Source organism: Ambystoma mexicanum, chromosome 10 (genome assembly GCF_040938575.1).
Source record: "Ambystoma mexicanum isolate Mex_15411 chromosome 10, UKY_AmexF1_1, whole genome shotgun sequence".
Taxonomy (NCBI): domain Eukaryota; kingdom Metazoa; phylum Chordata; class Amphibia; order Caudata; family Ambystomatidae; genus Ambystoma; species Ambystoma mexicanum.
This window is the reverse complement of record NC_090932.1, coordinates 637,976,751-638,048,839: the sequence shown is the minus strand read 5'-3', so window position 1 is coordinate 638,048,839 and position 72,089 is coordinate 637,976,751. Positions and strand designations below refer to the sequence as shown.

At 42.8% G+C, this 72,089-nt stretch overlaps 1 protein-coding gene across 1 annotated transcript; it reads left to right on the top strand.

Annotated features, from left to right (window-relative positions):
- The first annotated feature begins 15,625 nt into the window (after positions 1-15,625).
- Positions 15,626-47,588, top strand: LOC138493204 (chymotrypsinogen 2-like). Its single transcript, XM_069620364.1, has 7 exons — positions 15,626-15,696; positions 24,741-24,844; positions 24,995-25,074; positions 33,775-33,853; positions 37,292-37,472; positions 44,283-44,416; positions 47,375-47,588. The coding sequence occupies exons 1-7, from the start codon at positions 15,645-15,647 to the stop codon at positions 47,534-47,536; spliced, it is 792 nt and encodes a 263-aa protein (XP_069476465.1). The 5' UTR covers positions 15,626-15,644; the 3' UTR covers positions 47,537-47,588.
- The last annotated feature ends 24,501 nt before the right edge of the window (positions 47,589-72,089 follow it).

Genomic DNA, 72,089 nt, shown 5'->3' with positions numbered 1-72,089 from the left:
ACTACTTTTTTAGACTGCCCTTGGTTAAATTATTATTATTATTATTATTATTATTATTATTATTATTATTATTAGTATTATTATTATTAGTATTATTATTAGTGTATTTATTGAGTACGTATCTGGCTTCGAGAAGCAACGGCGCGCTTTGCAGAGGTGTACAACAAAACAGATACATAACAGAGGCCTTTCTGAGGTATTAACAGAACAGATATACAGCGGAGGGTAGGATACAGAGGGACACAGAGGAGGGGTAACGCTATACCGGGTGGCAGAGAGGAGATGGTGGGTGGCGTTTAGCAAGTCAGGTGGCGCGAGGGGTGATTGATGTCCTAGGTGTTGAGAAGGAGAGGCTCCTTGAAGAGGTGGGTCTTGAGTTTGTAAAGAAGATCGCACAAGATTGAACAATTCCTAACACAAGAGAAATAATTGCCTCTGAAATTCTCCACTCAGGCAGGGGGCTATTCACTGTGTGTTACAGCAGGATGGCGGGACAGTTTCCAATCCACTGCTGGTTTAAGAATGACAGAAATTATACACAAACACAAACCTTAAACTTAACTTAAATCCAGGTCTGTATTCTCAAGGTCATGATGACCCTATCACCTTACCACTATTGGGTGCTCCTGGGGGCAGTGTGCGCTCCTGTCAAGAGCCAATATGGAACATTATCTCCCTAATGGCACGAATCATGGAATTGTTTGCACAGTGCAAAGTGACTTTTCACTGTTGAAAAGCCACTTTGCACTGCCAATAAACCCCCTGATTCATGGATCAGTGGAAAGTGTCTTTTTGCCATGCAAAGTCTTTCTGCACTGAAAAAAGACACTTTGCACTGTTCCATAAATCAGGGTGTTTGTTGGCAGTGCAAAGTCACTTTTCAACAGTGACAAGGCACTTTGCACTGTGCAAATCTTTCCATGAATCAGGCCCTTGGTGTCTTTCTCTCTACGATCATGAATAGCTTCATCTGTGAGAGTTGGACATGCTTCTTGCTTTCCCTCGTTCTTGCCTTGCTCTCTACAAGGCTCCAGACACTTGGCCACATACCTTCCTGGTTACAGAACCAAACTCTAGTCCATAATCAGTTTCAAACGGTCTTACCTCACCATTGTACCTTGGTCCATTCCTGGTGTCGCCGCCCCAGGACGGGGACTCTTACATCCTCCCAAATCTCATTAGATATGGCTCAGTGGAGTGATGGTGTATCTGGATCCAGTGCTTGGGTTCTTTTGCAAGGCTCTTTGGCCACTACCTGTGGCAAATACACATCTTGGTAAGTCTCCCTGGAAATAAGGAATCTGCGGCCCACATACTATGGACTCTTGCATACAGAAGCCTTGTGAGGAAGGGACCTACTTTTCTGGAAGTAGCTTCAAGACTGCACTCCTCATTGAGTATTACATTCTCATTGCTGTGCTTTATGTTACTTTGCATCACGTTATTGATCACGAATTTCAACCATATTGCTTGCCTCCTCCTTTGCTCTCTATATACTTACATATCCTGGTATTGGCTTGGCAAAGGGTTGCATTTGCCAATTCCTTCAGTACTTGTTTGCCCGATGTTTCTTCAGACCTATTGTTCTCTTATCACTGGCATCTGGTTCTTTATTGCCCTTTGTTTTACCCTGGATTCCCCTGTTTTATATCTATCCACATGCATATCCTTCTGCCTTTTTCTCTTTTCTCTGGTTCTGCTTCCTGCGTGGAATGTTGCCCATGCTTTAACGTACTCAGGTCTGTGGGTTTCACATGGACATCCATCTGTGTCCTCATGTTGTTGTGGTTCTTGTGGTCTTCCATCAGCATCCGAATATTATTGAGTTCTGGATTTCTTTCTCTTTATTTTTGGCTGTATCTTCATCATGCTAAAACACGTATCCAGAAATTTCTCAGGATCATCACACACCCCCAAGATATTGTTCTGGTTATTCAAGTCCCCATATCACCTATAACAGTCGGGTGCTATTCTCTTACATTACATTTTTGCCTTACCGTTTTCTTCAATATTCATGAAGTAATCACCAGGTGGGTAAGAGGTGAGGCCCATAGGTCCATAGATCCGGGCAAATCTGTACAGACAAATTTGCATTCTTTCCATCCCTCAAATCATGAAATGTCCACATTGAGCAGGTTCAGTCTCAGGTACTTGCAGCTGCAATGCCAAGCTTTTCTAAACCGTCTGATTCTGGAGCGCATATTTCATATCAGCTGCTGTTCATCTCAGACCCTTGTTGCACTGACCCAGACATATTTCCAGTTACTGAACTTTTGGCTGTTATGTTGTAGTACTACTCCTCTACTCCACCCCTCTCCTTTACTGCTCTTCCTTTTCTCAAGTAATATTCCTCCAGTCCTCTTCCCCTCTCCATCTACCACCCCTTCCACCAAGAAATTGTCCCCGTTCCTTCTCTCCTCTCCTTTCATCATGCACCGTCCTCCAAGCAATCTTACTCCTTTCATCCTCTATTCTACTTTCACCCTCCTTTTTCTGCAATCAAATGTCCTCCTCTCCACCCTTTTACCGCTCCCCTCCTTTTTCTCACCTCTTAATTCACCCTCCTCATTTCTCCAATCAACCTTCCTCTAGTCCACCATTCCATTCCCCCATCTCCTCTTTTAACACCTGGCTCTCTCATTTGTTCTCCTCCAGCCTTCTCCAAATAAATTCCTTCCACAGACACCCACCCATTTCTACCAAACTTCCATCCTATTATAGTGAGTCATCCTTACCCCCCAAAACAACCCCAGTTTAACTGGGCACATGTAGGCATCTTTACCATTGCTTCGGCAGGGTGAGCAGAATGAATGCTTGCATGTTGATTTTTCGTTTGGTGCATGTAGGAGGAATGATTAGCATGGTTAAGTTTCTTACTCCACAAGCTCGCCTGTGTTTCCTACTCATGTGTACATCTTGCTGATTCTTCACTTTGAAGGGATGGCAAACATCTGGGTTTCTTTCTAACTACTATCACATTCTAATCCCTCTTCCTGGCACCCCGGTAGATATAATGCAACCTGTACATAAATCTCTCATTAGCCCAGTAGGGTTGTTGATTTTCCTGCCACTATTCGTCCTGAAATAATGGACGCAGTACTCGCCTAAATTCAATTACAAAAATTGGTTCAATTTATTCATATCCACAAAACATCATTTCATAAAAAACATTTTCATCATAAACGTTTTTTCACTTACAAAACACATCAAACCAACAGGCCCTTATAAACCACAAGGCGGAAGGTTACCGTATGTGCTTATCATTGGTAAATCACAAACAAGAACATATCACAATTTACAAACACAGATGACCTAAAATACAACATGAATACTCAACAAGTATCTCTGAACACTATATCCCAACATGTTTCTGTTCTTTTTTGTCATAAACGGTGGAACATTCTTCGGGGAATTCTTTAGAATGTAGATTCCTTCAACACCAATAGCCAAGGGTCGGAAAACATCATGAATGAGATGCAGGTAAAAACCTAAACAAGATTTAAAAAATATGCACTCTTACTTATAGCTATAAGATTAAACTAACAAATGAACTGCACCCAACCTACACTGTACATAATCAGTGTGGTGAGCCCAAAAATCGGATGAGAAATATGCCGACTTTCATGAACAAATTGAGACATTACCTAAATATGGTACTTTGTCTCTGGCACGTTCTCTCTTTGGTTAGTCGCCCAATATTCGTAAAATCAAGTATCTAAGTAGATAATGCTCACATATAGCAGCAGAAACCACAGCTAACTGCAAAACAAAGAAAAAACCATTGTCACTGATTCACCAGAGTGGCCGTATTTGTTTCACACCGTACCACAATTAAGGCATTGTTTTAAGTATACCTGGATGTTCAACTAGACTGATGGTACATCCGTTATATCCCACAAGGTACTGGAAAAATCACTCCAGAGTCAAATGATGCTTCAATTGCTTTGAATGTTAAGTCCAAAAGTGCATCAATCATTACAGCTTCAACTTCGGACATACATCTGTAAAGAAGGATAACATTGCTGTACTACACCTGTATCTAGCAGGATCTCAACAAGGTGGTACTTTCACTAACTTAATACCATATGAAAGGTAAGCCCTTAACGTTCCTAGAAACGACATGGACCACTAGTATCAAATGCGTGTGTATATAGTGCTCTTAAACTCAACACACTGTTGAAAATCCCAAAAATTAATGCAACTGCATCCATATGGTATTAGTGTTGTGATGTCACTTCACCTTAATAGCAGTATCACATAATGGAGACCCGGATACACACGCTGTTGTTTAGAAAAATGAAGCGGCGGACAGCGCTTTTCTTTCATTACCACAAGGTAAACTACATGTGTCACGGCTTTTGAAGCTCAATAAATCATTCAAAATTCCACCTACGAAAGCCCTTTCACTAACACTATATGGAGGTACCTCATTTCACCACTGGTCCCTGATTGTACCGTACATCAACAGTAGATTAACAGCGTCATGCGCATATGACATACTATGTCTGCTTTTAATATATAGATAAAGACCCACGAGGTCGAAACACGTGTCAGCTAACCCCATTTGGGACCATGAGCCCACACCAAATTGATGAATAAAATCTGCACTCATCACTAAACGCAAACAGCGTGGAAAATCTACTTTTTCAAAAACAACAAAACGCAACCTGTCCAGGAAAACCCCCCTATCATACAAATTATGATACGTACCTGGACCTTAACTATCCTAGATTAGGAAACTTTAACACATTGTGATTGGCCTCTTTTAGCCCGGGGTGTAAACTAGGCCTTTCAACTGCGTATGCTTCTCTTGAACCGGCTCCACATGTATTTCCTTTAAAAAAAATAATTCTATTAAAAGCCTTTTTAGAGGCCTTAGTCCAACCATTTTGCTTATAAAATAAACTAAAATGTCTTACACATATAAGGACTTTGGGTCTTCTGCTGATGACTCGATCTGTGACATTTTCAACTCATGTTCTAAACTACAACACTGGCTCCTTTCCAACCTCTGCTCATCGACTCAATGCATATTGGCTCTCTATGGACTAGATATCCCTTTTCAAACTTCTTCCCCTAGTCCTTCAATCTTTCCATGGTCCAGCATCTCTTTCCCTGTTTACCCTATAGCCCACTACTCCCCTACATGCACCGTTAACTCCACAGCATTATTCCATCTGTGTGTTTCTGGCCCTCCTTGTGATGCCTTCCATCTGCGTTGTTGCGCATCATGCCCTATTCACTGTTACTCTCTTTGCCTGACATAAAAAATACCACAAGCATCCCTGCTTTCACATTTTCAAATCTGCCAGAACATTTTGCCTTGTCTCTACACAAAGTAACAAACCAATTCGGAAGACCCTATTTGTCCCACCCCTAGGAGCTCCTCCTAACCACCTCTGTGACTTTTATAATATCAGTACCTGATTTATGTTGCTTTGCAGTGTTGTTCCTAGTCCATGCCCCTAGTTATCCCCTTTCATTAGCTAAATCTCAACCTAGTCATGTATTACTTCATCCACTGCTGTAGTGTCGTATACAAAATGTCTGCTACAAGCGTTGGTTGTTCCTTAGCAAACACAAATACCCTATAAAATATGAGTACAATGGTACTCAGATTGTGTTGGAAATAGGGCAGTCTCGTATTGATGTTGAGGATGGCAGTTAATTCTGGGTCACCTCTATGACTATAGCGCACTGCCTCACAATGGTTTCCACATTGTGTGCATCCATGCAGACATTTTAGTTCCAGGGACTGACAGATATCCTGTTTTTTGCCCCAGATGGACGACTCACAGCACAGGGTCTCAGCTATCTGTGTTGGTGGACTTAATGGTGTCCAACATATACCCCAATCAGTACTTCCAATGTAACCCATGTTAAAAATATTCAATGTGATTGCAACCTCAACTTGGGTATTAATATAAAAACAAGAGGATCTTGTTTTTCCATTTCTACCCTACCTGTAATGAGGCACTAAGTGCTCAAGGTGTAGCTTTCAGTTGCGTAAGAATCAATTCAAGAAAGCCCCTTTGAAGGGAATCATTGTTCTGGCCAAGGCTTTGTAGTTTGTCGTCAAGTGCCATGGTTCAAGTACATTATCAAGCCCTTGGGTGGAATGCAGAATCAGGCAGCAGTGTGTAAAAGCTGAAATGTTCTTCCTACTTTAATGGGTGCCACTTGATTACTAGCAGGTCACCCTTCCCATTCAATGATGTGAGTCACGGTGTCCTTCTGTAGGCCTGGATTGGAGAGCATTTTAGAGGTTTCAACATCTAGGGCTGTACATTTAGGCAGAGCAGTATTTACACCTCTTTCCTGAGTCAGGTCTGATAGTGTAGGTCTTAAGTATCACTAAATTGTTCAAAATAATGTGACAGAACAACCCAGATCTGGTTCAAGCTGAAGATTTCAAAGTGTGCCTGGGAATGCAGAGGCTTTTCCCAGGCAACTTGCTCCTTATAGTTTTCACGAACATCTTCTATGAGATGGCAGCGTATTAACTGTTAACTGTTCTAGGTTGGGTATCTTTGACTTAGAGTGACTGCCCTCTTGTAGACCAGTATTAAACTATTCCTTTCAACTGTGTGTGCTTCTTGTTGAATTGCTGCACTCATATTTTAGAAAAACGATTCTATAAAAAGCCTCATTAGAGGCCTTACTCCCACCATTTTGACCTTTGCTTCTCACATTCTTTACAAAATGTCTGGTTCCTATCCTACCTCTGCTCATCAACACCATGCTTATTGGCTCGCTATGCATGCAAGATCTCTTTAACAACCTCTTCCCCTAGTCCTTCAATCGTTCCATGGTCTAGCCCCTCTTTCCCCTGCTGGCCCTGTCATCCACTACTCCTCTACATACACTGTTAACTCTAGAGCATTATTCCATCTGTCTGTTCCTGGTCTCCCTTGTGATGCCTCCCGTCTACCCGCTGCTCTTCATGCCCCCTTCAGTGTAGCTCTCTTTGCCTGACATAACAAATACCACTGCTATTCCTGCTTTAAAATCTTCGAATCTGATTTAAAATTCCACTGTGTCTCTTCTAAAAGACAACCAATACTGAAGTCCCTATTTCACCCCTAGGAGCCCCCGCCCCTTTATGACCTTTATACATATGAGTACCTTATTTATGTTGTTTGTCAGTGTTGTTCCCGGACCATACACCTACAGTGATCCCCATACAGCAACTGAAGCTCATCCTAGTCAAGTATCAATTAATCCTTGAAAATGGATTTCTGAAGCCACTGTTATAGTGCCATGTGCAAAATGTCTGCAAGAAGCATTAATTTCTTCCTCAACAAACACAAATGCACTATAGCATAGGAATGTGATGGTCCTCAGATTATGTTGGCAATAGACCAGCCTGGTGTTGAGATTGAAGGTGGCAGTTAATTCCGGGTAACCTCTCTGCCTACCACCCACTGCCCTACAGTGGTTTCCACATTGTGTATGTCTATGCAGACATTTTGCATTCACAGACTGCCAAACATCCTGGTTTTGCACCTTATGGAAGAGCCATAGTGCAGGGTTGCAGCTCTCTGTGTTTTTGCACATAATGGCTTCCAACATTTACGCCAGTCGGTACTTTCAATGTACCCTATGTTGTAACTAATTCAAATGATCATAACCTCAAATTGGGTGTTAATATAAAATAAGAGGATCTTGTTTTTCCATTGCTACCATACCTATAATGAGGCACTAGTTCTTAAGGTGTAGGTTTCAGTTGGGTAAGGATTAGTTCAAGAGAAGCCCCTTTGAAGGGAATCATCCGTATGGTCAATATTTTATAGTTTGTTTTCAAGTGCTGTGGTACAAGTAAAGTCCCAAGTCATTACAGGTTTGGGTGGAATATTCTCTAAAATTATCTGGAGCCAAGAGATCCTTAAGACCCCAATGGAACGACAGGAGACCTAGCCACTTGAGCCTAGTGTGGTATCCTGGTATGATTGTACTGACTGCTTGAGTGTATGCAGGGGCCTCATGGAATGGTGAGGTGGAGCTTGGAGTGTGGGAGGCTTGGGGATTCCACAGAGTGTCGGTTGGGACATGGAGTTAGACTGGGAACCAGGGCAGAGGCTTGTTACTTACTCTCCTACCTTTCATGAACTTTAACCTATGTAACTACGCAAGAATAAAACCTGTTCCTTTTATACTTACCTGAGACAGCCTGGTTCCTGCTCCATGTCATTCCTGACTCAGATACATCACCTAGCATCCATACCCTTGGGCTGTCCAAATGAGTATGTTTCATGGCTTGAACCATTTGTATGTAAGGATGAGTTTATATATAAGTTTATATATAAGGAAAAGATCTCCAAGCCCAGAGTGCATTATGTAGTTTTGTACATACAACCCATTTATCAAAGATATATTAAAGATATATAACCCTCATTGGTGCATATTACTCCTTTCCCCTATCTTACATGGTGTTTTGGACTGTTTACAAAATAAGTGTACCAGACTGTCCATCCTGGAATGATAATCTTCTGTCAGAAAATAATGTAAAGGATTATTCTAGTTTTAGCTAATGTGCATTGCTCAGTAAGACACGTGAAACCTTGTAATCATGACTGTAATATGAGCTGGGAGTGGTAATTGGAAATTACTGCTTTACCTGGAACATCCTGTCACCAATCAGCACTCCTGAAGGCTATGGAAGAGGTGGAAGCTCCTCCATTAATGTCCCACCACACTGCTTCTGAAAGCATGTTAGCATTCTAGTCTTCTGGATCGGAATCCTCACGCTCCCTCTTATGCGTTCATCAGTTGCTTCGCCTCATGCTGCAACCACAGAGCTTTGCTCGATTCCCTTGTGGTAAGATATTAGTTTTCCTCTTATGAGTATTGTCTCTTGCCTCTTACTTCTGCTTTCTTTTCTGCTAATCCTCTGCAGCTCTATTGCTGCTTTTTCCGGTTCCCCCAGCGGCCGTCTGTTCTTTCCTGCATCCTTCCAACAGGTTGCCCACGTTTTCTCTTCCTCTGCATGCCCTTTTAACTCCCTCCAGCGAGCCTCCTGTATTCTTTACCCCCAACCCAAACAAACTTTCCGCAAAGATGCCTCCTAAGGAGAAAGGCTTCCTACGTAACTCACCGGAGATCCCGAATGCCATCCACAGATACTGTTTTATGACCTCTGCAGGACAGAAGTTTTTTTTTAGCCATCAGCTTTTTTCCTTCTTACCTGCTGCTACCGGGAGGAAAGTCTCTTGCCTTAGCTGTCATTGAAGCGGGCGTAGTGGCTACCTCCCGGGGTTGGCCATTCCTCCACAAGGAACGCAAAACCACCAAGAAGACCTCCTCTGCACATTCTGAAGAGGAACTTGACCTCTCATCTGAAGAAGACACGATTGTTGACAGCCCCAGACACACTCATCTCATAAAAAAGGTGAAATAAACCAGACACCAGATGGGGGCTATGGAAAATACACCTAGTCAGCCTTTCAGCACAAACAATACCTCAAACATCAATGACTCAAAACAGCACAGTAAGACCCCCCTCACTAATCAACAGCAAGAAATGCAAAAATACAACTCAAATGTCCCTGTAAAAAAGGAAATAATCATGTCCCTGAGATTCAGAATTACCCAGGTTCCAACCATTTTACCTGCAGAAAAATCAGCAAACTGGAGAGAAATGTAGACCCTTTCTCAGCAAACAAACTTCCAGGTAGCATGGTTTGGATTTAAAATGGCCACCTGTCTTTTTAAAGTCCTCTCTGGTCGCTATAAAGCCTCACTCCCAATCAGATCACTTCAAGGAGCAACCTACCCACTCAGGCCATTCAGAGATTTGGCACCAGCTCCAGGCAGATGTGGATTGTCCTCTCAGGCGTTCAGCTCGGGGTCTTTTGAGAGTACCTTGACGTGGGCCGTTTTTTAAGGAGCAGCACTGGGGGCTGAAAAAATGCAAACCCACTTATATTTTCCCCATGCTTGCAGCTGGGTGCCGGGCCATTTGTGTCTCTTTGTTGTCTTAATTTTTTTTTTTTTTTCATGATTGGACCGCTGACGATGTCACAGCAACATGTAGTGGGGCCAGGCCACTGGGCCTGTTGTTATTTTTGTTATTCAAGCAGGCTGGAGGAGGCGGATACCCAGTACCCACCCGCCCACTGCCCATCCGTGTGATCTGCTCCCCCGCCGCCACCTAGACGGCACATGGTCAGATACCCACTGAGACAGAGAGAGTTTTGGCATGTGCACGTCACAGTCTTGGTTGTTTCCTAGCACTTTGAATTTACATTGAAAGGCTAGGTGTACAAGCCGAGCAACGCAGTGCTGCTGGGTCTGGGCCTGGGCGCCAGCAGGGCCTGGGACGCAGCGACGTGACCAGTCACGGGCTGCCTGCAGTCTCCAGCCTGCAGAGAGGGAGGTGGCAATGAGCGCCAAAGCGCCCAACTCACTCTCCTGCAAGTCAACTTTGAAAAGTGTGTGACCGTGCAAAGCAGACAGCAGCCAGCACAGCAGCTAGCCAGAATATTAGTGGGATCTCTCAAACATACACGCTGGCATGCTGCCCCCACAGTCCCATCTCCCCCTTGTCTGAGCTAGCAGTTAGGCATCTGTCTCTGCCCCCTCCCCCCTTCTCACACCCAGGGTTGGCCATGCACCGGTTGCAGGATTTGCAAGGTCAGCACAGGAATCGCATGGGCAGCTCCAATCACCTGTCCCAAGGCAGAGAAAAGGCCACAGGCCCCGCAGCTGCAGTTCCACCAGCTGATGAAAAGAGGTCCCCTGGGCTCTCGGGGGAAGGAAGGGCACTTTTAAAGGGCATGCAGATTCCACCCAAGCCTCAGCAAAAGTCTGCATTACTCGGACGGGTTGCAGAGGAAGACCATAAAAAAAGGAAAGGCGTCCATGTCCGCCCACAGACAGTGAAACACAGAACAATGCAATCGGCCTGAAAAGTAGACACTGCCGTTTGCCAATAAAGACGCCCCACTTAGTTTCACAGGTAACAACCACAAACCGTGTTAGCTATTTTTTAGGATGAAAATGTGTTTTACAATTTACAATTGGTTAAAACCATCATCTTTCATTTGATAAAGGTAACTTGTGAAGAAGAAGAGTCTACTTGAACTAAACGTGCGAAACCAAAAGTACAGATTTCCCCCAAAAATATTTTACTGAAAGGATGATTCAATACAAGTTAATTTCAAGCATCACGTTGGACCCCCAAAAAAGTGTGTGTTCTGTCTGTAAGCACTAAATATGCCAACGTGATCGAGATCCAAGTTCTGATGACAAGAACTGAGAAGATGGCTCCCCACAGGAAAATGTAAAAAAGCTTACAAGTGATCCAAAACGGAGCAGTTTGTGTCATCTGTGGCATCGGCCGACGTACTCATGACTGATGCGCGCAGAAGACTACACTGGTTTCCCATCAGCCAAAGGATTAGATTCAAAGGCACCATGTTAGTCCATAATTGCCTGACAGGTAAAGCCCCAAACTACCTGTCTACAGACATATCTAGAGTTCCCTTTTATCAAACTCTTCGTTCAAACAAAGACATTCTTCTGCAGCAACCACGAACCTTGCTGAAGATGATTGGTGGCTCAGGCTTTCATGCATGGGCCCCGGAACTCTGGAATCAGCTTCCGTCTGCTCTGAAGGGCTGCAAGTCAACCGCCCAGTTTAAGAAACAAGTTAAAACATATCTTTTTGATCTGAGATAGGCCTTTCCCTTCCCCCTATTGTTTTAGACTCCTCCCTTTGCTTCTTGCTTTTTTTGTTACGTGTTGTATTTGTCTTGTGATCGCCTTGAGGCCCATGGGTGTTTGGCGCTATATAAGAGTATAATAGATGGACGGACAGACAGTAACAATTGCCACAATGTTGACTGTTCAATGTCCCTGCTAATCACTGAAAGATAGCTGGATATTTGAAATCAATTAAACTAATTCAAACTATCTGAGAGAGTGAGGCCAAGCAAAAGCAAAAGTTGCGCCTTACAACCGGAATGTCTGTGTGCTGACATAACATAGCAAGCCTTTTAGGACTCTCCCATCAGTGCACTCTCCAAATATGTCTAATTGAAGGCTAAGCCCTTGACAAACATTCAAGCTCAAAAATTCTGTGAGTGACTGTAAACCAGAAGGAGGAGGGGGTGGGCTTATCATGGGAGCAATGCAATAGTGATATATAAGCAGAGAGCGAGGCACTCATTTACTAACGAGAAAGATGTGCACGTGAGATCACCTGATATCAAGAAGGCAGTCCAGCACAGGATAGGATAAATCAACTTTAATAACTCTACTGTTCATTGTTCCCTCAATGCTCAGCTCTAATTACTTGGAGAACTCTCCAGACGTCACAGAATCTTACGTTGCTGGAGGAGGCGTGTGCTATGGTGAGCCAATCAATTCGTAGTGACTCCTAGAATGTTTACTGCGGTTAGATTAAAGAGGCAGACTTGAGCTGAGGTAAAAAAAAATGAACAATGATCGCAGCCACCTTTGTGATAAGGAACAAAGAAGGTTAAGTCAGTGTTTTTCCGAAGAAAATGGGTTTACAAAAATCAATTGCCAGTTGAAATTGTCTGCTAGGGAAGATTGTTTCAAGTACTGGCATCCCAGAATTAGGATGTATTGGGTTCTTTCATGCAAACAAAGCGCCCAGAATTGGATAAGTGATTTTGAGATGTGTTTTTAAAATCCCCAGGCCTGAAACCCGGCCATTTACACTATAACACTAGCAGATATACGTTTATAGCATTTTGAATGTTCAGAATCGAAACTATTAGTGTGACTTTACTGACGTTGGTAGAATAATCATTGAAGTGGCTAATTCTGGTGTGCATAGTTTACCCACATTATAGATTGTTGTCAGAGTGAGACCCCTGCTCTGCTGGCACTGCCTAGCCAAAGTTCTGTGTGGGTGAGTGTGTGTGCGTGCACGCATATCCACAGGTGTGCCTATGTCTGCCTTTTTGGTCTCTGCCTCAGTGTCCTAATCCTTGTGTCACTGTGGTTATCTGAGTACGTTTATATCTACAAACATGATTGTGCCTGTGTCTACCTTGTTCTCTTGTGCACCTGGTTTGTGTCTGACATTTTGTCTTTATGATGAAAGTGACTCACTGACTCTGGCTATCTGTCACTGTAGTAGTCTGAGAGAGTGTCTAGGCCTGTGTGTCTCTAAGTGCCCCTTCCTTTGTTTCCATTGCCTTTAGGTGTGGATATATATGTAGAACATGGCAATGTACCCATACTGTGCCATTATTAAAAGTGACAGTGCCTTGGGATTGAAAAAAAAATGGAATTGTCCTCTATTGAAATTAAGAAGTGCATTTTTGTGCCTCAAAACACATTGGGCCTCATTACAAGTATGGCGGTAAGGCAACAACGGCTCTGGTATTGCTACCTGCACCATTGCTACTGTACTGCAATACTAGGACATATGCTCGCGGGTGCCCTTGCAGCCACCAGGTCCGACCTGGTGGCCATACTGGCACCCGAGGGAAGAACATTATGGTAGCACTGATACCGTTATTAACGGTACCGGTGCTACCACCCCCCCCCATTCCCATTCAGCCTTATGGGGCTGAATGGTGATGGGGAGTCCCTTATTGCCGGCACCCGCGAATGGGCAATTACCGGGTCAGCCAAACTCGGCAAATACCCAATACAAAAATAAAATAAATTAACGACCCATACTGCAAACTAACAACTATGTGGGATTACTGTGGTATCTAGAAAAAAAAAAAAAAACAACGTGTGCCAAACTGTTCCTTACTGGAAAATGGCAATGTGCGTTGCTTTGGCTTTGTGGACTCTGCCAAAATGACTGAGCAGACGTAGATTTTGTGCAAACCGACTGTGGGACTCATTTGCAAGTATGTGCTAATTGCATGACGGGAACACCTAGGTGTGCACTTACCAGCTCTGGAGTACGCTTCATGAAAATGTCATTGTTTAAATGCACTAAAAAGTGCAATCATTGCACATAAATGTGGACTTACCTGAGTTTATTTGTGTTATTTGCACTTTGTAGAGTAAAGAAGCGTATGCCTCCTGGACAAGTACAAACGATGAAGGGCACTTAACATGGATTCAAAGGGACTCCACCTGCTTTTAGCAGGTGCCTAACCCTAAAGGCTGGCAGATTCCATAGAGGGCAAATACATTTGCAACCCACTCCTCAAGCAAAACTTGAAAATGTCCCACAGTGCTAAGTCAGGTGTAAACCATGGATACACCTCACCCATGTGTTTTTTACACCTCATTTGTATACTGTAATTTCTAATGGGTGTTGTGGCCAGGCATTATTGAGCTGAGTGGAGTAAAGATTGGCTCAGAAATGACTTATAAGTAACATGGAGCCCACCATGTCCAATGTCATTTGAGAGATGCACCTAAATTAGTCCTGTTTTTATTTTATTTACCGTCATCCCGGGCTACAATTCCCAGAATGCAAAGGAAAACAGGCATAGATATGCATCTTTCTAATTCACATATAACTTGTGGGCAGCCATGCAGTGGAAGATATTTACCAGTGCAACATCCTGCATGCTTGCGCTCAGATCTTAGTGCCTCATCCAGGCAAGTAGTTATTTCCCAAAGACAAGATATTCACATGCAAACTAAAGACCATTTTGTTTTCAAATTCGACAATGAAGATGTTTGTAAACTCTTTCTTAAAAACCTATGCTGCTATTGTGTACAATGAGAGAGAACCCACCGCTATATGTGAACATTCTGTTCATTGTGTTTTTTTGAAAGAGAAAAAGGAATGCTATCACTGGTTTTCTCAATTTTTTACACAAAACATTACATACAATAAAAACCATTAACCCCCATAAGTAGTATTTTCTGTAAAGTCGTAAATTGATGCGATTCAGGGATGAGGGCTTGAGGGCCACGTTTGTTTGAGGTGAGGGCGGCCACTTCTTTTTAGGTGTCCATGCCTATTTCTTGTGCCAGTCCGACCCTGGGTGCTTGAGCCAAATCCATGGTACTCAAAACAAAATGAGGTATTTTGTTAGGATTAAAAACATGTTTCAGTTCCACAAGTGGTGACATACTACTATGGCAAAGAGACTTGATGGGATACGAGAGCGCTGTCCAGGTGGATTTTCTATAACATAATATAACACAACACAACTATTGAGCTTTCAAAACCAATGTCAAAACGGCCTTTATTTCTACCTTGCTTAGAAAGGTGAAGGAAGAGACGGGGTGGACTGGCCTTTAGGGAGCTCTGCATCTTGGGCCGCTTTTTTGTGGCAACCTATTTTATTTACACATTTTCTCATAGAAAAAGGGTTGGCCTTGCTTAAAATGTGTATTATGGGGATACTTTGAACATTATTTCCAGGACCTCTTTTGGCTCCAAGTCCAGCTCTGGGAACAGATGTCTTTTTCTGGCTTTTGAGATAAGATAAAATACAGCCGGACAAGGACAAGGCGACTGCCAATACTGGGCTCACAGCAGGTGGTGGGATCTGAATCAAGGGGTGGCTTGAACACCTGTTATGTTCAGGAGCGTGTGCGAACTCTGTTTGCTTTTCCATGGGACCGAGTCCCACGTCCAATCAGTCCCCGGCTTTCCTGTACACCCCAGGGTCACATCCTGCCCCCTGGTTTGCATATAAGGGGCCAGCACTGGAGGGCCTTCCCATCGCTCCTACAGTCCTTGCACCATGGCTTTCCTGTGGCTCCTGTCCTGCCTGGCTCTCGTCAGCACTGCACTTGGTAAGTTCATGATCTAACACAACCGTTCTCATTGGGGGGGCCCACATCCTGCTTAACAGTGACTGGGATGAAGGGCGATGGTCTGCCATTATATGGAGAAGTCTATGGAGGTTTGCTGATTACACCTGCAATGCCCAGAAGCGTATGCTTTAATGGCGAGATGTGGCTTGTTACAAGAAGTCACGATGCCTTCCAAGTGGACCTTGCTCGCATATTTATTACCGACTCATTCAAGATGGTTCACCAGAGAACACATTCCCTTGTACAGCTTGTAACATAGCTCAGTGGCTGAATGCTTGACGCCCAACTTTCAGTTCAAGTGTTTCGATCGTAGCACTGCCTTTCTTTCGTACAACCTCGACATTAGATAGCCATCATTTTGTGAGAGAATAGCTTCATTTTAAACATCTACTCCAATTTCAGTGTGTGTTGTCGAGACAAGTAGTCAACATATATGTATCACTTTGCCCATGCGAACTGCTTTTAAATTTCCTTTAGATGGAAAAACAAGAGATAGAACCGTCCACTGCAAAACAGAGGGTTTGTTGCTCTTTTAACTTGAAGAAGCGGCAGTACTCTTCTTTTAGATTAAATAATTAATGGACATATGCGTTTCAGAGCCAGAAGTAACAGTTTTCTTCATTTAATGACAAGAAGTGCTGTTTTTCTCCCTTTACCAGCACACGTGACCATACTGTTCCTTTAATCACAGAACAAAATGCCACTTTTCTTGTTACAGAAGGAAGTATCAGGTCTCGTTCAATTTAAGATGTTTGATGGTCTCCTTTTAACAGCAAAACGTGGCAGTGTTCTCGCTACCTTTAATGGCATGAAGTGAAGATGGGCTATATTTAACAGCAAGCAGGGTGATTTCCCGTTAAATTGAACAATTCCTGCTACTTTCACTGAAACAGAAAGAAGAGGCAGTACCTCCTTTTTAGGCAAGAAATGTGTGTGTACTCTCCATTTATTTGCAAACGTGGGAGTACTGCTCCTTTAAATGAGCTTTTGTAGTCTCCACTTACCAGCAAGACGTAGCAATACTCATTCTTTAGTATCAAAAAGTGCTGACACTCTCCGTTTATATATATAAAGAGCAATTATAATGATGTGAAAGTGTCAGTACTCTTACTACAATTACACCTGTTGGTCCCCAGCCCCCATTCAAAAAAAATGTTGGCAAAGCCAATGGTGTTGGCATCTGTGTAGGCCTGGGCTCTGCATTTTGTATGTTCTGCCATAATGGTGGTAACTGTCCATTGGTTGTAAAGAGTTGTTAAATGATGCTAGGACATGTCTAGATTTTGGCAGTAGCTGAGAAATGGCCATTTAATGTCTATACAACTGCAGGAATTCAGTATTTAATTGCTTGAAACTCCAACCCTTGTGAAACACATCCTCCTGGATCGAAGCCCTAAATATCATAGGTGCTGAAGAGTAGTCAACCATGAAGCTGTCCAATCAGCATTGCACGGTTGTCTGAAATGATCTCCCAGATTATTCCAAGCATCAGAACAGCCCTGGCGATCCATTCTTCACCCCTGTGGCATGCATTGCTAGATGATCTGGTCTAAGATACGGTCAATCAGCATTTTACCTCCTATCCCAATTCCTGCCACCAATGGAACATTATTGAAACACATCAAGCAAAGTTGACATGAGAAACAATATAATTCATGATCTGTGATGGAACAATTCTAAGAAGCCAATAAAAAGAAGGTGAATGCCATCTGCATGGCACATTGATGGTCACAGATGCAACAACTAAACTAACCATGAACATAGCACTGCTAATCCTAAGAATATACCCTATACTACTGGAGATAGCAAACGTAAGGGAAGTGTACAGTTACAGATGAATGGGTTCTGCAAGGGCCATTTCTAGGGGCCACTGCCAATGATTACAAAGCCACCTGCATATGTTTTCAGACCTACAAGGCATTGCCTCTAGTACCTGCTTATCAACATATTTATGAGTCCTAAACCGTGGATTGTTGAACCATAAATGAGAACATGAGTAGCTTGCCTTCATTCGTGTTTACTACATTTCAGCAATCTCCCTCACAAGGTTACATGAGAAACTGTCTGGTTACTGGTGACAAGCCAGTATAGTCCTTGTTATACCACATATCTTTGTTGAACTATACCACATCTAACACTGTCTTGAGAGGATAGCTCAGGGGCAATGCGCTTGCCTTGGAAGGAGGACGTCGCGGAGCAGCACGTGTTCAATCCCTGTGTCCATGCTTAGAAACCTTTGGATATTAAGCATGTTATAAATAACCAATTACACTATCATGAAAAGATACATAGAGGCTGACTTGAAAATTCTCGTTCAGCCATCCCAATTGAGAAGTGAAAAAGCAGCAAAAACTCCACGGGCATCATTTAGAGCTGGGGGTAGTGATATGATCAGCAGTATTTGGCAAATACTGCCACTTTTACCTGCCTAATTCAGGGTTTGATGAAATACCCCTGGCGGCATTCCCTAGGAATACCGTCAGTGGATTCACATGCACATTTCAGATCTAAATCCCAGTTATTTTTACCTTCACCTCAGAGCTGGAGGTAAAAATTCCAATTTCTCCCCAAAATTATTTGGACTTTCGTTACTGTACAGAAGGAAAGTGTAGGTCCTTCCCTTCAATACAATAACATACTTTTCTACAATGGGTCATGGTAAGGGCATGAAAAGGTGGACATCTCTGATTACCCTATTACCTTATCACCAATGCAATTTACAACTGTTCACACTCATAATCAAAATCATACAATACGTTTAATAAACATTTGCAAAAATGTACATAATAAAAGCCTTTTTCTTGGCTGCACAATCATTATGAACCATATAGCATGACATGCAATATAAAAGTACATAGTTTCTTCAATACCATGTTATTTAGCATACGCCTTTACTGCTTTCACAATCATTGATATTTATTTATCAGGGAACAGTTGCATTATTCTATCCCAAAGTTGCACTACTGCAATAATTACCGATGGTTGCCTGCCCACTAGGCATGCCATCCAAAAATCATCCTTTGCACAGGTGTCCTCACTATGTGCAAATCGATCCAAGTGCAATTTGTGCAGCTCCCTGAGCGATCAGATATCTGCATGTCACTGCTGATTTATTGTTCATACATAGTCTGCAGTACCCTTCCTCTATGCTAATACTCAACCAGGACCCAATACTAGACACAGAAGCTTAGTCTCAGAAATGACTTTCAGATCCATGGGCTGGCTCATTTGCTCAGGTATGGTTGTGCTGGGTTCATTGTGTATGTATAGGCAATGCATTCCTGGTCGGAGGAATAATTGTTTAAGTTTTCCAGATGTTCCTGAAATCCCAGAGCATGACCTTGGAGATTCATTCACTTCTTAAAAGACTAAGGTCCTTGTCCCAGTCTATGTTCCAATCAACAATTCCCATGATAGCGAGGCATTTTCTCCTACAATTCCATAAGGAACTGCTACTTTCCTTTACCATTTCATCCAGATGCATATTTTCAAAAAAGAGAAAGCACACCCTAAGTTTTAAAATCGTGGAGAGCAATACAGGTCCTAGCTCTAGTCTTAGAACGTAAACTGGGGTGGAGTTAGACATCCCAACTGCACATCTCAGGATTCTCTCCCTTCCAGCCTACAGAGTCTCTCCTTGCTAAGGTTTTCAGCACATTCCAGTCCATAGAGTAAACTGTGGACAATACTTATCTATCATCCTCAGGCTTTCAATATTGTACTCATAGTGTTCAGAAATAAAGCTCTTGATAGCAGGTTTACGGCAGCGTAAACAGCGCCGACCCTTACCGCCTGAGTACGAGGTCCCTTAGCGCCATGGCGAATTTAACACCTGCTTTTAGCAGGTGTTAAAATCCATGGCGCTAAGGGACCATGGAGTTAATTACGCCACCGTAATTTACGGTGGCGTAATTAACGCCTTCCCCACTCCCATTATGCCCTATGGGGCAAAAATGGGAATGGGGAAGGGTAAATGGGGATTGGGGACTTACCGCCCCGCCAAGGTCGGAATGGGGCGGTAAGTCCGCCAACCACCATGGCGTAAACGTAGTTTACGCCATGGTGGTAAAGTCACGGCCCAGGCGGTAACTTACCGCCTGGGTCGTAATGATAGTCTCGAGGCATTCATGGTGATCATCTTCAGATTTCTTGTTAGAACTTTGTGCTCCCAGATGTATACATTCCTGGACCACTTCTATTTGACTGTCTGCAATCTATCAACTTTTCAACGTTTGCTTGCTTCCTTTGCCAAACCCCATGATTTTGGTCTTTTTTAGGCTCATGGTAAGATCATTCACAGTAGGCTACTTCCAAAATGCAGGCATGGACTGCTGAAGTCCAATAGTGGTGTGGTCCAGTACTAAGATATTGTCGGCATATGCTAGTGTATTCAAATACTCTGTCCCCATTTGGGAGGAATGTACGCACTGCGTCAAGAGTCATTGGTAGGTCAGCGATATAAAGATTGAATAACAGTGGCGGCCGGGAACATCCTTGTTTCAGTCCCATGTTAGTACAAACTACATGCGACAAATTGTCACTAGTATCCAATCTGACTCTTCCGTAGTATCAGAATGAAGTTGGACTATGATGTTTGAAAATTCCAATGGGATGTTCCAATTAATTACTTTGTTCCATAACTTGTTCCTGCTGATACTGTTGAAAGTGCTTCTTAAATCAACGATAGCAATGTATAAGGGAGGTATCGTTCCCTGCTTAGCTTTCTCTATCAGTGCTCTGACTATAATTTGTTGTGTGCTGTTGAGCAGTCCCTGCGGAAATCCCTGTTTGTGACTCTAAGCATGTCCTCTTTTTGTGTCCCATAGGTCAGGTTTCTTATCAGTTTGCTGGCAAAGATTTTACTGGATACATACAGCATTGCTAAGAGCCTGTCATTTCTGGGGTCACTCCTTTCTGCAGCCTTAAAGGCAGGTATAAGCAGGGGTTGTTTCCAATATTGTGGAATTTGATTGTTTGTGATAATAGTATTTCAGGAGCACTTGTACCCAAATGTGTGGATTTTCCTTCATGACCTTATAAGTGAGGCCATCAGGGACAGGAGCTCCCTAATGGTTTTGTTTCTTAATCAGAAATTCTATGTCTGTGGCCTCATATCGAGTCATATCAAATTCCACATTTGGAGTGGGTCGGGGTTCTCATACTTTTCTGCAATTTCAAGGTGGTATTGTGTCCCCCATGTTTTGGAGTCTATGACATTTGTGTGCTGTCTAGTGTTAGTGCTGGCATCATTGTTCACAAGAGACCATTTCTTGGGATCTTTACAATTGTCTGGATCATTAGTTGCCATTTCTTAGTGTGCATAGATCCTTTATGTCTTTTGATCCAATTTTTATATTTACACTTCTTGTTTGTTATTTGCTTGGCAATCTCAGTAAGATCACTGCACTTCGAAGAGTGCACAGCTCATCTAAGTTCACATTTTGTCATGCAATGATTACATCATTGAAATGAATATTCTCAGTCCGAACATTTTTCACTCGACTCCCACAAAATGTTTGTTAGTGATATAATAAAAGGGTTGCCAATTCATCAAGTTAAGGGTCATTTAGGTAATTAGTGTTCTTCCATTCAGTTACCAGCTCCTTATTCAGTGAGACAATGTTAGGCCTAGTACAGCATGTACGGTTACCTGGTTGATTGATCAACATTGTTCCTTGCATCTTAATGACTGGTGTTGCCTTCCCTTTTCTAAGATTTAATTTTAGGGTGGCATGGTCACTAAGGTGAGTTTTCTATATGCTCATATTGTCTTTGAGAGAATAATAGTGGTGATCAATAAACTAATAATCCAGTGTGGATGTTTTCTGGGTTTCTGTCAAATGTTCTCCTTCCCTCTTGTGTGAGAGAAATCCTCATGTCAGTCTCATGAATGGAGTAGTTGGGCTTCTCAACTCTCTTGGGTATCAGGTAATATCCCATTTTTAGAAATGTTTCCAGATGTCCCATTATCAATGCAGCCACATACATCAATCTGTAGTGCACTACTCTGGTGTTGGGCTGAGCTGTAATTTCATGTTCAATGATAGCCAGTTCTTTAGACTTTAGTACTGGCCAATCTGGGCCAATCTGGGATTAGGTTAAGCATTTCGAGGACATGAGATCTGTTTAAATAGTCTTCATAGTTCCTGCATAATAAAGCTGGTGAATTCTCCTTGCAGGGATCTTCAAGTAGGTTCTTGCTTGCCTCTTTAAATTTGAACTTTCCCTTAGGGTTCATCAGTGGATGGTCTTTATGTATACTTACGTCTCTCACCGATTCATGATATAGATATGAGTGCCAATCAGCAGCATCCTCCTCCTCCATAATAGAAGTCATGTTTCTCATAGAAGGAAGTGGAGTATAAGGGCAAGTGTCACCTCACTTGTCAGGGTTAATTAGCCAAGGATCTAGGATGTTACTATGTTAACTCATATTCCACTTAATTTTATGTGTTCTGTTTCTTGCTCCTGCCTAACTGAACTCCCTTCGGAGATGCATTTTGGATTGAGCACTGGTCATTGTGGCAGATTCAATCTTTCTGTTGCTTTCCTGCATTAATAAAAACATACAGTGGTGGTTTGCCCTACTACTGTACATTAACCGTTTTCCCCTTTACAGTGAAGATGGGTATCAGTTTGATTTTTTTCTCCAAAAATGGCTTTTTAAGTTACACTGGAAGAAGGGATATTTCTGTAATAACCCTGGAGGTATTTTAGAATTACCATCTCTGCCAGTGGTAAAGTCTGAATTGGGCAGATTTTCAGAAGTCAAGATGGCGTAAGTGGTGACTACCAATGGCAGTATTTTGTTATCAAAATTCACTCAGGATGCTTGCAATGCTCGATACGTCATCGAAAATCTTCGCTAAAGTCCTATTACAAGAACTAAATGCGTGGATTACTGAGAAACAAATCGTAGCCCTAAATCAAATTGGATTTCGTACCAATTCAGGTACGATACATGAGCTTTTGTTACTCTCCACAGCTATTGAACACTCCTGGACTAGATGTGTACTGTGCTTACATCAATTTCTCCGTGGCGTTTGATACTGTGCAGAGAAATAGGTTATGACACAAGCTAACAGATTGGGGTATTCCCCCAGGCCTATTAAGAATGCTGATGCTGTTGCACTCGGACACTACTGTACGTATCCGTCTGAATGCCGCCGGCAGATTGTCAGCGCCGATGATGACTACCAGCGGTGTTAAGCAGGGGTGTATGGTTGCTGCGATTCTATTCAATCTGTATTTGGCAGATATGGGTGGAGTCTTCAGTATTCCCGCAGCCAATCCCGTAAAAATATCTGACGTGATTCTAGCGTGGTTAGCTTACGATGACGACCTCATCTTGCTTGACTACACACCAGCGGGCCTTCAGCTAATGCTAGATGCGTTAAGTAGGTATTGTACTCTTAACGGTTTAGTGATTAATATTGAGAAAAGCAAGGTGATGGTCTTAACAAAAAAACGCTGCCCAAAAAAATACACGTGGCTCATGAATGGTCAAACCTTAGAACAGGTCAAAACCTATAAGTTCTAGAGATAATCATAGATGACCTCCTGACATGGTATGCTCACTGGATTGCTCTTCAAGCTCGATGCAAAACCACAACCAATGCTCTCAGCATATTTATTGGTAGGAATAGAGGCTACTCGATTTCAGCGATATTGACCATCTACATTGCTAAGATAAGATCTATAATATTGTATGCAATTATCATATGGGGACACAAATATATCAAAATGGTTATGAAACTTGAAGCTTTCTTGTTACGTAAATTATTTCGTTTACCGCAATGTGTTAGTGTTGAATTCCTATATCTCGAATTTCATCTGACAGGCATATACCATGTTTTCATCAATCACTGTGTACTAAATTATGAGAAGTTGTTACGCCTTAAGACTGACACTATTGCTAGTGCTTATGTACAAGTTTATCTAGACCTAGTTAATGGTACCATGTTTGGCGTAATGGGCGAGTTAAAAAAACTTCACAATAAATGGGCCCGTCAATCGACCATAAATGTCCAAATGAGTATAAACTCTGTGAGGGTAACTTTAAAAAACGCTCTTAAAGAAGTTAGCTACGAACAACAGCTAATTGACCTTGCAAACAAAACCAATAGTGCAATCTATTGCAATGAACGTATACTAAGTAGCCATATACCGAGTTACGTTAATGCCTATCCCAGTCCACGAATAGTGAGGCAATATCTTCTATTGAAGTTTAATAGATCTGAAGCACTTGAAATTAAAGGCGCACATACACGTATCCCACGAGAATGTCGCTATTGTCGTCTGTGCGGACTTGATGTAATTGAGATGCTACATCACCTTCTCATTGTATGCGAAGCCCTACATGCACTTCGGCATAGACATATGATGTCATACAATAGTAACCTTACTCCTAATGAAATAGAAAGTCTCTGGTCATCGTTTATGAGTGGTAATGACTTAAATCTAATGTATTTCATGGTATCATTTTATTTGAAAATTGTTCAGATTTTATATTGTTTGGAGTGACTATATTTAATGATTTTAATATATGACACGAACTGCTTATGAACTAATTAGCGCCATTGCTGTTTGTTTTTTAAAAAAAAAATGTAAATGCTTGTTTTTAGAAATAATGTGAATGGGATGTACTGATGAAATGATATATAAAACATTTGTTTTGTTATATGTATATCAATAAAAACTGAAAACTGAAAATTCACTCACCTCTAAATTAGATCCTATATTTAGATGATAATCACTCTGATATTGCTTATGTTAATACAGCACACAACTCACTAGTGATTGAAGCAATGCAGGGCACCCATTACCTTAACTCAGAGATCTGACCAGGATGGGAACATGGCACTCTTTAAAGTATTGAGTTGCTGGTGCCCTTGCTTTCATTGGGTGGTGAATGCCAGTGTCACTTACACAATGTAGGTGTCTCCTGTCAACTCAGGTCTTCTCATATGTGCTGTTTATTGCTGAGTAGACATTTGAGACCCCATGTTTTCATTTCTCCCCAGGTTGCGGTGTCCCAGTCATTGAGCCTGTCGTTAGTGGCTTTGCTAGGATTGTGAATGGTGAAGAAGCGATACCAGGATCCTGGCCCTGGCAGGTGTCGCTGCAGGTAATGTGATATGAAGCAATCAACTAGTTTTATTGTTATTGTTTCAGTGTGTCAAGAATGGTTTATGGCCTGTGCCACAAGTGATTCTTACCCATTCCCCCCTCCAAATGCCCCCTCTGCTCACTCATTTTGTGCTCCTCTTTGTTGCAGCAAAGCAGTGGATTCCACTTCTGCGGGGGTTCCCTCATCAGCGAGCAATGGGTCGTCACTGCTGCCCACTGCTCTGTGACGTAAGTAGAACATTTCTTCATCATTATATGTCCAGCACCAGAGAACAGTAGGACTTTTATACAGCATCACAGTACCACTCGACAGCCACTTCAGGGCGCTCACATGTGACAGTCCAGCAGAGTTGATGGTTGGTACAGATAGGGCCATTTGAGATGTAACCTCCGTGCTTGAAATCTCGTCTGAATCAATCAGTTTCCAGTTGCTTTCAGAATAGAAGGGACTGAGCTTCTGCTCTCAGTCATAAGTTCCATAATTTAGGCCCCTGCATTACAAGCCATCTGGTCCATGATTCTGGCTTCTGGACCTTTGTAACTCAATCATTACAGTTTGCTCAATGTTGCCAACCATTTCTTTTTCGTCAATTTGAGGTATGTCAATATTATGACCTTCAAAGCCCCTCTCCTCTTTGGTTATTGAAAGGATGGGTCACCAAAGAGAATAGTGGCCCCCAGACTGAGCTCCGATGTCAGTGAGGGCAACTTTGCAGCAGAGTTTAGAAGCTCTATGAGAGATTGTTAGTCCGAGGATGAGCCTACTTCCAAGAAGGGGCATACTTATGTTTACATACATAAAGGCAGGCATAAGTAGGGTCTCTTAAAGCATTCACACACCATATATCAAACTAAAATAAATACAAATCTGATCATCTAATATCTCACTTGCACTGAGGATACATTTGGTGGCGGTTATAACTTCGGGTTTACATTTCATTTCTGCTTGTATAATTGGGCAAACATCATAACTTTTCACTTCATAAACATGTGAAAATGTTTCCTTTGATTAAAAATTGATGAAACACGATCTTGGACAAGACCATTTTTCTGAAAAAATATATCTCCAAAAGTGAGTTTTGCTGAAAGTCCCGATTTGTTGAAAATAGACCCACAAAAAAATAATGTGCACATGTTTTTTTATTGTTTATTTGTGTTTGGTTTATTGAAACCTTTCCGAAAAAAAGAAGAGAAACATAGAAAAAAAAGAACTTCATACAAAAACAAGAATTTAAGATACGAAAGAAATATACTACCAACACAAGCCATACTGTAAAAAATACCTAATGAGTATATCACACATACCAACAACATACACACGTCTCAATTTCTCATAATAAGATATCTAAAACATCAAAATATCAAATGTTTCCAATTCAATATAAGCAAAAAAGACAAATTCATAAGAATAAGATCATAAAACCTAAAATACATGTTTATATAATTGTTCCGCTCATACAGTACATTTTGTTTACGATAAGTCAGATGTTTTTAAAAAGGCAGTTATCCCAATTTTTAATACAATTATATTACCATGCAACATTTGATACCATAACAAGTCTCTATTCACCAGGTAAATAGAGTTCACAAACTGTGAGAAATATAAAATTATCTGGGGAAGGATAACTGGACAGACAAGTAGTAGGTGTTGGAGATTTTCTTCTTCACCCTCCACTTTACAAAAACGACACCATTTTTCCAAACCACTATTCCTATTTCTGATATTTAAATTCTCATGAGTCTTCATGACATTCATCCTAAAGCGCATCCTTACATTTCTGATCACCCTACTAGGATACTTTCTTAAACATCCTTCTATTTCAGGAAACATTTTTCAAAAGGAATGTGCCTGACAATAGATTCTAGATCGGATGATGGATTCTCTGTTAACACACCAATCATTGCCTTTTAAGATATTCTTTACCTTGTCTGGATTTTCTAGCAAAGTAGTTAAAGGCACTCCGAGATTTAGTAATAGATTTTTCACATCTATTTTTAATGAAGACTTCTGAGATTTCTGCCCCTGCTAACACATACAACTCTTCCTTTCACAACAATGCTCTTTTCCATGCAACACATGATTTTAATGACTGTATACCAAATTCATACCTAATCAGTTCCAGAGGAACAATTTTTAGGAGGAAGAACCACACTCCTCTCTACACAATCCCTTCTACCACTTTTAGGTAATCCAAAAAATCATGAGCAACAAACTCGAGACCATACAGTAACCTTGACAATTCTCTCATCCTGTAGAATTCTCTCACTGGTAACATGGTGTATTTTCCATATTTTCTTTCAACGATGCGCATTTGTCTAAGTGCCTTTACCTTTAAACAGTTTTTGGCCGTTGTTGAACCGGTTCCACTAAAGGAATACGCCCAAATATCACAATACATTCTGAGATTTTACTTGTTTTCCTTCACAGTATCAGTAAAACTGTGTTTGATTCTTGTTTGTTGTACTCAAACAAACAATCACAGTCTTTTTGGGATTGATTTTAAGAGCACATGTATCAATCAGAAAAAAAAAGGAAAAGCAGTAAAGATTTTGTATCTGTTTTGCTCAAAAGAAAACCCACACAAAGTACATTTGCAGGATCCTTTTGTCAGCACTATCAGGGGAAAACTAGTCAAGAGTTTTCACTTTGCCTAGAAAGCCTGCAGAAAAGGTTTATATCCAGTATTTTCCAGCAAAGTAAATTGTAATCATAAGTAAATAGTTGTGAAATAAAACTGCATATGAAGGTCTGTTTTTCAGATTTGCTTAGCAACCTAATTGAAACGTTTCTCTTAGTTTGATGAAAATCTCTCCAGCAAAGTCACCTAGCTGAATGTTTTGCTTCAGTGGTGAAGATTTGGAAAACCACAAAACTCATTTGTGTGGACTTTATTTACAGCTAATGCATTGATCTTTTCTTAATTTGAGAACATTTTGCAATTGTATGAAATTGAGAAAATGTAATTGAAATGTCACTAAATGGCTGAAAGCCTGATTTTACTTACATGTTGCTGGTCCCTTGCATGCAATTGCAAACACGTCCAAATCAGAGTGTAAAGGTGAAGAGCAAATGGAGGACACACCGCCTTTGCTTTTCTTTTTACACTGCACTTTGGGAGAACTAAAACACTGCCTGCAAACTTACTTTGCAGGCATCGTTTGGTAACAGGTTCCAGTGGAATCCACCTGCTCATTACCAGGTGCTAATGGAAGGCGTATTCCATTGGAATCCATTCTGTTTTACTCCTGCATGAAAATCTCATGCAGGTGTTCAACAAACGGCTCTCCAGAGGCGCAGATGAAAGCAATGCGTATATGCTAGCTCTGCTATGCTTCAATCCTGCACCTCAAAATGGCACCAAAATGAGCTGAAGAAGAAATTGAAAGACTAACGGCTTCTTTACACTTTCCTTTTTGCTCATTAGAAAAGGAGCACCTCTGCAATTGTGCCTTCATTTGTATGTTCCATTGCATGTTCCATTTACACACCACTTTGGGAGTGTTTAAAATCGCACAGACCATCAACATGTAAGTGCAAGTGTTGGTGGCCCCCTGCAATCAATTACCCTTTAATTTAAAATGGGCCGTATTGTATTTTTCCCACTGAAAAACGCTTTACAAATCAGGCTCAGGGTATGTGAAACCCCAATCTACTCTCGAACTCAAACGTTACCTCACCGAGGTAAAGAGTGCACAAAAACCAGAGTTGAATTCCGTAATTGCATGTTAAAGTAAGAGTTAGAAACAGGAGTGAGATCCGCAGACAAGTAGAGTATCTCTAGAGATACAATTATACAAATATCTGAGAGCTGATGGACCATAACAAAGGGCACAATGTCAACAAAGAGATATCGAGGAATTATGCAAGGCAACAACTTTATGGCAATGTTTGCACAATGTTCTTCAGTTTGAATTCCTGGATTTAGGAATAATAGAAAATATTAGGGTACATGATTCACTTGCATATAAATAAGTATTGACCTAAAGCGGCCATCCTTTTCATATGTAAAAAACAAGGCACATTTTTATCCCTATTTGAGCGATAGAAGTGAAATTGAGACAACAGTTAATTCCACATCCGTTCTATATAAAAGAAAATGCATGAGAGGGTTGGCGATCACCCTTTTATGCATTGCACATCCCCTTGCATTTATTTCAATTAGACGCAGCAGAATGTGACATGTTTCGGTGTATTTTAAAGTGAATTGTGGACTTGGTATGCACTTTGAAATGTACAAAATGCCCCCCAGCTCGGATGCACACATTCAGACGCCCTTTGAGAATATGGTGCATCTTTTTCTTGCATATGTCATGAGATGCGCAAGTGCATCTTATCAATTTAACAACAATTAAAAGGGCACAAATGGCATGCACAGAGGACATCCCAGCAAAAGATGGTACACCTAGTGTGACGGGCAGTCACTCAGCACAATTGTTCTTAATTTCGCCTAGTTTTCAAATCCTGATATAGTTGTGTTATTCTTCTACATAAAGATACTAATAAGTTATCACTAATAAACGCACTAAAGTCAAAAGTTAAGTCTCCACAGCTATGTTCTGTTTGGCTGATAAGTTCTCTGCCGCAGCTGGTCACAAGTTTTTGCTGAAAATAATTGGTAAATAATTGGTTGAAAAAAGACCTCTCAGTGTAGCCAGTGAAGTACTTGCTTCATATTATGATGTGCCTAGTCACAGGGGTCTGCAACCTTTGGCTCCCCCGATGTTTTGGACTACAACTCCCACAATCACTCACTACTGACAATGCTGGGTGGTCTGATGAGATTCGTAGTCCAAATCACTGGAGAGCCAAAGGTTGCAAACAGTGGTATTAGAAGGATGCAATGATCCATTCTTCTTGATCAAAAGGGCACCACATTTAGGTTGATTCTAAATGAAACCACAGATGCTGTTCAATGAAGTACTGGTGTGTGGGTGAGTTTGAGGACAATTCAAAAATCCATGGTTCTACTGGTACCTGAACATATTGCTTTTTCAGACTAGTGTTTCTTGAGGTTTCACAGCTAAATAATATTGGGCATCATTACGAGTTGGGTGGTATTCCGTTGGTAACTCCACCAGAATATCATCAAACATAATTACCATTGCTGCCACTTGATCCAGCGGAATTCCCGTCAGATTGCAAGTGGTGGTGGCACATTTTATCCCCCATTTAATCCCCATTTCTGGAGAGTCTATTGGACTCTATGGGCCATTTTTGGCGGAATTACCACTGGGGGAATGCCCACTGTGGTAATTCCACAGTTTTTGCCGATTTACAGCGACGCTGGAGGTAAATTCCCCACTCTAGGCCCACACTCATAGCATAGTGGTGCAGGAAAAGTGGCAGTTATTCTGTTACTGCCATTTTTTTGCCGCTCTGCCAAGTAATGAGCTCCATTGTGTACACATGAAGCAACCCTTATCCTAGCACTGGTGCAATTATTAGAAACCTAGCTCTCCTCTTGTATTTTTTGTACAAATGCACTTGGTTCTGAACTTGGGGCTATAGGACTACTTCTCATCATTTAGACTGGTGAGTTAAGGCCTTGAATACGCAACGCCATTGTGCCATGTATTAAAATAATGAGGTGCAGTCTCTCTTTGGTCCTGGTGCCTGTCAGGAATCAAGAATGACGGCCCACACTAGAGACAACCTGAGTTTTGAAAATAAATTGCTGTGCAAAGAATGAGATGCTTGTAGTGGGCATTAACCCATTGCTGTTCCATGACTGAGAGCCTCTGCATGGCTTCTCTGAAGGGGATACCTTACCTGTGATTTGGTTAGATCCTTAGTTAATGAATGTCCATTTCTTTGAAGAGAAAACAACACACCGTTTTCATTTAGAATAGCTAGGTAACTACACTTTGATGCATTTATATATTTATTTTTTGTACAAAGGCGTCAACTTTGAGCATTTGTGTTTCGTAGCACCGTGATTATTAAACCACTTTAAATAAACGAGTAGCATCACATCATAGCTTAGTGAGAGGTTGCCAGAGTAGGCTTCAGAGGTTTTTCTATTTGGCGCCAACAATTAATGGATTCTGAAGGACGATACCCCTGCGCTCATGAGAAATCCTTCTTCAATCCAAAACACATTTCTGATGAGGGCGATCTGCAATAATAAAAGACTGTTCCTTCTTAGATAATCATATGCACAGGAATGCGCAATATGTGGAGGGCAGGCCTTTCAGAGAAGATGAATAAACATATTCCTTGGCACAGAGAAAGAGATGAAATATAACCTTGCTATATTTACATGTGTTGTCACTTTGCCAAATGTCCATACGGTCAAGACGTTTAGTAGAGTGGAAAACTTAACTTTCAAGTGTGGGGGCTGAAGGTTGCCACCACCAAAAGGCCTAACTTTATTTTTAATTGCAGGGTTGTGAATTATAAACAGCATTAATAGCAGGTATTTATATTTGTCAGCTCCTGGTAGATTTGAAACACTCCATTGTGTGAACGGATAGCATTTTGTATGTTTCAGCGTCTGCACAGAGCCGCAAGTGCACTATGGTGGCAATTTCAATTGTACCCCTATGTCATTCTGATGCTGCCTTTTTACCTCCTTTTTATTCAGTACCAACCAAATTGAGGTCTAATTTTCTCTTAAATGACTTGCATTGTGTCTTTTGGTTTCTTGCAAAATAAAGCATTATTGGCTACTATAGGTCTTGAATTTGCTTAAATCTCTTGGTGGAGAGTAAAGGGTACATCAAGGAATCATGGTTTACCTCTAAGCCAATACAATCATGGACCATTACTGTAGCATGGACTTGGACAGAATTCTTTAAGCCTCTCTCTTCTCTCCTATTTCACCCCAGGAGGGCTTCCCGACAAAATCATAAAGTCAATATATGTAATACAAACGTTAAAATTCTATGAAAATAATAGCATCATGTTAAAGCTTTTCATACTAAATGCTGTATTACTGTTTGGCAAACAATTAGGACAAGGGATATGGTAAGTACTTGTGCACAGAGATAGGAGTTTGTTCTCAAATTAAGATATTTTGCAGATCTCATTAGAATTTGTATACCATTTTATACACTTTTCCAGATGGGATGTGTCCATGTTTCTATGTATTTGATAGCTAACATCCCTTTTCTAAGCTCACTTAAAGGCTAGGGCATGTTGGGTATTTTGTGGATATTTGGGGCTTTGCAGTATTTTCTCACCGCCAAAATACCTTTAGCAATAATCACTCTCTGTATTCATATTGGATCACACATAACAATAATACATTGCATTATTTCAGAATTCAGACCTATTTAGATAATGTGCGAGATAATTTGCGTGGTTGGTTTATTTGTGGCCCCAATATCCAACATCCCTTGTTTTTTATCTAGATTGTTCTTGATCACTAGAGAGACCTCAGGCCTACATTTTAGGGATACCACATTTTCAGTGTTAGTGTTGTGTGCTACCATGGGCTATTGTGGTATTTTTGTGGTAATTTCCACTACCTTATATACAGTATGGAACTATGTCCAGAGAGTCTCTCTTCCCGTTGGCTCATGTACCTCCAACAAGCTATGCTACAAACAGTCACTCACAACTGTCCATACTGAATATAATCATGCACACATCTGTTTTAAAATGACAATTGCACTGTTTAAAAATCTACCCACGTTTAAACCTTTTCCCATGCAAAATGAAAGAGAGAAATAATACACACTAGCTATCTGTTTTCAGATATTTTTGTATTATAGAAATTTCCTTAAAACACAGTTTAACCCTTTTTTACAGAAATAAATGAAATGGTACAACATTATTTGTGATAAAATGAACAGAGAACTGCGAGAATATATTCAATTGGTAACATTGCATATGCTGATAAGGGACTGGGACTCCCTCGAATACACTGACTGAACAGTTTCGCACACTTTCGCACAGCTCCCACACTTCTGTAATTACCTTATCTGTTCAGCATGAGTTTTCTCCGGCTATTCTCTTTCTGAATTTGGCTCCCTTGAAGATTAACCCCAGTGAAAACAAGCGTCTGTCGTTCTCAAACCGGGGTTATTGCCTGAAATTCTCAGCTTTTGCAGCAGGAATGCTTCAGCCAGGAAACAGGTCCTTCTCCCAGCTCTGCCAGATCTCCATTGTTCTCCCCCTCTCCTCAAGCTTCCCCAGCAAAACTCTAATCACAGCCTCTAGCATGATACTTGCTATGACGCTGCTCCAATCAGAATCAATCATGTCATCTCCTCCCTCACTACACAATGGCTCATTTCTACAGTAAAAATTTGTAACCAACTGATTTCCTGTTCCTTCGAGCTCTTTGCTTCCTGTAGTTATGTGGACAGAGCAGCAGAGAAAAAAAAAATGAATGTGCGTTTAAAAGTTCACTTTCAGAGTAGGCCTAATTCTGCATTGGAGACACATTTTTATTAGTGGGCTATGTTAAATGCAGATTTATTAGTCAGGTTAGTTATTAATAAGGTTAGTTATTAATTTTCAAATGTGTCTCTTGCACCATAGGCATTTCAGGTGAAAAATAGTGTGCATTTTTGAATGTGCACATGTGTTTTTAACTGTAAAAATAGATTTGCATCTTATATGTAAAAATCGTTTTTGACTGAATAGCCTGTCTTTACTTATATGTCCATGTTACTCTGGCAACACATATAGCAATGCACCACACCCATGTGGTGGTGCTGCATCAAAAAAAAATTGCTACCTGTGCAGTAGTGCTGTACTCTGTGCTGTAACACGCCAAATATCCTTACAGGCCTAAGATATGCACATAATTAATACAAATTAAATGTAATAATGGAGTAAGCTGATGGCCTCTGGATAGTCTCCTAAAATAATCATTGATATACTCTTGTCCCCAGTATTATGCACTGTGTGCAAGCCTGTACTAATCAGTTGTGAAGGAAAGTTTCACAATATTTGTTTTTTTCTGGTTTCAATGTTAGAAAGTATCACCGCGTAGTCCTTGGAGAACACGACAGAGGCTCAAGTGCTGAAGCAATCAAGTCAATCGCTGTTGGCCAGGTGAGATGCATGTTCCCTGCAATTTTATCAGATGTTTTTTGAAGCTCATTTTTGGTGTCAGGGGCCGTGTCCGCCATCTAGCTAATCCTCTGACAAACTGGCCTGCTGCCGACTCCAAAGGCAGTATTGTCTCTCCATCTGCTCCAAGAAGAGGGCTCATGTCCAAGTCCACATCGCTGGAGCCACCAATAACAAAGCTGAACTCTATAAAATCTGCAAGGAACTCGCCAATCCTACCACAGTCTCCTTCTCTGCTCCCCCCTCCCAGGCTCTCTGCTCGGCAGTGGGTGCTCACTTTTCCTCCAAAGCTATGGACATCCTGTTCTCTCTGTCATCTGCTCCCCCATCACCTCCGTCTCCTGCCTCCGTTGGTCCACCTTCAGCCACACTCTCCTCTTTCTCTCCCATTGCACCTGATACTATCTCTAGAGTTGTCTGCTTTATGAAAGTCTCCTCTAAACAGGTGCTCCCATGCTCCTCCAGAACCATCAAGAACAACATCACCTCTCTTGTCCCACATTTGGCACTGGCTCCTTCCCTCAATCGCATTAGCACCCTCTTGTGCACCCTCTCATATAAAAGCTGTCTGCTCACCCTTCTTGCCCGGCTAACTATCACCCTATTCCCTATCACCCCCTTTTTGGACAAACTCATGGAGAAGCTGGTCCTCCCCCAACTGATCCTTCTCAATGAATTAGCTGAATGCCTCCATGACATCCGGTCCTCTTTCAGGGCAGCCAAAGACATGGAAACTGCTCTCCTGAACACCCGCGAAGACATACTCTTTAACCTGGACTCTGACACTCACTCTGTTCTGATCCACCTTGATATTTCTTCTGCATTTGTCACAGTCAACCACTCCATCCTCATAAACCGTCTTGGTGATACCCTACACATCACAGACAGGGCACTGGTGTGTCTTACCTCCTTCCTTTCAAACAGACCTTCCCAAGTGCATATGGGCCATTTTTTCTCCTCTACCACTCTCTCTACATGTGGCATCCCTCAGGATTCTATCTTATCACCATGGCTCATCAACATCTACCCTGGCCCCTCTGGCACACCAGACCTCCATTTTCTCCCCTCATTTCCAGTATTATGCAGACGACACACAGATCTGTTTCAAGCTGTCATTCTCTAACTTCTCCTCCTCCATCAAACCTGACTGACTGCTATTCAAGCATGGTGCTCTGCCAATGATCTCTGCCTTAATGCCAGTAAGATAGATATCTTTCTCATTGGGACGCCTGCTCCTTGTTTCCCCCTCACTCTCTGGCCAGACTCCTCGGGTCCCCTCCCCTCACCTACCTGTGAGGCTAAAAACATTGGGATAATATTTGACTCCTCTCTCTCTTTCTCTCTTCACATCATAGACCTTGTCAAGAAGTCCAACTTTCAGCGCCACCTTCTCAGGGGCATTCTGCCTTTCCTCACCTTCCCACAGAAGCTCATCGTCTCCCCCGAGCCCTGGTTCTCTCTAGGCTAGACTCTGCAACTGCAACAGCCTCTTCCTTAATCTGCCTCTTTCCTCCCTTAGCACCTCCAACTAATCCAGAATAGGACTGCAAGACTTGCCCTATTTATTTATTTGGTTATAAAAAAACAATTAAATTAATACATAAATACATTAATAAATCCTTGGCCTCAAGCCCAGGGACCACATCTTTCCAGCCCTAAAATATCTCCATAATCTGCCGGTGACTGCAAGGATCAAATTCAAGACCCTTTGCATCATCCACAAGGCTGTCTTCGGCCTGGGACCTCTTTACATCCAGCTCTCCCTCCCTAAATACCTCCAGGCCAGAGTCCTTTTGGTCCTCTGATTCCAACTCTCTGCAGGTCAAACATTTCTCCAAGCAGAGAGTGGGAGGTAGATCCATTTCTTCGGCTGGCTCCTCCCTCTTGAATGGACTCCCTCCCCCCTCAGACTTGAGCCGGATCTTCTTAAGTTCTGGAAACTTCTCAAAACTTCCCTTTTCTCCTTTTCCTTCTCTCTCCCCTCCCCTGCTAAGCACTTGCCCTTGGGCTCCCTTTCCTGGACTAGCCCAACTAGTCCTCCATGTCCACCACACTCATTCTCCATTACCCCCTTTTCCTCTCACACTTGCCACCTGGCCTTCCCAGCAGTTGCCTGCCCCCCTTCCCTCAGGGAACCCCACCCTACGACCCCTACCCCCTTGCACTTACCACTTTTTCAAGCACTTGCACGGTAGGATTTTCACAAGGCCAATATAGCCGTTTTTGTTGATCTACTTTTGTGATTCACATGCCCTCCCACGTTGTCCTGTGGCGCCTGGAAACACTTGTGTATAGGCACGATAAATATGTCCATTAAAGATAAATCATAGTATTTATTGAGACCAAGACTCAGGTTGTTTCCATCTGCCCACTTCACAAACGTGTGCATATTCACTGATTTGAATCAAAGCTTCTGTTCTGGAGTGAGGCTCACTACAAACCTGCCCTCTAATTTTTGTACATGAATTTTTCGAGTTGCTAGAGAAACTCTGTCTAAGAACTAAATGTAGAAACCAGTAATAAAACAATTGCTTATTATTAATCTCTCATCCACTTACTAACTTTAGTTCCATCTGAATAAATCTGGGCAGGAAAGATTAGAATGGCAGACTCTGCTTGGGAATGGAGTCCGAATGCAAATGTAATGTCGCCCAAGTGAGAATGAATGTCTAAATTAACTTATTTTCCCAGCTGACACACAAGGAAGGCGGTTCTTAGTAGCCTTTGTGTAAAGCCTCTCATTAGTGTCCACAGACTCGCGCAAACAATGTGTCTGAGGATGGCAGTGCGAGCAAGAAGGGTGAAACGGCAAGACTCATCTAGTGGGCATTCTTGGGAAAGGGGGGCCATATGGTTATGGCTAGAAAATGTGGGGTGCAAAACGGCGATTAGGGGGCTTGGGGAGACAAAGTCACTGTGAATATCAGCTCTCCTGCAACTCTGTGCTCGGAATATAGCAGTTTGCACACACATTCTGGGCTGAGCAGGAACAAAGTTAGGGTCACGGCGTAGCAAAAAAAGAATAAAAGCAAGTGATTTGAAAAGCAACTCAGGATTGGCACAATTAATGAAAAACCCCTGGGCACTGGTTTAATTAATGGAAAGTCACTTACATTTAAAAAAAAAAAAAAAAAACATTTAGCTTTTTCAGTTTCAATTCGCCAGTGTTGCCTGCTGCCATGCCAACCAGATATTCTGGTTTACAGCACCCCTTCTTTCTCTCTCGCTCTCCTTTCTGTGTAGCAAAGGTGTTTCGACGCCTGGTGGCATTTTGAAGCTAATAAAATGTACCAAAAACAAGAACTGTTAAAATAATTTCGGGCAGGAAGATTTTTGAAACCTTTGGTCCTGTCAACCAGGCAGAGATGCATCCTCACTCTGATTTGCTGTTTTCTGATTCTCACACTCTTAACTTCACAGGTCTTCACCCACCCACAATGGAACTCCCAAACCATTAACAACGACATTGCTTTGATCAAGCTTGCCACCCCTGTTACATTCTCTGCAACAATTCAGCCAGTCTGCTTGGCAGGTGTTGGGGACAGCTATCCTGGTGGGGAAGTCTGTGTCACCAGCGGATGGGGCAAGACCCGATACAACGGTAAGATCTTTCAGTCATGGACATTTCCGCTATTGCAAAGGATGCGCATTCAATTGAAATCCTATATTAAATAAATGAATCTCAAGCCGGTTAATTTCATGTGTGCTTTCACCAGATAACTATCTACCTCTTCCATAGGTAGTTAATAGACTAGCCCATTGGGAAATCGCCATATTTAACTGTAAGCCAGCCAAATCTGTCAGGACTCCCCCATGTCACTATCAAACACATGTCTGCACCATGAGCATAAAAGAGAAACACATAAAAGTAAGCTTAATATCCACTTTAACATGATTTTCTGTATTTTCGAACTGAATACAAGAACATAGTTTTTACCTCATTCATGTATTTATTGAATGTATTTTTTAAATTATATTTTAGTGAGCAATTAGAAAATGACAACAATACCAATGACAGTTATCCCCTATTCCATTTCATCTATTTTTCCAACATTCCGGTTTTGCCCAGTTGCGGTAATGCCATCAAATATTTGTATCGCTTTTGTTTTTTCAGTACACAAAATGTACAATTTGGGTTTATTTCCTTTAACAAGATCACCGTTTAAAGAGCTATACAAAATTAATTTGTAGTTTCACAAATCTAGTTAAAGACTTTCTTTGTCATTTCAGTAAAAGCATATGAGTAACACAAGTGACCTTACACCCTCTTTATTCACATTATGAAATTACAGAAAGTGACAACATCTTTGACACAGATCGTTTCAAAATCAGGGAGCGAACATAGGCCTTGACCCAAATGAAATCACAAAAAAGAAGCTAAATTAAAAACAGAGTGAGTTTAATTTTTAAGGAAATCTTCAAAATGGAACATAACCAGATACAAGCTGATAAAAGACAAGCCCTGTTGGCACCTGAAAGATATCTTTTCTATCAGTCGCTGCACACCATGATCCGTTATCATCTCCTTGCGGATTTCTGTGTTGGTGCAAAACATTACTTTTATAAATGCTCCAGCCGGTGGTAGAAATAAAAAAATAAATCATTTTACTGTAGTGGTGGGAGACATCCTGCATTGTCTATACACAAGTAGACAACCAGAATGTGCCACTGTAGTTCCAGCTCTCCCAAAACCATCAGTGTAATCCATAGACTCATTCGGGGACAGTCACTCTCATCATCAGGTGTGCTGTGGCAGGAATGATAATCATGTGATGGGTTTATCAATCCTTTCAAGGTACAGCACCATGAAAGGACCAAATGTTCTGTAGTGAGGTACAGATCGTTGGCACCAGTTTAATTGACTGTGACAGATTACAATCTGCCTCCTCAGCATAGAATATTTTTCTACCCCGGTCCAAAAGATGAGCATCACCCAAGCCACAGGATCCCAAGTGATATTGTGCCAAACACAATGGTTAGGCTAACACTTAAATGTTGCCCTTGAGATATTCTGTTTCTCAAACCACAATCCCAATGTATCAACTATATTGGTAATCTTTCAATGCAATGTCAGAAACAAAATGATAAGGCAATATTGCAAGAGATTTATGTCATGCAAGGACGGGGGGATCCTCAATCAGTAGTAGAGAACATGGAATCTGAAACAAATATTGATACTGGGGTAACACTTTCCTCATTTTGAAAATCTGGATCCTTGTACTTGATAGATGTGTCCAATGAACAGAGTAATAACAGCGAGCAACTAAATATTTCCACAGAGGTTGATGGATGTGCCCTTCCTTCTGAGGAGTTGTTTAAGATGTTATTAATCAGTGAATTTCAGGTATTCTAAGCAAAGTGAAACCACAAACAATTTAAACAATCTTTACACCCAATCCAGAAAAGATCTCCTGTGTTCATCAATTTTTTTCACAGCGAATTTATGAATGTACCCATTATTCTGCACAGGATTTTGCTCCATATATATTTTAATATTGTGATAATGTGAAATAGACAATACTTTAACTTTCCACACATAAAGAAAGTATTCAAATTTGGTGTAAAATAATACAGAACAAAATAAAATAGATATATAAACTAGTGTAAACAACATCTTAAAATCCTGCACTTAAAACAATGATATGATATCGATTCATACTTGCAATAGTTAAAGATGAAGTTCTACCTGATAGATCACAGAGCCACATTTATCAGCATTTAGCATTCTATATTCTATAACGAAGTGACCCAAACATTTCACGAATGCATTTTGAAGCTTAGGGCAGCATGTTAGCAAATGGTGGTTGCTTCCCAGGTGTTTGCTGTCCTTACACAATCTACATGTCTTCTTCAAAAGCAATGTTTAGCCTTGCAACTGATACTATCAGAGTAATAACAAATAGAATGGTAGGAGCATAACAAATGTATGCAATGCAGATGAGGGGTATAACAACAGAAATGTTAGTGGTCTTTAAAACAGGAGATCATCAGCGGTATGGTCTGGTTAAGATTTCTTCCGAGATATATACTCAACGTTGTTTCTCCAATAGCAGAGTTTAGCCTGTTTTTATATATTTAATGAGCACTCATACTGAAGGGTAAACTTTTGTCAGCGGTGCATTGAATTTTGCTCCATATTTGTATGGACATATCAATCCTTTCACCCCTCAAGTGGGCATTTGCAATTCCTCTATGGCAATAACTGTAAATTATAAATCCATTAAAGACGTTTATTTCAGACAAACACAGCCTTCAGAACATGGGCACGTGTTTAAAAATGCATATATACATTTGATCAAAATGATATAAATGCATACCTAAAATAACAATCAAAATACCAAATTTGGAGAAAATTAACCTCAATGACAAACATCAGTGAATTATAAACGTCTATCTGGCAAATCTAGCCCTCAGATAAGCTCATTGTTCCATCTCTGGCAACCGCAATTTATATGCTAGAATAATGGCAGTGAATTATAAATGTGCAAATATTGCTTGAGTGAAAATAATACCTTGCACTTTACTGTGATTTCATCTGCAGTTTCTCTCATTTTCATCAGAGATCTTTAGACCAACACCATTATTCTTGCATCAAATCCTAATTGGAACACAGCTAGGCCCATGCCATGTAATCAGCAATGATTCCCAAATGGAAGTGATTGCAAGTAGACGAGTAAAATGAGATTCAGAAATGTGCAAATGTGATTTACTTAGGTTTGCTCCAGTCATCGCCAGCTTTGCTCCAGTTTCAGGCCACGTGAATCAGGAGATGGGTATCAGGCTCGCATCTAAGATGACTACAGGCATCTCCTGATGTTTCTCAGTGCACATCTTCATAAATGAGCCCCGCTACTTGCCATACAAACTTGAGGCAGATCCGGGCCTGTTGATCTTTGGTCTGATGTTAAATGAAACTTTCAGAAAATGTGCAAATATCGTCAACACTTTTCTCGAAAATGTCAAACATGTATGAACTTTGGAAACAATGAAGATATGAGATTTAACTAGGACATACATGGGAGTTCAGGTAGATGGAAGTCTGCAAAACTCAGTTCACTCAGACCTAATCAATACGCATAGGGCCTCATTACACGGACGGCGGCGGACCAAGGTGCTATTAGCACCTTGGTCCATGCCAGTAAAATACCGGCACCGCTTTGGTGGAAAGGGGAATTACCGCCCTATTCCAAGGTTGGTGGGGCGGCAATTCCCCCTTCCCCCATTGCCCTTCCCCATTCCCATTTTTGCCCCATAGGGCATAATGGGAATGGGGAAGGAGCTAATTACGGCGCCGCAAATTGCGGTACCGTAATTAGCTCCCTGGTCCCTTTGTGGGTTGGTTTTTAACACCTGCAAAAAGCAGGCGTTAAATTCTCCAACCAGCAAAGGGACCTCGTAGTAAGGCGGTAAGGGTTTACCGGTACCGGTAAAATACTGGTACTGGTAAACCATTACTGCCTACCGTGTAATGAGGCCCATAGTCTGGTCTCTATTACACACACGTGTTTGTCTCATTATTGGCCTCTTATTTCCACATCTACTGCATTCAGGGAGTTGTATTTTTCCTACACTTCAAATCAGTATCCAGGACTGCATAGGATGTCAATGTGGGGCAAGAAATTCGGTATGCATACCCTTCAGCACCCTTCAGTCATAGTATCATGTTCGTCTCAGTAATGTATGTATTTGAAAGCTAATATGCAGTGTTACTCCAAACATTTATCTTCTGAGTGACTATCCATCACACATTCTGTGACCTGTGGTCTTCAATTGAATACGTTGGATTAATGTTGGGTGCTCTCTGTTATTGTCCAGGTGCACACGCCACACATTTCAAATGGGGAGCAGCAACCCTAACCATATATTATGGTGGCGGGAGTCTGATTAAAGCCCAGTGGGTTCATATGCACTCAGGCATCTCTTTCATAGCCAGAATGAACCATAGGTTACAAATATTTGATTGTCGAGCGAGCAGCTGTAGGAGGCGTGTACGGTATTCTGTCTGCCACACAGACACCCCTTCTGCTATAATAATAAGAGTGTATTTTACCTGTCCATTAATATTTATATTGTTTTACAATGCAGATGCCATTATGTTGATTAGACACATTTGGTGTACAGATTTTAAGGTTTGCTCCCCCTGTCGGTTTCATGCATGAACCACACACTAAGCTGAGGTATGTGCAATCTGAGGTCGGGGTTAAGGAATGGCTTTGGAAGCGTAGTTGAACTATTGCAGGATGTTTAACAGCCCAGCTCAGACCCGCAAGACCACCAATGTTCTTTCTGTTTTCTAATTGTATTGATCTTTTTTGTGAACATTATCCAGTGTGCTGTGAGCCAGCAGTGCTACCTTCAATAACTTTTCTGTTGGTGCTCAGATTCCTCCCACAGCCACCTAAGCTCACTGCTATAACGGGTCACTGCCACTTGGTGCTGCTTTTGAGTACACCAATACCTTCCTATTTTCTTATGGTTTTGCCTAAGGCAGCTTTAGTAAAACGATTGCTGCATGGTTCCCACTCTCTCACCCTGGAGACACTTCCCAGCTCCAAGCACAGCTAGACTAAACAATGCCACTTTGCATATGGTGCCCCATTGTCTGGCATTTGTTCTGTAAGTTGTCTTATCAGCCTGAAAAGCACACTACTGCCTCTACCTCAGTGCAGCAATTTAATACAGGATTCCATATCAACTGGAGGGGTTCAAGTCTGGATACAATCAGATTACAATAACATGCCAGAAAGAAATCACCAAAAGACCACCCACACCTGAAACAACACATCACACCATCATCTATCATGTGGGCCATGGAGTCTGGCCTTATGAAATAATTGAAAAAGTTGAATCCGATGGTGAAGTTTAAAACCGGATGTATATCACTGTGACCCACAGATCAATACTTGATTTTGAAAAGATATTTACAACACTCCATGTTTACACTGCCCAATTGGTGAAAAGAAATGTAATTTTATTTTTAAAAATAAGTTGAGCACTAGAAGTGAGATTTGAAACAAGCTCACAAAGCTGCTTTCTTCTTTTCCATTCATGCCCCAGATCCTCTAGACTAGCATAGATCTGGCTGTGAAGGAAACACAAACATATATGGGATTAAAGATACCATGGCACCCCAGGACAGACCAGGAAGCGGCTGCTCTTTTCCTTTACATTGTGCAACACATGACATTGTGTGGCACACTGTAAGAAAACAGTTTCTAGACCTTTCAAGGTCATTACAGTTTTGGCTTTTGTGTAGGCATGGGAAATGTATTGGCCAGGCCCTGCGAAGTTGTATTAACTGTTCATCAATGCTAGCAATTTCGAAATGGTGTGAGTACATGGACACATAAAAGCAGTACTTGGTAAATACCTAAAAGATATTCACAAGCCAAAACTGTTGGCTTTTCCAATTCTTGTTTTAACAGGACCTTAGTGCTTGTAGATTGAGTGGCTAAAGTCAGACCTGTTTAAGACATTATTATTGCACTAGTATTGCATTTACAGTTCCAATTAAGTCATTAACTCTCAGAAGACTGCTTTGAAAATACACTGGCAGGCACTTTGAGCACAACATGCGATGGCAAATCTTGAAAAAGCTATCTCAAGTAGTTTCAAGGAGGATGCATTTTGGACAGGGAGTGTCAGGAGGTTGGTGTAAATGGCGATAGTGATTAACATGTCCATGGGTATTCAATGGGCTGGTAAACAACAAATCAATACCTACACGTTTTGTGTCCCTCCTCTTATGCCACTTCTCCCTAGGGGTACTCTAATGCAATCGTTTTAGCTTAAAGGTGACACTTTAGCACCACAAAACCTCCAACACTAATAAGGCACTATTAGAGAAGTTCCAACTCAGGTCACACACCTGCTCCTTTTTTCAAAGTTGGGTGTCCAAATTTCTTCTGCTACAAATACTTTGATAATAATGGGAGATCAAGCAGGTTGTAGCCTAAATACAGCAAACCATGATGAGGCAGGGGTGGCATTTAGTGTCTACATCGTAGAACATTAGATAATGTGGCATTTTGGGTGCAGATACATTTGGGTACAGATAATCCATGCATATGGGAGTGCAGTTTCAATAGGTGGCATACTCCGGAGAGAGTGAACATGTGCACCTAATTTATTTTTGGATGTATCAGTGATTGTAAAGAAAATAAATACATATGTAGTAGATGGCTCGTTGAGATGTCGGGTTTCATATTGCACACTAGCACACATGGCATGTTGTACACGTTTACAGATGTTCATGAAAAGTACTCTAAGGCCTCACCTGCAAAGTTGTGCGGGGCATATCTGCTTATTCTTACTTGACGCTTCATAACAACACTACTTTTCTTATTCATGTGACAATCATGATGGCATTTACAGGATGTTTCTGCTTATTTTGTTATTATTTTGTTATCAGCCCTCAATACTCCAAACAAACTTCAGCAGACAGCTCTGCCTCTTTTGACCAATGATGACTGCAAGAAGCATTGGAGCAGCAACATATCTGATCTCATGATCTGCGCTGGTGGCGCAGGCGCTACATCCTGCATGGTATGTATGGATGCCTTTTCCCCCTTGAAGTGTGGCTAGCAGACACCACCGAGAGAACACATGTGATTAATGAATAGACTGTTAGTGCACGGGAGGTGCAGTAAATCAACCTACAGCTGTTCTGCCAACGAGGTGCAGTAGACGTCAAAGAGTAGCACTTGGAGCATTCAGTAAAACAAACTATAACAGTGCTGGTTGGTGTGTTTGCTAAAGTAAAAAAAAAAAAAAAACCTCTGACAGCAGTGTGAGGAAGGAAGAGTGAACAGGCGGGGAGCCATGAGGTAAGGGGGCAGGTGATAGACCCGTAACAGTCATACCTAGGAGGTCAAGGACAATTACAAACAGTTATGTGTGCTGGATATAAGACTTAAACATTTAACAGTGAGATGCTTTAGGCATAACACATAGACCTTGCTACAAGACAGTGCTACATGTGCATTCCAGAGCGAAGGCATGTGGGAGATTCGGAAAATAGAGTTGTAGCAAAGTAACAATAGAAATGCAGTGACTAGACCTGTAGCAGTGGAGTTTAGGTATTGGAGTTCTCTTATCAGTGTTGTTTTACAGCGAATGGACCTGTAACAGTGCATCATATTAGATGCATTGAACCACCCTGTTATGTTGGATCTTGGGATGTGCATAGATGCAAAATATCTCTGCCCAGCAGTGTTCCTTGTGTCAAAGAGAAAACACTTCAAACATCAATTGTCAATAGACAGTACGGACAGTCAATATAAAATGATATTTTTATTTTGGGACCATCTGAAACTAAATTGAGGATTTTACCAGTGAAGCCACAACGACTTCCATGCTTTTACAAAGAGTTTGATGATACAACATTATGAGAAGACACACAATGTGCTTTTATTTTAGAATGCCCCTGTGTTAGTAAAAAGTGCATTTCATAGGCTAATACCACCAATGTGTACCTATGTTAAAGATCGGTAACCCTGCATTTGGTAAATGTGTTAAGGTAATTTCTATTGTCCACAAAAGTTAGAAAAATGACACTATTTCCATCATTCCTACTGATAAACAATTATATAACTATTAAAGAAGATTACCTTTACCTTTCAACAAGAGAAAGATTTGATTTTTAATTCTGATTCTGAAAGCACTTTACAGCAAACCAACAGCCCTAGTAATCCTTGATCAATGACTGCAGAGGATCCAGGATTTGACCATAGAGTGCAATCTCTGCATTAAGCCTCTAAAAACAACCACACAAAAAACTATGCTTCAAATGGTCAACTCTCATGGGTACAGCACCCACTCCATTGGACCAGGTATGAACTCTAGGTATCATTTCTTACACTAAACCCTCACTACATCTTCAAAAGACATTCGAGCTCAAAATCACGTTTTGGGTTGTATGACCGAAGTGTAAAGATTAGCGTAGGAATTAACCGTAGTCAATTTTGCTGCAAATCTGTTTTTACTGTGGCAAAACAACACAAATCATACCATACTCCAAACCCCTGCTCCTTTCCTCTACTTTCCTTTTTTTCCCCACCGCCTCCGCCGCTCGTCCGGCGTCTCTGCAGTGTCGGATCCGTCCCTCCAACGCGAGTCGGATTCGACACAGCAGGGTCTGTTTTTTGTAAACGTTTCTTTTTTAACTCTTTAAGCGTTCCGGTGCATGGGACACCTCTACAACCCCTGCTGACATTATAGTGAACAAGGGTGAGGGGGAACCGCCGCATCCCCTGCTCCCCTTGTTCACTAAAATGCCCTTTGTATGGGAGATTTGATCACAATGATCATATTTGATCAAATCTTCGATCAAATCTCCCATTAAAACAGTTTTTTTCAGGCAGATTGAATATTACCGAAAATCACAGTACCAGCTCCACATGCTCAGGAGAATTGCACCTTATTGGAAATGACACAGACAATTTATGTATTAAGAGCCATTGCTCTCTTTTTCCTAGACGGTTGTAATAGTCTCTATCGAGGACTACACACAGTCCAACTGAACCAACTGCAAATTAGCCAAGAGAAAAGCACAGAGACTTATAATGGAATTCATAAACAATGATCACATCACACCAGGTATAAATACCCTCAACTGGCTCCCATTGCAAAGAGAATAATACACACAATCAACAGTATTAGTTCAACTCCTCCACAAGATTGCTCCCAAATGTATGAACTCAACCTTAAACAAACATGGCTAAGATCATAAAAGGATTACAACATCTACACACAAGTTCAAAAGGAAAGGGGATTGCAGCAATAGGCCTGAAAATCTGCAAAAACATTTGCACAGCCCTGATAACCAACACCACCCGTGAAGTTCACAAGTAATGTGAAGATCTGTCTCCATGCTTAAAATATCTAATACAGATTGGCCAACATAGATTAACCAAATAACTTTCTCTTCCCCCAATGACTCTGGTACTTGACTCTACCACACTTATACTTGATAACTAGCACTTCAGGCCCCACTGCCAAATTTAGCAATTTACCTGATAACCTAGTATTTGCCTTCATGACCCTGCCAGATGTAATGTCACTTGTTCCTATGTCCACTTGTATTATGTTTGTTGTATTATGAATAACCTGCAAACAACATCCACACTATGTAAACTAATTGACAAATCGGAGCTCAAACGCTGACTGCAACTAAGCAGACTGCTTGGACATGCACACGCATCCCATGCTTCCTGTTCATTGTATATATCTTACACCTCTGTCTCATCCTGCTTTGTTTTTCCCAGGTGCTTTGATGTGGGACCCCCGCAAGTTAGAGCATTATAAAACATAAAAAGTAAATTAAAAACATTTGGAATGTTTGTGGACAAGGGTCAAATGAACTAAATGGGAAAACTGCAGCATTGTATATATAAGAGGCAGGCATGACATAATCAGCACAATTGACAAGCAAGTTTTTATATACAGTATTGTTTCTTGGCACAGCCGCTATGCATAACATGCACATTTGTCTTTGACTTGCAGGGTGATTCCGGTGGCCCACTGGTCTGCCAGAGGAATGGTGCCTATAATTTGGTTGGAATTGTTTCCTGGGGCAGCAGCACATGCTCCACCAAAATCCCAGCAGTCTATGCTCGTGTGACCAAGCTCCGTGCATGGGTTGATCAGATTATTGCCGCCAACTAACTGTCCACAGCGAAGAAATTGCCCTTTAAAGTACATGCCAATAAATGTTGCAAAACATTCTGGTAGTGACTGTCTCCTTTCTTTACCAGCATTTTTCACTGTTGAATATTCGGTCTTGTATTTTATCCATATCATTCTTGTTCTAAAGGTACAATTTAGATACTTTTGGTTGACTGGTTAGCATCTAATGATACCTCATTTCATGGGACAAAATGAATCACAAGTGAAAGAATCAGACCATGTTTCTAGTATAGAATAACTTGAGAGAACATTTGTGGATAGGCTTAGAATGAAACACCATATAGGTCATGTTGGGTGATGTGGGTAGGGCCTCGCTGTATGCTGTACTTTCAAAGGAAACAAAACAAAGAATACCTGGGATTGCATCCATTGAAAGGTAGCACACCATTTTTTCAGGTAGTTGGCTATTATTTACCTTCAGGCAATGTCCACACAATGGGAGTGCCTACCAAGTGGAGATTGTCTGATAGTAAGTCATATCCACCTTCCTACATCATGGTCTGCAAACCTCTGTAGTTTAATCTATGGAAATGTTCAACAGATTCAAATTCACCAAACGTACACGAGAAGTTTGCAATGTTTTCATGATGACTGCGTCAATGACAAATGTTATATTATGTCCCTTACTGCGATGTAGACCACTGCCACTTGCATGGTTACCAGGCACTCTTGTTGGTCGAAAATAGAAGGTATGAGTAAGGTTAGTTGGGAAAAAGAGGAAATGAAAGATTGCTTTACTGATGTGTTTTTGGGTATAGTTTGAAAGTAATTGGGTACTGTGGAGGTGTCTCTTTCTAGGTGGTCAGTATGTCAGCATTGCATTATAGAACACTTTCATTATTCTCTTCTCACAATATATGCCAAACATCTCACTGAAAATCACTCATTTGGTGATTGGTGATTGGTGATTGGTGATCTCGCACCATTTATCACCAAGCTAATAAATGCGTCCTTCACGTCAGGCACCGTACCTAATAACTTAAAACAGTCTTGGGTCCTCCCTCTGCTTAAAAAACCGAATCTGGACCCATCCACCCCCACCAATTACCGCCCCATTACCACAGTACCTTTCCTCCTCAAAATCATCAATAAAATAGCATACCAACAGATCCAACACTACCTTGAGCACTTCCAACTCCTAGGCGTCCGTCAATCAGGCTTCAGGCCACAACACGGAACAGAGACCGCACTCATAGATCTCAAGGCACAGATAGATGAGCTGAGAGACCAGGGGAAGACAGCACTATTGCTTCTCCTTGATCTCTCTGCGGCCTTCGATCTGGTCGACCATGAGATCCTGTGCAACCACCTACAAATAGCTGCCCACTTCTCTCAAGATGCAACTAACTGGATCCAATCTTTCCTCAATAACCGCACAATGAGAGTCTTCTCATTAACAGCATCAGCCGACCCTATCCCGATCACATGCGGTGTACCGCAAGGATCGTGCGTCTCCCCTACACTTTATAACATTTTTACGAAGCCCCTTTTTGATGATCTAGACGATCAGGGTATCACCTACACTAACTACGCTGATGATACCCAGATCCTCATCCCGTTGTCGGGGGATTATGATAAGGATTTGGCCTTCGTTAATAAAGTGTACCTCATCATCCAGGCATGGATGGCCGCACATGGACTATGCCTGAATGATGACAAGACGGAACTTCTCATTCTAGGCTCCACACACCTCCTTAACAAACTGGGCCACAAATACTCCTCATTCATAATTGACAACAACAAAATCATGGTAGCTAAGGAGGTTAAAACCCTCGGATTCTATCTAGATTCCACCCTTACCCTGAACAAACAAGTGAACGCAATGGCCTCTCCACCTCTTACACTTGCAAACTTATAAGGGCAGCCAAACCCTTTCTCTCCCCCACCAACTGCACCACCCTGGCCAGGGCACTGATCCTGTCCAAGTTGGACTATTGCAATGCCTTATATGTAGGCTGTAACAAATATATCTCCAACAAAATCCAAATACTCCAGAACAATGCCCTCAGAGCGGCCCTTAGCATCCCGAAGAAAGCCCACATCTCAGATTCCAGAAGATCTGCTAATTGGCTATCCACTTTGGACAAGATATTTCTTAAATCAGTGTCTTTGATTCACAAATGCCTCCACCAAGCAGCCCCCCAATACCTCATCGCTAGATTTACCAGACCCACCCTTTCCCGCCCCATGAGAACGGCCAATTCCAACCTTCTTCTGGTGCCCAGGTTTAAACGTACTACATCTGGGGGAAACAGCTTTCCAGTAAAAGCAGCACAATACTGGAACTCCCTCCCTCGTGCAGGGAGGACCTACCCTACCACCAGTTCAGAGCTAGGACCATCAACTGGCTCAAATCCCTCGACTCACAATGACTCCTAGAGACCCAGATGTGCCTCTACTATGTGGCGCATCACTGAATGTAAATTTGTTTATAGTATTGCCCTAATGCACATGTTATGTTCGTCACCTACGCATTAATTGTAAATATGTTTATAGTACTGCCTTTAAAGTACATGTTCTACCCTCCGACTTGGCGTGATATTTCCGGCAATGTAACCCTAGCTGGACCTCGCCACACGTATGTAACGAAGCTTTGCAACCCTCTTGCTGCCTCTGCGCCTGGCTACCTTCGGGTTAGGTGTGCATTACAAATAAATAAAATACAAATACAAATACAAATACTGTCAAGAAGCTGAGTTCAAAACATGCCACTGTTGCCATTGTTAATCACTTTCGTGATGCTGTCCCCATAATATATATCAGCACTGTTTCTTTAAGTCACCTTCACGATGCTGTGCCCAAAGTATATGACAACATTAACCCTATTAATCTTGTTTTATGAAGGTATGCCCACAATATATGCCAGCATTGACATTATAAACAATGGCTTGATGTTGTACCCGCAATAAATGCTGGCTTTGCCAATGTATTTCACTTTCATTGGTCTCTTTCCACAACATATTATACGCAAAGGCGAAGATCCGAATATCGATGACTGGCTAATCCATGTGTCAACATTCTCCAGAAAACTGAAGGATGCCAAGACTAATGGAGGCTCATCATTTTTAGAATTCTATTTTAAATGACTTTCAATATGCTGTATACACCATATATACCGTCTTTCCCACTGTGAAACATTTTGATGAGCTTGCACAAACATACGCTGGCATTACCTCTGCAAATCACTTCCATGACAATGCACTCACAATACATGCCATCTCTCAACCCTGCGAAGTAAGTCACATATACCTGACATGATTTTCATTGGACCCCATTTGCCATTGCCTACCCTCCACTGCAGTTGCATTCAGATGAGGCTGTGGCAGGTTTTGCCACAGTGAATAGTTCTATACCCACTAAAATGCTCACGAGAGAGTTACACCTCTTAATTGTATGGCAAGAAAACCTTTTAAGTTTGAGACCGTACCAATGTACTAATAGTCAGCAAAATTGTCATTGAGTTACCCCCTGAACAACTAGTAACCAATTCTCGTTACCCTTGTGAAATGAATAACTTTACACATCTTTAAAACTTCTCTTCACAGTTTTATGACTACAAGAATAAGCATTAACACTTGAAATATAGTGATCTTTATATACTCATAAACAGAACTACATGAATGATGAGCATACACATCCATTTATCATTTATGTATATGTGTTCTCTTGTAGAGATAGGTGTATGAGTATGAGTGAAACAGATAGGTGTATTGCTTTTTTGTGTGTGCAAAAGTAGCACTGAAAATAGTAAATTGTTAAATTGTACTAACATTGTAAACTACCTCTGTTTACAATAAAACAATATTCATTTCTAAGGATTACTTCCACTATGTATTCTATCAATAATATCAAAGTTACACGTGTCTTCTTGAGCAAAATAAATGAACAAAACCTTTAATGACCATATACATTATTGTCAGGTCAAAGGTTATCATTCCAACATGACTGGCAGGTACTCTCCTATGCTACTCTTTTGAAAAACTACTATGAGAAACAGGAATGGGACTAACATCATTAGTGAGCGTTCCAGACTGTTTTGCATAAACTCAAAGCACATTTTCAGATATTTAGAATGAAACAGATCTTTGCGTTCTGTGAATATATCTTTGAACAAAAGTCGAATGATTGAATTACTAAGTTCATAATGCACTCTAAGCGTGGTGAGCTCAATTTATTTTTCATAGAAAATCCAGTTACCATTAAATTGTTTATAACATTGAACGTACATAGTGATTTAGGGTTTGGACGTGCGAATTGAATTTGAAATATGGCAGAGAAAGACTAAAGCTATACTCCCAATAGTGGTGTCAGCATATGCAAACCAGTAGCCATGTGCTGTTTTTTTCCATCACTGTAAACCTATCAAAAGGAAGGGGATAACACACTATCAATTTCCCATGGCTAATAAAAGGCAAGCTCCTAAAAGCAATTTGAACCCATGGATGAACATACTGGTAAAAAAGTAGCAACCACCTAATTCTGCTCCCACTCTCCGCCATTGTATTAATTAGGTTCCAGAAAATCATGGCTAGAAGAAGTACTAGGGCACAGACAGGTTTCAAAATGCACTGTAGCTAAACCGGTCTGATAGCTTGACTAGGTGTGCCCCAAACATCAGTGGACAAGCATGATGCTTGCCTGATAAAAGTAGCATATCCACTCTACTATTCAGTTCAAGACTCTGTAAAATGTATACACGTGAAAGTGTTCTTAAAAGAGTAAGATGAACATAACAAATATAGGTTTTAAATAAAATTAGAATTTCGAACAATTGGCACTATGCCAAGAGTTTAGAAGCAAGGATCAGATTTACATTACACTGGTCAAATATTTTTGCAAAGTGTCTGGCCCCACATACTCTATTTTCAATATGTCAGCTCTGTTTCTCAATGTAAGTCTTGCTGCATCAGATATTCATAGTCTTCTGTCTTAAAACCTGCCCCCACTATTAAAATTGCTTCATGTAGGATTTAATCTGGCAATCAGTTAATCACAAAATAACTAGGATCCAGTCGTGGTTTCCTTCTTTTGCAATGTAATTACTCCATGATCTTTTATTTCATGGTGTTATTGGCCATGGTTTCATGTTTCTTGTACAATGAGTCATGGTTTATAGTTCATACCACCTTCAACTTTTGTACATTGTACGAATGAGACATGTCGAATTATTGTTTCGCCTATACTTGACAATGGGCTTCTGATCTGTATGAAAGTAAGCATTGTTCTTCTATAGCACTGTTTAAATTATCGCTATGATATGTTGCCTTGTAACTAAAAACAATATACCATACAAAAACGTATGATAATGTTAAAATCTATAGTGGATACGTGTTATTCAGTATCGATATTTAATCAGAGTGTATATATTGTTTTTTAAAGTAAACATTCATTCCATTAGTCATTGCGACTTTGCTAAATGCAATTATGGATTTCTAAAAAGGAACAATTCTCATCGGATGCCTTTAGCAATGCAGGATACATTGCAGTATCAGAAAAAGGAACACTTTCAAAGTTGACACAATGCTTGCTGTGTAAGATGCAACTATTAACCCAAGGCTATTTCAGTGTCGGTTGGTCACTTTGAACAAAGCTTTTTGATAACTGAATACTTTTCTCACAGACAAGACACTTCTCACACTAGCACCTGCACCAAAGGGAAATTCCATCTCAGACAGGAGCTGATATAATCAGTGAAATTCACAATTGTAGTGTTCCTGTTAAAATCTCTCTAATACCCTATTTGGGGCTATAATTAAATCAAATTAAGGGTGAATGTAACCATCATTATCATCATAAGATTGACACATTTTGTTTCAATTGTGAAGAGAGGGTTCCAAGAATGCCCCTGTGCACTTCCAAATTCATGACAGGACGAAGACACAGAACCACTTGCAGCCACCCATCTTATTTCGGACGCATCCGGGGTGCACCAATGATTGACAAATAGACAGAAAGGTATCTTCTCAGCCAGCCATACGGAGAGAATCCAGTACATGTTTTCACAGGTATTGGGGAGACCACAGAGATTGCGGATGTGAAGACCCGAATGAAGAGCCTTGATTAAAGCGCCAAGAAACCACAATGCTGACGTCACTAGTGACACCACAATGTAGCAGTGTTAATCAGTAAGCACACTCGCAGTCCTGCACCACATTACACAGACACACCCTCGCATTTACGAAGAACATGCTTACACAGTTTTATAGCCAGAGGACAGATAGATATAAATACTGTCAATGCTTTTATTATTTTTCCATTAGCCAAATGAAGTAACGAAGAAACTCAAGGCAACAATAGATCCTGAGCATAGATTCTGGCAGGCTGCCTGGTTCCCTCTGCATCATACAGGGCACCAGGCCCTCCTCGCCCAGGCTTCTTGGTCTCCCCTGACCTACCCCCATTCCGGCACTTGCCCTACCAAGCTCCCTCCCCCTCTACTAGCCTGGCGGGGCTGCACCCCTACTGAGCCCGGTACAGCCCCTTCCTCACACTTAGCATTAGACCCCACTTCCCTGCACTTCATGTTACTGCACATGCAGAATCCGAATGACACAAGGCCTAGCAGGACCATATTTTGTTATTCTTCTCCCCTGACCCCTTCCCATTATTTTTTGTCTTGTGGGACCTTGAAACACCATTTGCTGTATAGGTGCATTATAAATACTCAATTAATAAATACATACGCGGTTACCAGATAGCATAGATAGAGTTCTGCCCAGATAGAAAGAAACAATGTGGGTCATGTCCACTACATTTCTGCAGAGTTCCCCTCCATGGGGCTTGATTGAGCACTTTGTTACAATATTGCCCATGCTAACATAGACTGGCAACTGTGAGAATAGCTCTGAAGAGAAACACAAACAGTCAGCTCTTTCCAGTTTGACTTCATCTTCAATCCCATTGGCAACCATAGAACCTGTACCATCTCAGTTCCCACAATCACCCTTATTGCGTGGATCATATTTCTTTTCCCCTTTAGATGTTGTTGTCCATCAGCCGACAATATAAGTACAAAGCTGATATGTGAGTCTTGGGGATTGGCAATTGGTATTTCTGATACTCCAGGGCAGTAACAAATACAATATCTCACTAGAAGCTTCAGAAGAGGGCAGGCCCATGCCACTGTTAATTGTCACACATTAATTTAATAATCCACAGAAACCAGGAGATAGTTCAAGGGTTTTTATTTGCAAAAACTGCATGAAACAGATGTATAGATTGTTCAAAATCCTGCTGCGGGCAAGAACATGGTGGGGCAGGGGATATACTATTGGGTGTCCTCCTCTCTTCTCCCATGGGCTATGACCTACCAAGCCCAGGCATTCCTAAATCCCAGGTTCCACAACTAGCGATCTGTGTCATCTGCTATCTAATGCTAGATTTGGGGATGGTTCAAAGGCTAAAGGCTAATCTATCCAGCTTTCACCAGGGTTGTTCTAAGTGTTCCTCTTCACATTGCTTTCAACCAAAATTGTTTCATTGTACCAATTGCAACAACCCTGCTCCATTCTCCTCTCTGCCGTTGCTCTCTATCTTTCCTTTTCCATCATTTTACTACCCTTCTTCCTTCCCTCTCCTGTGAAATGCCCCCTCTACTCTATCTCTCACTCTCTACTTCTCACCTTCCATCCGTCTCTCCAGTCTCTGTGAGGTTCCACACTCTCACTATAACTTCTCATAGTTGTTCTCCTCACAACCCTTGTTGCTCCTTTAATCTGACCCCTTTCTTGATCCTCAACTCTTGCCCCCTACCTCACTCTGCTACTCTCACTACTCCTCACCCAGCTCATGGATATGGTGCCCTCTTCGCCCTATCATACCCAGTGCTTTAGTGCCATGCTCACTAACCCACACCCAGGGATATAGTGCCCTCATCGGTGGCTCAGGGATACATTAGCCCCTACTAATGTTTTTTCTCTCCCAACTGGCCTAATATACTCTTTCACTACTAAAACCCTCTTCATTTCTCTGCTACACACTTCTCCTTGTACACTTCTCTTACACTTCACTCTACCTTCCTTACCATCTCCCAGCACTCTCTCCCCATCTCTCTACTTACTCCCCTCAATATCCTCTTTTGTCTCCCACTCTTCACTTGCTACGACCCTCAATCGCATGAATACTCGCTCGCTCACTGCTTCTTTCTTAACAAACTGGTATCAATCTCCCTCACAAATATTTTAACTGCCTGGTCTCTATTTGAACATCCACACCTCGTGACCTCATTCCTGCAACACACACACTCTGCTTTGCTTTCACACCGCTTTTATACTGTTTACTACCTGAATATAACCCCTCCTTCCATTGGTCCCAATGCTCACCTTTCTCTGTGGGCCAATCACTGCCTGCCTTTCCCACACGGCATGGGCTACACAGCTAAAAAGCTTAAAAAGAACCCTGAGATCCTCTCGCTATTCCAGCAAGATTATTTATGATGGCATTTTCTGATGACTTCTCTGCTATTTTTGTGCCATGCTGTTTGTCTTAAACCTCAATGTTCTGTTGCCAAAATGAGTTCATTGTTTTTCTTGGTTGCTGGGCACTGTCTGGTTGTGGTGTCGGGTTCACAAGTGATAAGAGTTCGAGTTTTTGGAGATGTCCACTTGTTTGGTTTTGTGTTTTCTTGGTTGCTCGCATTTGCTCTTTGGGACTAGTGGTTCTGAAAAATAAGAATGAGAATACTAATTAGAAAAAAATGTTTGGAGGTATTATTTGATAAAAGGTGACAACATTAATGACAAAGGAGACTAGGAACAGGAGTCCCCTCAACTTCCTCATCCCACTTCTCAGGGAGATCCCTGATCCCCGTAAGTGTATCAAGCCGCTGACCTTGTCATACAACGCACATAGCGTCATATCTGCTTCCACCTATGTGAACTGCTGAACAGTGAAAGATCCAATAGCGCTTTCAGTCTCTTTGTCATGTTTTGATATCAATGTTGTAGGAGGAAAATCCTACTAAAGACTCTGCCGAATCGCACTCCAATGAACTCTGGTACCCTGTTTGGTATGCACTGTGCCTTTTATTTATCCAGACCTGGGCCTCCAGAAGTCTTGGCATCCTTCAGAGTTCTGGAGAATGATGGCAAATTGATTAGCCATTCATCAATATGTGAAATTAAATGAAATTATATTTTATTTATATCGCGCTCGAACACAAGTGTCTCAGAGCACGAACAGGCAAAGGGAGGGGAACAGGGGAGAACAAAAACAACAAGCTTACTAGGCCCAGTGACATTGAGAACGCGCAAGTGCATAGGAAATGGAAAAGGGGGAAGTGCATGGAAGGCGGAGAAGTGGAAAATGCGGAACAGAGGAGAGACATAATAAATAATAATAAGTAAATAAATGAATAAATAAATAAATAAAGGAGATAAACACTGGTAGTGCAGCCAGCAAGTACCAAGTGCTGAGTTAGGCAGATAGGGTATAATTGATAAGTGCAGAAGAAAATGGGTGGGGGACTGTACGGGTACAGATACTGGCCCCAGTGCAATGGGTGGCCCGGAGGCAGTGCAGGAGGGTGGCAGGGTGAGCAGGTACCTGGGCCCGAAGGACAGAGGGTGGCCGGTTGCACAGTGCCAAGAGAGAAACAGATCAGCAGTGGAGAAGAGGGGCAAAGGCAGAAGTGAAGAGGAAGGTCTTGAGGTGCTTCCAGAACCAGAGATGGTTCTCCTTAAGTTTCAAGGTGGCAGGGAGGCTGTTCCAGAGGGAGGCCCCACTAGAAGACAGAGATCTACCCACAGCTAGTTTCTTTGAAAAACAACTGATCCTTAGGGATTTAGAAGTAGAGGAGCGAAGGACTCGAGAGGGGAGGTATTTACTGAGGGATAGTTGAAGGTATTTTGGACCCAGGCCCCAGAAATCCTTGTGGACAATGCATAGGGTTTTAAATGTAATCCTTGTATCCACTGGGAGCCAATGAAGGGATTTCAGAGCTGGAGAGATACGATCCCAGGGCTTGAGGCCAAAGACAAGTCTTGCAGTCCTGTTCTGGATAGTTGGAAAGGGCGGAGAGTGGAGACAGGTATCTCTTAGTCCTGTTCTGGATAGTTGTAAAGGGCGGAGATTGGAGGCAGGTAGATTTAGAAAGAGGCTGTTACAGTAGTCCAACATAGAGAGCACCAGAGCTTGGGAGACAGTAAGCTTCTGAGGGAAGGAGAGGAAAGGCAGAGTACCTCTGATGAGGTGCAATAAGAGGTTTGACTTTTTAGAGACGTCAGAGATGTGTGCCGAGAAGGGAAGTGTGGAGTCAAAGATGACCGAGGGGTTCTTAGCCTCGCAGGTAGGGGTAGGAGGAGGGCCAAGGGAGGCCGGCCAGAGAGTGAGGGGAAAGGATGGTGAGGGTGTACCGATGAGGAGGATCTCAGTCTTATTGGCATTTAGACAAAGATTGTTGGCGGCACACCAATTTTGAATGGCAATTAGGCAGTCAGAGATGAGAGAAGGAGAGGAGGTAGCCGAGGGAAGCCTGAAAATGAGTTGAGTGCCATCAGCATAGCACTGGAAATTTGAGCAGAAAATGGAAATGCAGTATGCAAGAGTTGCCAGGTATTGGTTGAAAAGCCAAGGCGAGAGGTTAGACACCTGGGGAACATCACAGGTAAAGAAGGAGATAATAATAATAATAATAATAATAATAATAATAATAATAATAATAATAATAATAATAATAATAATAATAATATATTAATCTATTATTATAGATGATAGGAAGAACCCAAGTTATTCCTGGGAGGGTCGATCAGAGAGAAAAGAGGTCAGCCAGGCTAGACCCAAATCAGTGATACCCACGTTCTCACAGAGACGGTTGAGCAGGGTGGTAGGGTTGACCATGTCGAAAGCAGAGGAGAGATCAAGTCGGATGAGGACAGAGAGAATGTTAGAGTCAAGGTTGGAGAGCAAATCTTCACAGATGTTCAGGAGGAGAGTTTCTGTGGTTCTGGCAGCTCTGAAGCTAGATTGGTGGTCATGGAGATAGCCAACAGAATCGGAATGAAGGTTAAGCTGAGAGATGGCCAGCTTTTCCAGGAGGTTACCCTAAAAGACAAGAGGGATCAGCTGTGGATTTCCTGAGGAGAGGTTGCACAAGGGAGTGCTTCAGAGGGGAAAGATCCAGAGGTGAAGGAGAGACGAGGGATGGAGCAAGTGTATTAATGTGGTCCTTAATGGTTTTAGAGGAACAGGGATGGACCTGTTTTGATGAGGCTTTCATAGATCAGACTTGTCAAGCGACCTCATCAGGGGAGAAAAGAGAAAAGGAGGAGAAAGAGAGTGGGGGCTAGCTGAAGGAGGGTTATCAAGCAGAGACGGAGAGGGGAGAGGAGGAGGAGCAGAGGAGAGGCTGGACAAGATGTCCTAGGTTTTAGAGATAATGTGAGAGACAAGGGCTTTACAGAGAGCCTGGGAGGCGAGAGGAGGGGTGGAGATTGCAGCAGGTTTGGCCAGCTCTTTGCAGATTTTAAAGAGTTCAGCTGAGTTATTAGATGCCGCAGAGACACAGGCTTGAATTTGGACTCTCTTCTTGGTGTGGACAGAGAGTTGGTATTGCCTTTGGAGCAGGTGGCAGGCTAGCTTGTAAGAGGATGAACAAGAAACCCTCCATTTCCTCTCAGCCACCCTACACTTACGTTTAAGTGTAGCTAGGTCAGCATCATACCAAAAATTGCACTTGGCTTTGGACTTCAAACAAATCCTTGTGACAGGGACAAGAGCATCAAGAGTAGCAGAAATAGAGGAGTGGAGCAGGGAAAGGGCTGTGTCAGGGTGTGAGTCAGCCCTGGGTGGAGGGGGGGGGGCAGAGAAGGTGGCAGCAAAAGCCTCGACTGAGACATGCTTCATGGGCTGGATGTCCGAGAAGGTGGGTGGCAATCTTGGATTAGGCTTGGCTTGGGGGGAGGAGATTGAGAGATGAGAGGAGAGGAGGCAGTATCACTCCAGAAGAGATGAGTGGTGAGGGGAATAGAGAGGGGGAGGTCCGAGGAGATCAAGCCATCAAGTGTGTGACCAGCGGAATGTGTCTGGCCAGAGGGGAGGATAGAGAGGTAGAGTGAATCGCAGGTCACGAAAGAACGCAGATGAGGAACAGGGAGAATCAAGATGGATGTTGAGGTCACCAAAGAGGAGGAGTTGAGTGGATGAGGCCAGGAAGGAGGGGATGTCTGCCCAATGTGGATCAATGGCATGGCAGCTGCTCGTGAATAAGTCCCACCAGAGTAGCTAGCACTCTGGTATATAAAAAATGTGCTATATGTAGGACACATGTGAAAACACACAATTGGTAGTGACCATCTGTGACTGCAAAAGAAAAGCATTGATGTGACTCTTTCCATATGAGGGGGCATTCTGAAACTCTTTGAACAGCATGAACTACCAATTTGAGAGCATAGCTGAGATTAATTAATTGACTCCATCTGGGCTGGAATGAGGTGTGGAGGATGAAACTATTTAGTTCTTTCAGTTCCAAAATTGGTTGACGTCTACCATCATCTTCCTCACTAGAAACAGTTCTGTATAGAATCACATGCCTAATTATGGAGCAGAACCACACAAATTGCACCTTTAGTTATCAGGTATTGTACACCCTGAAGCAAAAGACACTTTCTCTGGATTCTTCAGGCTCTGAGTCAATATCATTTTACTTGAGCTTGTAGTTTTGGAGAAAAAAAACATAAGAATGTAATTAATGGACATAATCCAGAAAGTCTTGTTCTGATAATGAACCTGACTATTTTCCATAATACCCTTGCATTCTCCGTGGAACTATTGACTGATCTGGGGGATATATAGGGGAATAGTGATATAACATTTTCTTTAGTTTAGTCGTAGTCATTGTGCAAGTATCTTTTATAAAAAAGGCCACCTGGTCCATGGCCTCTATCTCTCGACTAGCGGTTGTTAGCCTGAAAGGATGACTTCAACCGAGTTAACGGGAATGGATCACTGTTCAGGATGCAGTAAGTCACTGGGATCTGATGTTTGTCAGTAGGTCAAAGTACTTATTCTGGAGAAACAACCAGTACTACCAAATTGGCATTCCCATCTGCTTGATTAATCACATTGTCATGTTATAAACCAATCAGCTTCTATATGAGAAAGGTTATCTGAAGTAGTGATGCTAAAGTGTTACAATGACCTTCATGAATCAGAGCCAGTATTTTCTTTTATCTTTAAGGGTGGACTCTGAGACAAAGACACACATTTTAGGGATACCACAACGAAAGTCTGACTGCCACTGCACTTGATTTTCCATCATCAACAATCTTGCTGAGCATTCCGAGCCCTCTTCTGCAGCAGCTCACATTGCACTAAAATATTGTAAGAAGAACCAGGTATGTGGCATATTTGGATACTCTGATGGAGAAATTAGTTGATGTGTGAATCATATGTATGGTCCCCTTAAGTGTCAAGGACGAGTATGCTCGTCCTTTTTGCATAGACTTGCATAACAGCCTGGCACTTAGAAGCATGCATTTTCTTGTCAACATGATCAGAGGGAGTGCATAATCTTACTCTGGTGATGTTAAACCAGATAATATAAGGAAAGGAATGTCCACTTTAAGTGTTTTAGGGAAATTCTCCTTGAAGTCCCTGTAATGGATGCAGTTTATTAGATGGGAAATTCTTTTCATTTGAGAGTAAACACAAGCTTAACCATCAAGAGGACATGAAGCCAGAAGTGGTGGATGCATTCAGTTGCCTCCTATTAACAACATCAAAATTGGGGGTCCTTTGAATCTGCAACATCAGGGTTTTGGCAAAAACATGGCAGTATTGAAGGCATGGCTTCCCTTAACCCATATTTTACCACATACTCCAAGTTGCTTTTATCAAGGGACTGGAGGTCCTGTCACCATGGCTCCTGCTGCATTCCTTTTCAGTGCTAGGGAGATGAATTCCTGTTTAGATAATTTAACCAAAGTTTTTTTATGCAAACATCCAGAGTTGGCAGTTTGTTATTAAACGTACGTGTCAGCTGTAACTTTGTAATTGATTAAAGCCTAATCCGAAATAATGCTGGTTTAAGACTAATTAATTCACTCATGTATCTAGGCCAGCTTCCTGATGTAGCAAATAGGATGACTCCAAAGACCCTGGGCCTCATTCCGAGTCATGCCGGTAAGTAACTGTATTTTCCGGCATGGCGTAAAGTACGACACTGTGCTGGTTGAAGTCCGAAAATTACGGCCCATTCCGAGCTCACGGACACGCGCTTTCCGCTATGCCGGAAAAGGACCACACGGCCTGCCGCAAAATCCCCCGAAAAACCCCTACCGGCATGCAACCGACACGTAAAGTACTACACCGCCCTGTAAGCATTAGCGACAGTGCATAACGGTGACCGTAATTTACAGAAACCGTAAATTACGGTCTCCGCTGAAAAACGGATCCGGAAATTACGACATCGCACAGGAACGGGAAGGAGAGCGGCGGCCATCTTTAAAAACACAATCCATTGCCATCCACAGCTGCCAGCAGCCCTGTGAGGAAAGTAAAGTCGTGAACTGGACCAGGCACCGCAGGTCATGCCGAAAGCACCAAAAAGGGCGGCGGATCGCGTCCGCAAGGTGAAATTCTCCACCGATGAACTGCAGGTCATGGTAGACCACCTTGCAGAGCATGCTGATGTAGTTTTCAGCGGCAACATGCGCAGGGAATCAACCCTCCGCAAGAAGACCATCTGGGCGGAACTGGCACAGAGGGTGAGCGCTGTTGGAAGCACCCCCCGCACTCCAAGGGACTGCCGCAAGCGGTGGGACGACCTGCGGGTGCGGGGCCTCCTCTCCACCAACCGCAGCCAGGCCCTGCAGACGGTAGGTGGGCCAAGTACACAGGTCCAACTAGAGCCGTGGGAGGAGACCTGCGCGCAGCTTATTGGCACGGAATCCATAGAGGGCGTGGGGACCATGGAGTGTGGCGGAACGACTTCTGCAGAAGGAGGTGAGTGTTGACAGTGCACACTGGCAATGTCCATTGCATCATGTAAACTGACCCAGGGGCCATCGAAGGCACCCTCTCGTGTTGCCCTCCCCCCATCTAACGCATCCCCCCATCCAACAAATGCTGAGGCAAGTGCCGCCTAATGCTGGCCCAAGTGCGAGTACATAACGCACATCAACCATACTGGACTGACTTGCACAGCCCATCATGCACCCTGTCCAGCGTGGTAGGCATAGTACCTGGCGAAAAGTCCACGAACAGGGCACAACGAATCACTCCCAAACATGTGTATATGTCCTCACCATGCACATGTACCACTGCCATAGCTACCCCCCAAACTGAACAACCCGTGAATGACTGAAATGTCCATGCAACCATGTATGCAAATAGGACATAGCACATACACTAATGTTGTCCCTCTCTCCTACCCCCACAGGCACAGACCATGACAGCACAGAGCCCCAAGGAAGCCGGCCAAGCACCTCCGCGGGTACTGGCAGGGCCAGGCCGAAGCCAGCAGCCAAGAAAACCACCCCTCAGCCTACGGAAAGGCCACTTGAAGCTGGCAGACCAGCAAGCCACACAACATCCGTGGCAGCAGCCGAGCAGACCCCTACCTCAGCACCATCGAGCATTTCAGGGGAGGCTGCCGCTACCGCACCAGATGAGTGGGAGCCCAGCCCGCCACCCATCCAGGGGCCCATGTCGGAGGACGACCAGGCGAGCATGCAAATGCTGGAACCATGCCCCGTGACACTGGCGTCATGCAGCGACTCCGGGGATGCACCATCACCAGTGCACAGCCTTGAACCTGACCCGCTGGGGTGTGACGTCGTTCCCCCCAGTCCACCCATACAACCCCCTGCACAGCATGCTGGTGCAAGTAGATCATCCGATGGCCCCCCTTCACCTGACCAGTTCAGAGTCCAGCAATTGAGCGATCTCATAGGGAACTACATTGAGGATAATCGCCAGACCAGGGCTGGACTGCATGAGGAACTCGATCAAATGCGCCAGTCCCTCAACGACTGAACCACCAGATTGTGCGACTCCCTGACGGACAATACAACCCGGCTATGCCATGTCCTGAACCGCATTGCTAATGACCTTGAGGCAGGGAGTCAAAATACGGAGCCGCAGCAGGAGGGTACGTCCGAAACAAGTGAGGCCACGCAAGGCAGCCCGGAGAGACGCCTCCGGCGTTCCTTGCGCAAACGGGATTTGCCTCCCCCAGACAAGGGCTCCAAGGGACATTAGCTATTCCTGCCACATGTGGTCCCAAGATCCTACATGGGACGACTGCTCGGGAGTTGGGGGGAGGGGGGAAGGGGGTGGCGTTGTGTTCTGGAGTTGGGGGCAGGGGGGTGATGTTGTGTTCTGGGGTTGGGGGGAGGGGGGTGGCGTTGTGTTCTGGAGTTGGGGGGAGGGGGTAGGGGGCATGGGCATTTGCTGAAGTAAGCACTTTTTTTTCATTTGTTGTTATCCTCATACACAATTGGTGTTGCAAAGTTGAACCATTGTGGACATTCTTCATTGCACTTTTTGTCCATCTGCACATATGGCATGGGCCCATTCGACACCAGATATCAGTGGAGGGGTCAGCCACCAGTCCTGGTTCGCGGGCACATATGTGCATCACGCAAACCTGGTGACTGCTGCATCTACACGCATGCACGGGTATGGCCATGATCTGGTTGCCCCATGGGTCTGTTCAGGGGGTTCATGACAGGGGTCATGTGGCTTGCTGTTAGGGTACATCCACCAACAGCTGCATGTGTCGCAAAATGAGGTGGGTGTGTGGACTGTCATGGTGGTGAACAGCACTTGGCTGTCATGGCAGGCTTTCGATGATGGCCATATGTACATGTACATAGATATATTCGGCACGATCAGGGACACAAATATGTGTCCGATGCAATGTAATGCTGTGGGGTGTCTTGTCTACATGATGGTCCGTGAACGGTGGTGTGGACATCTTGGGGTACATGTTCCTTTGTCGCATGCTGCTGTTCTGATGTCGGATCATTCTGGTGCTGTGTACTGTGTACATTTTCATTTGGCTGTGGATCATGTCCATCATCCAGCTCTGATCCATTCTATGGTGATTCCCAACACTCCTATGGGGGTGCCATGCCGGTGAGGTGATATCGTACCCCTGCTGTCCTCCGTGAATTCCACTTCCAAGTGTGGGTCTCCAATGTGGTGCCACGCTGGGGGATGCCGCTATGTGAATGTGCAGTGTGCCCTCGGATATGCACTTGCGGTTGTGGTGTCCGCCAATGAGTGGTGCTGGTGTAGTGTGCCTATCCCTTGTCAGTTGGTGTGGATGTAGTGTGATGTGGGTGCCTTATTCTGGCAAAGTGAAAATATGTTCATATGTGCCGTTGCCCTGGTTCTTTGGCAGGTTTGTTGTCAGGGTGAACAACGTACAATGGCTCCATCTTTTCTACGCAGTTGGTTCATGCAGGCACCCACCCTGTGGCACCAGTGCACTTGCATGACACAGTCAGACAACTCAACAGCCAGCCAGACAGGTCATCCTGCATGTTGGGCCATGTGGCGCGGTAGCGTGCTGACCTCTTTCCTTTTCAATCGACCCTCCCAGGTCCAACTTGGGGCCCTCCTCTCTGACATCTTTTCCTCCACCTGTGGTGTTCCCCTGGGATCTAATCTCCCTCCCTGGCTGTTCAACCAGTATTTGGCCCTCCTTGGCCACCGCATCGCCACCCTCTGCCCAAACTTTCAGCGCTATGCGGACGATACCCGGCAAATTTTCGGCCTACCATCGGGTCCTCCTCTCCTTCCCTCATCTCTGACTGTCTGTCTGATATCCAGGAATGGTGTGCAGCCAATGAACACTGCCTTAATGCTAGTAAGACTGAGATTCTCCTCATCGGCACACCCACTCCCTCCTTCCCTTAAGTTCAAAACACTATGCATTGTCCACAAGGCCTTCTGGGGCCTAGGGCATGAATACCTTCTACTTTCTCTTCCTGAATGTCTTCCTTCCCAAGACCTTTGCTCATCCGTCTCCGACTCACTCAGGGTCAGCCGCTTCTCAGAGCAACGAGCTGGGGGTAGATCTCTCTCCGTGGCAGGGGCCTCCCTCTGGAACAGCCTTCCTGCATCCCTGATATTTGAGGAGATCCATCTCTGGTTCCGGAAGCACCTCATGACCTTCCTCTTTGCTTCTGCTTTCTCTCTCCCTCTCCCCTGCTGCATTCTTCGCTGAAACTGCACAGGATCTGGATCTGGGCCACTCTCGCCGACCTCGGTCCTGGGCCCAGCCACTCTCCACTTGCACTGCCTCCCTGGCAACCCCTGCACTGCGGGTCTGTCTCTCTATCCCTGCAGCCCCCCCTTCCCAGCACTTGTCTGCACTTACCTTGCACTTGCCACCAGCTGGCCCTATTAATTTATTTTTGGATATTCGACTTACTTTGTACTGCACTTCCCCCGTCCCCTTGCACTTGCACTTTTTCCATTCTCACTACCCCTGCACTTGCGCGGTCTGTGTGACACCTGGCCTGGTGGGATCGTTGTCTGTCTTCCCCTTGTTCCTCCCTCCCTGCCTTGTCGCACATTGAGACACTTGTGTATGGGCGCGTTCCAAATGCCATTTCATATCATGTCATTTCAGCAGGCCCTTTGAGTCATGTGTAGTTGTTTGGTGTCGGGCCCACCCATGTGTGCGGTTCTTGGTAGTGTTGCATTCCATCTGCACGTAGGGGGAGTGGTATTGTTTGCAGTTGATGTCCGCAACGTGCATGCCAAGCTGGTCCACATACGACCGGTGGGTGCTGTCAGGGGCAACATTGTCATTTGCCATGCCTCCATTTGCTTTTGGTCCAGCTTTACTGTTGTGTGTCTCATGGGTGATCCATGTTGGGGATCGGTGGACCCTTGTGTGTTTGGGGATGTGTTTGGGGGGGTGCAAGGGCACTTGGATATGTGGCCGCATAATGGGCCATTGTGACATGCCACTGTGTGCTGGTGGGTGCCTTTGGCATGGGTGTGGGGCACAGGCAACACCATCACTTGTGCCGGGTTGGCACTGTACATTTGTATGGTGCTCGCTTGTCTTGTGTCTGTGCCGCAATATAGTGGTGACGGTGTCACAGTCTAGGTGTTCAGGGGTGTCTGTCTGGTAGGCCTTCTCCTAGAGCGACAAGTCATGCTACGTGTGCATGGGGGCTGCAGTGGTGGTAACAGAGGATGCACTGGTGCTGCATGCAGGGCCTGTCTCCCCCCTCCTTCTACCCCTGTGTCTCCTCAGTGGGGGTGCCTGGTGTTGTTGCAGGGGTTTGTGTGGTTGTGGACTTGATTATTCAATTGGTGTCATCTTGGTGTGGGAGGGTGGTGGTGTGTGGGTGTGTTCCTTTTCTACTATGCCAGACTCCTGGCCTCCGTCTGTGTTGCATGTGTGCACCTGTGGCCCTGGGTCCCACTGCTCAGGGTTCTTTACTCCTTCTCTGAGATGCCTGTATGTACTCCATGCCAGTAAGGTACTTTACGGCCTTGAAGAGGACGTAATTTACGTGTGGTCATTACTTGGAATCAGCTCCGGTTTACGCCATGGCGTTAATTTTGCCATGGTGGTGCGCGCGCGCGACCCAAGACCGTAAATTACGGCATTGTAGTTTACGGTGCCGTAATTTACGGTCTGAGGGGTCGGAATGGCATGGAGCGGAAAACCATGCTGGTAAATCAATACCGGCAGGGTTTGTACCTTACCTCCAGACTCGGAATGACCCCTCCTGTGTAAAAAGAAGTTCTCTTTAATTTTGATCTGGGACACAACAGAATACCCCCAAACTTCCCCACCAAAAGCATTGATTTCAGTTGACCCGATTGGCAAATGGGGAGTATTGGTTCAAAGATTAGACCACCCATGACCCTCCCAAAGTTAATAATAGCATAATGTGCTTGAGCTGAGTTTAGTAGCAAGCAATTTATGTGGTCTTTCCAATCCGTCGCATTGCTTAAAACTTTTCCCAGGTATGTGAATTTAGTAGCCCATTTAAATTACACCCAGATGCCTTAATACAAGGTAAGTTACCAACAGTCTTACCCACACTCATTAAGTTAGACTTTTGTGTGTTCAAGGCCAAATCTCTAACAGCCATAGCTGTTGTATCCACCTATGAGTTTTTACCAGGCATTTGGTGTGTGGGCTAATACGACATCATCCGCACAAGACAGTACTGATATATGTCCTTTGTCAATTTATTTAGGTCAAGGGATAATGTATTGACATAAAGATTAACGAATAACAGGGCCAAAATACAGAATGATGTGGTAACCTTGGTCTTGTTGTCCAGTCTCACTTTTGCAGTAAGGATATTGTGTAGTGAAATTAACAGGTTTAGGAGTGGCCAAGGCAAACCAATCGATTGAAAAATATACCACCATTTTTGCCTGTTCACATTATCGAATGCCGAAAATCAGGTCCATAAACCCCAGGTAGATTGGGCAACCATAACCCAGGACACATTTGTTCAAAACAAACTTGAAGTTAAGAGCCTGTTTGACAGTCTAGACACAGTGGGGGAACCACACTCAACTGAGATGTTGGGTCCATTGGTGCATGTGCTCTTGTAAATTATGAGAGCCAAGCCTTGTGTAATGGGTATATTTCAGGTGATTTAATTTAGACACTTCTGCCTAATATTGAAAGTAATTTGTATGAACACATGTGCCTTTACATACAATTGATTAACCACTTGTGCTTTATATACAAGGTGATTTGATTAAACACTTGTGCCGACATGTTTTTCGACCAAACAGTTTTTATTTTGTAAAGGCTCTGATGGTAGCGCAGTGTGTGGAATGCATATTAATTATTGTGTCATCGCCCATATAGTAGGGCCCAAGAATGCATATTGTAAGTAAGATGGTTACATGACAACTGTAAGTGAATCCCCATACAGTGATTTCAAAAGTGTTGTACAAATTGGAAGCCATATGTGATGTAGAATGTGACAATACGAGTTAAAGATAGTTGTACAATGTGTTAAGGTGTGTATCAGACCAAGTTTTTGGAATAGAGTCCGAGCATTGTTATAGCAGTCATAAATATAATACATTGATACAATCAAACATAAAGGCGTGAGTACCAAATATGTATTGACAATGGCATGGCAGCAGAAATTCGAGGCAGAGTGAGGGGAGGGTAAAGAAAGAGAAAAAGGGTAGAAGTTAGTGGTTATGGAGCACTGGGGGTGTGGTGGTGTGGCGCAGGTATCGGACCGGAAATTGCTGTGGTTCCTTTCCATGTGTTTGATATTGGAAATTGTATAAGAGGATACTGAGCTCCGAATCAAGGGCTCTGTTGATTAACCTGTGGGGTAGAGATGGAGAAGGTCGGGGAGGATCCCAGATCATCTGGTCCTGGTTGTGGGCACACTGTTAGCTAGAGCAAGGGGAACCTTGCTGCACCAGAGTGGGACATGTGGGGGCGAAACTGCCCAAGGTGAGAAAGTGCTGGGCTGGGTGAGCCTGGAAGGTTTGTATAATAGCTAAAGGAACAGAATATGTGTGATCAGTCATGGGGGGGCTCTCTGTGTTGGTAGGTCGTGGTTAGTCGAGTTGCTGGGTGGATGAGAATAGGAGAGTAGGCACTTGAGAACATACCTAAATGTGAATTAATCTGCCAAAAAAGAAATTGCAGCAATGACCTCGCCTACCTATCTGAATGCAGACTCTTCAAAGAAAAAATCATCAGCAGGCTCTACAAAGAAAAAAACCTAGAAACGGTAATGTTTACTGGCATTAACGACTGCAATCAGATGCCCCCATCTGAGCATCCAATCATGTCTCATTTCATTGACTAATAACATGCAAACTAAGATGGCGGCGGGATGGAAAGATCACTGTGACCGCCCATCTAGTCATAGTGGCCTCCATAGCCTCCAAGGTGAGTTCAATTTTCCTGAAGCTTTGAGAGACCCCCTCGGACTCCAGCGTTCTAACTATTTCCCCTTAGCCCCCTTCTAGTGCAAGGTTTGATGAATGGGGATTTGCAGACAGAATAATTCCATGAATCAGGGCCATAGAGTCAGGCAGCAGGCACAGATAAGGACACATCTGATTATAACTCGCAATGATTCCAAGATGTTCCCATTCAACTTTCTCAAGTCTTCTTCTCTAAGCCTTTTATTGCCTTGGAAGCAGCCCCTAATGGTACATATAGGGTTCTGCCTTCTCCAGCTTTCCATGGGATCCATCTGAGTATTTTTGCAGATCCCTTGCAATGTCATTTGTCTCCTGAGCAGCCCATGTTTTTTTGACATTGACTCATTCGAAAGAGGTCCAGCAACATCCCTTCTAGCCATGACTGCTTCCGAAAGTCTTCCTATAATCTGCTGTACCACAGGAAGGGGCAGGGGAGGTGGAGCACTAACCTTGTACATGCAGGTGGAAATGAAATGACTCAACATGTCACAACTTGTGCTTATTTTTGGTTTATATTCCCAGGTGACAAAGAGTACCTGAATAATTTTCCGTGGCATTGACTTTAGGATCGTGACATTTTACAAGTGACTCACAATGATATGATATGATATCTTATTTGTATCGTGTCCATACACAATGCTAATAGATGTCTTATCACGTTTTACTAGCCGTGTGCGTATATTTGTATTTGCATGAAACAGTGGATGGATAGCAAAGCAATGGGAGGTTAATTATAATAGTTGGTAAGTAACCATATTAGCATAACTCCTTTGGGGGCCTTCAACATAATGGCCCATCTGTACCTAAAATATCAAAGAGCCCTGCATAACCATATGCACCAACAGTGGTGCACTCTCAAATTAGGCTAAATAATCCTACTTTTATGTTAAAGAAAGTCATGTTTATTAAGGATACAGTGAAGGATTTCTAAAAATGTCATGTTAATTTTGTTCTAATTTTTTTGTACAAATTCTTTGTTCATTCAAAATCTAAACAATTATCCTAAAACCGGTTTACACCATAGATAGGTGTAAGAGTATTTTCCCAAAATCTTATATGAATTCAAAATAACATGTGTTCTGATAGATATCACATTTCTATTATGTTATGCTGGGGACCATGTCAGTTATAATCAAAGGAGTCCTGTTGTATTCAGTAGATTATCTCCTCTGTTCCCTCATTAAGTAGAAAAAGAATTCCCAATAGTAAAAAAAAAAAATCATATTAAAACTATCAGATGGTTCCAAATAAATAGATAGTTTTCTAATCTTAATACTCCAAAGGTCCAAAGAAAATGGCTGCCATTTCTTATGCAAAAGAATAAATATACATGGAAATGATATCACTCAAGTAAGTACATTTCCACAACAAGACTAACTAAGGTAACAACACTAAAACCATAATGATACAAAAGAAAGCATCATAAAATGTTTCATGATTGTATCCATTCTTTGAACATGAGTATGTTAATTTAAAAAAACATGTTAACTCCGTATCATCATATAACTTTATTCGGCCTTCAGACCATCAAGTACATCCTATCACAATATACATTTGAAACTCAGGGTCACAATAAAACACATTCAGATCGAGAAGGTAACAAAGGGATAATAATGGGGCAGGCCAACCCCATTCAAAGTACCACAAGCTCGATGCTCTGAGCCCCTATTGACCCAGGGGTATGCAGTTTGCGCCAGTTAGGGGGATGTTGCTTGGGATAGTTCCAGATAGGTCCACCCACTTCTTCCTAAGAACCCTTTGGTCACTCTCCAGTATCGGAATACCAGTTTAATAGTGTCATAGGGATTCCTGGCTTTATTTAGGAATCTACTACATCCCTGGAAACGAACGTGCACCCCTTGCTAGTCCTCAGCCAATGTAGGCATTTATTTGCTAGGGCGTCCCTTGGTTGAGACTTATTATCTGGCAATTTCAGTATCCCATGCAAGAATATGTGGTGCGTGTGGGCTTCCTGTTAGAGAACCCAGAAAGCGTCCCTCTAGGTCGTAGGTTGTAAATGCTAGGGTCGTCCATGCTGAGATGTTGGATGGTACTAGGGACCTGAACCACCCTTGGGGGAAACATGCTTTGGCTTTGGGCATCCTACTGGCCTTACAGGTCGTAATATTTGGTTCAGGTGGAGCATTGCCTGGCTGTAGTTTCCCAGGTGCCTGATTGTTGTAGACCACATTCATACCCAGGGTTGCTTGGTCCGTAAAACCCAGATCCATTGGATGTTCCAAGAGGGTGTTATTGGGAGTCTTATTACACCACTTAGTGGTATGAGGAGGAATGCCAGCCTCACCCCTGTGACTCCAACAAGGTTAGGAGCAGTCTTCCATTGCCTGCCAACTCGACCAGCACTTGATTGCACTTGCACCCCCTAGTTGCACGAGCACCCTCAGAGGGTAAAACAGTGTTCCTGTCAATAACATAGGTGGTTCTGTTGTTTCTGGGGTAAGGGGCTATGAGTGGTGCTAGGTGGAGTAAAGAGCTACTCACCGGACTCATGCATGCCAAGAGCTCACTCCAGGTACTTCTGGAGGAGCCATAAGAGCCAAGTGGGGTTTTAGCTGCAAGAGCACCAGCAGACACCATGTCCGATGAAGCCAGGGAAGATGGCGCTGCTGTAGGCGGG

Excerpts from the sequence above, each read along its gene's own strand:
- LOC138493204 (XM_069620364.1), top strand. The coding sequence starts at position 15,645 with ATGGCTTTCCTGTGGCTCCTGTCCTGCCTGGCTCTCGTCAGCACTGCA. Across the intron at positions 24,845-24,994 it reads CCTGGCAGGTGTCGCTGCAG|CAAAGCAGTGGATTCCACTT; the intron begins GTAATGTGATAT and ends TCTTTGTTGCAG. Across the intron at positions 37,473-44,282 it reads GGGCAAGACCCGATACAACG|CCCTCAATACTCCAAACAAA; the intron begins GTAAGATCTTTC and ends TTTTGTTATCAG.